Raw genomic sequence first — 71,079 nt, 5'->3', positions numbered from 1 at the left:
ATAAGTTCTATATGAGACAATGATTGACCTTGACTTTTGTTGATTGTCATTGCGTATGATACAATCAAAGGATACTGTCTTCGTTGGAATTTAAAAGGAAGTCTTGGATCAGAATGAGTCAATGACATTCTTGGAATAAGAACTCTATGACCGGCATTACTTTCAGTAAGAATTTGTCTTTCTAAAACATGGTTTCCAATCCTTGTCAAATCAATCTAGTGCCATTGCATAATCCAAGAGAATGATCTATATTCCGCAGCAGCATAACCGGAGTTCCAACCTTCAAGTTTAACTCGTGATTTGGTACTCCATAACAGCTTATTCCATTTAAGAATTTAGGGGTATGCACATCATGTAATAGAAAGAGTAAATATTTGTATGCGTTCATCCTACAAATATATAGAAAGAGTAAATATTTATATTTTCTAACAGTAATCAGATATATACATAAAAATATATATATATACAACCTCTTTATCATGAAAGACGCACTCCAAGCTAAAATCTCCGTTGTTTTCATACGGAGGTAGATCGTAACAATGAACTAATCGGAGTTTCAACGTCCATTGTATTTTTGAAGAGTTAACCTCTCGGATGAGATTAAACAGAGGAGTCATTTTTTATTTCAGCCTAAAGTAAGTGAATGAATATATTGCAATCCTAATTTATAGAGTGTGTGTAACCTCACCCTCATTTGTAATATATGATATTTTTTACCATTAAAGTTATTTAATATATTTAGGAATCTATATTTTACCATTTAATAATAATAATTCGAGTATTAAAGTTTATGTTTAATATGGATTAAAATGCATTTAAAGATCTGTGGTATTAATATGGATGAAAAGTTATATTATCAATCAATTATAACTGTGTAAATTTGTTTCCATATAGATAAATATGTCTATTTATTGAAATGATGTTTAGGCGAAAAATTTTTTGACAGACAACTCAGTTTATGCTTAATATGGATTAAAATGTATTTAAAGATCTGTAATATTAATATGGATGAAAAGTTATATTATCAATCAATTATAGTTGTATAAGTTTATTTCCATATAGATAAATATGTCTATTTATTGAAATGATATTTAGGTGGAAAATTTTTTGACAGACAACTCTGTTTTTATATATATATATAGATATAGATATACTATTTTAAATTAGGGGTATCAATTCGGATAGATCGGGTGAATTCCATTCAGATCAAAATAAGAATATTATAAAAAATCTCAACTCAAATTTGACCTGAACGGTTGAACCCAAACTCAACTTGAAAACTATAAATCTGAATTCGAACTTAAACTCGAATAACCCGATTAATTTATTTATTTAATATTTTCTTTCATAATTTTTTAGTTCTATCTCACTATCTTATTGATGTATATAAAGCATTTTAATTTTCACATTAAAATTTAATTTAATTTTAAAATAATTTTTCCATCTTAAATTCAAGTTAAATCGGATTTTCGAGTCATATTTCGAATTCAACGAATAAATCATTTGCCCTAATTACTTCAACCACTACAAATTAATGTCCTATATGCATTACTCTATGATCTATCAACTTGTAAACTTTGTGACTATTTGTTTAGATCATAAGTATTTTTTTGAAAAATGATTCATATATATATAATATAAGAGAGGTTAGACCCCTCAAATATACAATCAAAAGATCAGCATCATAGCCGAGATAGCAATAACCATCGAGCACACACATCTGACCCATCACACAAAAAACTATATCAAACTCATGACATCACCAACATCTAAGACACCATTGGCCCACATATGTCCACACATCACAATACTCATCTAACTATTTAATGGATTTTTACTATGGTTTGCTAGATTTTTACTATATTAAATCAAATACTTACCAATCTAATGTCTCTAGAATATTATAACCTCTTCATAAATCTCATGATGGATTTTTATCTATTAATTAATATAATAATATAAACATACAAATAAAGATAAGAATATTGATGTCGTTCACAATCAATCTACATTTAAGAGAAAATAAGTTTAATTATATAAATATTTGTACGAAGGATCTTTTAATATTTCTTAAATTCCGCTTGCAATATTGACGGAGCTAAGTGAAAGATTATTTCACGTTAAAGATAAATCTATTCTTTGCACCTAATAATTTAAATTTAAATTACAAATAAAACTCTTCTCGTATAAATTTAAATACTATTCTTAAATTTTTTTTTTGAAAAATCAAATAGGGGGTTTTCTGATATGGGGCCGTTTCGGCGATGGGGTCGGTCACTATAAAAAATTTACCCACTACTTCAAAAATCCCTTAGGGGGTTTTCTGATATGGGGCCGTTTCGGCGGTGGGGTCGGTCACTATAAAAAGTTTACCCACTACAGTTTTATTGTCCCCGGGGCAATGGTGCAACGGTAGGACATCCGGATTGTAACTCAGGGACCTGCGGTTCGATCCCCAGCTACGGCGTATTTGCAGGAATTTTTCCTCCAAATGGGGAACACAATCAAAGGATGCTGGGCATCTGAATTGACCGCCGTATGCGCTTCCCGATTTACCCTGGTGGTCGGTGAAAAATTTCCATGGGACCGGGCCAATCACCCCAGAGATGTGGTTACTGGGATTATCATTTTTTTTAAATACTAAGAAATTGTATAATTAAATTGTCATAAATATTGTTCATTTTTTATTGAATTCATCAGATTGATAATTTAAAACTAGAAAATTAATATTGATTTTTTACTATAATTGTTAATTAATTTACGTTGTCATAGATGTAAATAAATAAAATAATGACTAAATCTAATAAGTATATCTTCTCATAAGATTTGTTTTCTTAATTAAAACGACCACATAATAATCTACATTAACAATAACAATAATAATAATAATTTTATATGAAATAAAATAAAAGTTAAATTTATATCAATCTCCTATTTTTTCGGTAATATCACCGGCGCGCTTTTAAATAGCCGTGCGGCAGAGACAGTTCGATAGGCTTGATGGAGCGCCAGTGCAAGCACCGGCGTGAGCAGGCAAGCGCACCGGCGGAGGACCTTCTCACTTCCCTCCCGGACGACCTCCTCATCTCCATCCTCTCCTTCCTCCCCATCAAGCAGCGCGTCGCCCTCTCCGCCGTCTGCTCCCGCTTCCGCCGTCTCCTCCCCTCCATCCCCCGACTCGACGCCTTCCGCCTCGACGTCGGGCACCCTTCCGGCGGCGTCGACATCAGCCAACAGTTCACCTTCCCCCGCGCCCTGATCCGCCAATGCCACATCGTCTTCCACGACGTCACCGAATTACCTAAATCCCTCGGACAGCTGCTCGTCGGCGAACTCGTCGAGGTGGGCGTGGAAGATCTCATCCTCGAAACCTCCGGATGCAAGAGATGGTTTAATCTCAGGGAAATCTGCAGCTTCTACTGCATCAAGTCGCTGAGGAATCTCTCTGTGCAGAATCACGGTGGGAGGCTTTAGTAACCGCCTCCTTCCGTCCACCATCGCCTTCGCCACCTTTCTCACCTGCCTCAAAATGGATCATTGCATCCTCGGCATGTACGGACGCTTTAATTTCCTTCGTGCCTTCCTCGCCTACTCCTGCCCTTTCCTTGGGACTCTGCATTTCATATGTTGCGTCGAACTCTATGTGAGCAACCTAACCATCCGCTCCCCCTCCATTAATTAAGCATCTAGTCCTGTTACACAACGCCCCCTACATCCACACCATCGACGTCTGCTGCCCAAAGCTCCAGTCGCTCAGCGTCGACATCGCCACTGACCTGCGCATTGAAGCTCCCAAGGTCCCGTTACTTGTCCGCCTCAATTCGTCGGCGGTAGATCCTCCAGATGCATTGGTGAAGCTATTCTTTTCTATCCGTCACCACTAATTGGCTCATGCTGAATTCTAGCACAACCCCAAACGTAAGAAAAGATAGATAGATAGATAGATCTTTTATGCACACTAACATATATAATTTGCTTTGATCGATAGGTATTAGCAAAACGAAATTGAAAGAATTGTTTCTCGAAAAGACAAAAAGGACGTCGTGATCTTCAACGTCGACTTCAATCTGAAAGATATTCACTCAGTTTCTAAAGAAGTGTCATTACATTGATAACGAATTTGATATCCATGTAGGTCCTGCTCATATACAGAGCACCAATGGAACAGAAAGGGACGATCAGATGCTTCATCATGGATCTACAGATGTAGTAGAGCTAATTAAATTACGAATGATCATGCTCGAGAAGACATTTTGAGGGTTTCTCTTGAATCAGAAGGAGATGGAGGAGGAATTAAAGTAGATGGGATTGAAAAAGCTGAAGAGTCGCACCGGCAGAGATCAATTTCATAATGATGTATTAGCTTCCGATGAGTCCCTAGTTGAAGTATCCTCCAGTATTGCTAACTGCATCGAAATAAAATTTTAGTGTTGCTAACTTGTAATCGATACGAAATGCTTTTTACCCTTTTATTACTTAAGTGTTGGATTAGAATCATACAGTACTGTCATTGTTTAAAAGCTCAGTTCATGCATTTTTTATGACTAATTTGTTGGACATAACCTTTAATTAATGCTTATAGAATCTGCACACCTAAAAATAAACGACAAGAGGACACTAGAAATTATTTTCGATGAGGTTCCTTCGATACTTAAGTTATAATAAAAGTGTAATGGACGATAGAAAGTATGAAAATCAGAATTTCATGAGGCTCATCTATAGGTTATTAGGTTGACAGATATATATGGAGATTGTTATCATGATCTTTGAGAAGTTAAGGACTGTTCAATCGTTTCAGTTATTAATCATAGATTATTGCCCACAAATTATATATAGCAACCTCCATTAATGTCTGTCGATCGTATGATCATTACTAGCTAAAAGTGATAATCGTAGGTTACATTTGATCGTCGTCAATAATCGCACGAGCAATAGTATGTCTATCTTGAGAAGCCCTATCGACATAATTGATGGCGTTTACTTCCCGATCTCTAGAAATATAGAAAAGTGAGCTACTAAGGGAGAATTTGAGGAACTTAGAGTGGAGAGCTTGAAGAGTTAAGCTCGAAACGGAGAGTTTGAGAAATTGAACTTAAAAGGGAGAGCTAAATTTGGATAATTGAGCTCTTCAATATAGTTGGGTTATTTACTTGTCGATTGCTATAAATATCGACCTAACTTGAGTTATCAATCTTTTAAATTTGAATTTGAATATTAATATTGTTATATTATTTGACTCAATTTGATTGGTTTGCACTCTTATCTATTGTTAAAGGAATTCAAAGTGGACAAAAAAAAAATTCTAGAGAAAGGCAAGGGAAGGGAAAAAATACAATCTCGTGTGAGGTGTTGTTGCTACATGTGACCTCAGTGGGGTCGTAGTCCGCAATCGTTATGGGTTGTCGGTCACTCGGGGTACGTAGTTGTTTATAGTCACGTGAGTAAATTCGACTATACAATTGGGAGTTGGGAGGAAAGAAATTATTTTTCGACAAATTTGGACAGATAAAAAAATATCAAAAAAATTATCCGTGCAAAACAATTCATCTATTTTTTATAAAATAAATATAAAAAAAATTTCTACAGCGAAATTTTTTATTTCCATCCTCTAACCAAACATGGTCTTAGTCTCTATCCCATCTAAAAATTCAATAACTCTTATGAATGTTAGATTAATACGATCTCATCGAATCTGAAAAAAAAATTAGATTAAGATTGAAAGTTTTTGAGTTCGAGAAGTTTTTGATTTGATTAAATTTGACTTAGTATTATTCAAGATTGTTTAATAAATTAATAAAGATAAGAAATAATTATATAAATTTTATTTTATTTTTTTTAATTTGAGGTTACTTCAAATTTGACTAAGTTTAATTTATTTAAATATTATTAAAATTTTAATTCGAGGTTGTATGAATTATTCATCAATAATTTATAATCTTTGTTCATATTTTATTCATTTAATTTAATAAAATTTTTAAATTTATTTATATAATTTTATCTTACACATTTGGACTGAATAACAGATCTTATTTATGAATTTTTAATTCATAAGATTCTACCCATGTCATTTTATTTCTAATTTCTAATAGTTATAAAGGATTAATTACTAGAGCTATGAAGTGTATTAGAGTAAAAGATATTATGTATTATCTAAAGTAGTCTCACGCTAGGGTTTCCCGAATCATTCTGAGTTGCTCGAATCCGTGGCTTCTCATCATCGTTGTGCAACGGGTCACCCTTTGATTGAATAGTACCCAGCCACCCTCCCCACTGGTGGTGGGGGAGGAGGACGGGATGGAGACGTCGGAACAGGGCCCTCTGGAGGGTGGAAGTCAGTCGGTGCCGATGACAAACCATGCTCCACATACTTCACATCAAGCTAGTCAAGATGGGCCTGCGAGTGGCGTTGGACATCCCCCTTTGCGAAGGAATTGGGTGAGAATTTTCAAGGATAATAGCAACGTTACGAAAGCTATGGGTCTATATCAGTATGAAGCGAAAAAAGCAAGGTTAGAGTTCAACTATGATGATATTGATAGTGTGGAAGAATCGGTTGGTTATTGTCTTGTAGGTTATTTCATGGGAAGGTATCTGGGCAGAGACGAGGTGCGTATCATTGGCTCCAAAAGGAGGATTCCCCACTGGTACTTCATGCATAAAAGTGGTAAGTGGATGGGTGGTGTTCCATTTTAACAAGGAAGAAGACAGGGAGACGGTGCTATATGGTGGGCCTTATTTCGTCTTCGGTATTCCTCTATTCTTGAAGATCATGCCGAAATGCTTCATGTTTGAAGAAGATGGATGATATGTTCCAACGTGGATACAAATATATGGGCTCCCTCCAGATTGTTGATCACAATTGGTATTAAACAAAGTTAGCTCTGAGGCGAGCAAACCATTGTACACGGATAGCTTGACGCGCACGCGGGAGCGATTGGATTATGCACGGCTAATGATGGAGATTCCTACCTTTGGAGAGTGAATTCATGAAGTTCCCATAACTCTTCCAATAGGGGTTCAAGTGGACTTGAAGATCATATATGAGATGACTCCTGCGTTTTGTCAAGAATGCAAAAAGATGGGGCACCAAACGTAGACTTGTCAACGAAGGAAGGAGCAGGTTGGACAGCGGCATACTCGGGCTGAGCACCAACCTTAATTGACCCAAATGCACATGATCAAGGACGACCACGATCTCAATCGACTAGGGGTCAAGGGCGACAAAGAACAAGGTATCAAAACCGTACAAGGCCGAGGTGGAGGCCAATGCAAGAACAACCAAATGTTACGGTGTCGGAGGCTCAAGAAGGACATGCGATAGTTTTGAGATGCAGCCCGGCCCCGGTGGCTATTGTGCCCCGGATGATGGACATGTTGAGCAACAAGGTACAGGTACGAGAGCGCCACAACAGCCCACACAAGTGGTGGGGAGGAATGAAGAATTGCAACAAGAAGTGGCCAACCGACCACAAGATCCAGCAGTACAGTTGGCCTTTACAGGTGGGGGGGGGGGGGGGGGGGGGGTTCCTCCTCCTCCTCTTCGTCATCGGATGCGTTATGTGATGGTATACCGACTGGTGAGAACCGTTGTACAACATTGGAGACATCTACATCCTTTATAGTGCCTCCAACTACCTTAGCAACTGCAAATGTGGACAATGGGAGTAGCACACTGGTTCCAACTGTTGGACGAACCCTAATCCTAAACACCAGGCGCGAGCAACCCGAAGAGGTGGACAATGAAGGTGGCTTCATGGAATATTAGGAGCTTCCACAAGCCTCTAAAGCATGGGGGAGTGCAACATCTTCTCCGACAAAAAGACATTCAGGTTTTGGCGTTATTGGAGACAAAGTTAAAGGTTGACTCTTTAAGCCTAATTTTACAACGAAGGTTCTCAGGTATGGCGCATGCACATAACTTTGATTTTTTTAGTCATAGGCGAATATTACTTCTATGGGACTCCCAGAGGGTGAATTTGGACATTCTAGTAACTGTGGAGTAATATATGCATTGTCATGTTCGTTGTTGTATTTTTAGCAGAGCTTTCTTGTCACTTTTATATATGAGCTTCATTCTATTGTCACACGACGACTCGTTATGGGAGGCGCTTACGGATTTGGGAGACTCTATTTCTGCTCTGTGGATGGTTATGAGGGATTTCAACACTTTTCTATCCATCGATGAAAAGCAAGGGGGGGGCACCGTTCACCAATCATGAAATGAGGGATGTGCAGATTTTTTCCCAAGCATGCAGATTTGTGGACCTTCGATCAATTGAAGCTCACTTCACATGGTCAAATGGTACAGTATCTTGTAAGCTTGATCGAGTTTTGGTTAATCCATTTTGGTTGATGGCAGATTTTGATGCATACGCGGAGTTTATGGCACCGAGTTGTCTCTCCGATCATTCTTGTGTCATAGTGCATACATTGGTAAAGAGCCGGCCGCCAAATCGATATTTCAAGTTTTTCAATATGTGGACATTGCACAAGGATTTTGAGGCGGTTGTAAGAGACTCATGGACAACCCCGACAATGGGGAATGCCCAATTTGTACTCAAGATAAAGTTGTTTCGCTTGAAAGGTTATTTGAGGATGCTCAACAAGGAAAATTTTTGTCGCATTTCGGAGCATACAAGGAGAGCAAAGGAGGAGTTGGTGGCGGTTCAGCGGGGTATTCTTGATGGTGGTCTAGCACCTTTAGAGTATAGTAGTATTCGGAAACAAGTCAATCTCTTAGCCGAGGCGAAAAGATAATTTTATCAACAACTAGCCAAGAATGTGTGTCTAAGGAGTGCGGACAAGTGTACCAAGTTCTTTCATGATGTGGTGAAGCGAAACAATAAGCGTAATGTTATTATTACACTCCTAAAGTGAAACGGTGATCAAACGGAGAGTATAAAGGAGGAGGTTGTGGAGGAGTTCGTGGATTATTTTCATGGTTTGCTTGGACATGTTGGAGAGGGCAGCACTTGGGCGGCATGAACAACATGGGCAGACACTGTTGAGGAGCCAAATTGAGGATCTTTGCAAGCCGGTGGAGGTGAAATAAATATGGGCTGCCTTGCACGACATTGGGAGTGGAAAAGCCCCGGGTCTGGATGGATATGGTTTGAAATTCTTTCTCTCTGCTTGGGATATTATTGATAACAATTTAGTTGCAGTTGTGCATGAATTTTTTCAGGGTGACAAACTGCTCAAGTAATGGAATAACTCCTTGATTTCGCTTGTGCCGAAGGGCGATCATGTAGTGAGTGTTACGGATTTTAGACCAATCTCATGCTGTAATGTGGTTTATAAAATCATCTCAAAGATACTTGCTGGGCGATTAGCGGTTGTCTTGGAATTTTTATTAGACCCGACACAAGTGACTTTCATTAAGGGAAGGTCTATTGGTGACAACATCTACTTGACTCAAGAGTTGCTTCGTAAGTATGCAAGGAAGCGGGTTTCTCATCAGTGCATGATTAAAGTGGATTTAAAGAAAGCGTTTGATATGGTTAATTGGGAATTTCTTCTTTCGGCACTTGTTGGTTTTGATTTTTTCCAACAATTTTGTAATTGGATTAAGGAATGCATTATTACGGTTTCTTACTCTATATCTTTGAATGATGGGATGTATGATTTCTTTAGTGGAAGGCGTGGCCTTCGGCAAGGGGATCCACTTTGATCTCCTTTATTATTTGACCTATGCATTGAGATATTGTCCCGAAAACTTCGTGACATTTCCACTTTGACTACTTTCCATTTTCATTCGATGTGCAAGGAGGTTGGTCTTACACACTTTGTATATGCGGATGATCTCATGCTATTTTATCGTGTGGATGGGTCTTCTATGTAACATTTGAAGGATTGTTTGGATTTCTTGTAGAGGCTACTATCAAGAATCAATTACTTCAAATCATGGGCTTTCATAAAGGCTCCTTTCCCTTTAGGTACTTGGGCATTCCCTTAGCGGCGGAGAAGCTTCGTATTGCCAATTATGGGTCACTTTTGGATGTTATCACTCGAAGGATTAATATGTGGCCCAAACACATGTTATCTTACGCCGGTAGATTGGAATTGGTGGGCATGGTTCTTTAAGGTATGGTATATTTTTGGCTATCTATGCTACCAATTCCAAGTGGGGCAATTGGAAAGATTGGAAAGATCAAAGCTATTTGTCGAAGTTTTGTGTGATCTTCTAAGTGGCCTCCTATCTCTTGGTCTAAAATTTATCTATCAATGAAGGATGGAGGCTATGGTCTTCAGGATCTCCATGCATGGAATGAAGTTTTGCTAAGTAAGGTACTTTGGGACATATAATATCGGAGGAATTCTCTAAGAGTGAATTGGGTGCATCATCATTATGTTAAAAACGTAGATTTTTGGGCATGGAATGCAAAGCTTTCGGATTCTCCTCTAATTAAAAGGCTTATTGAAATCTGAAACAAGATTGTTTACAACTTGAATGGTGTGGGGAGGGCTAATATGGCTATGATAGATTGGTTTGTTGGTGGAAAAAAGGATTTCTAATGCTTATCATTTTTTCATGCCACGGGGTTTGGAGGTAGCTTGGAGTCCGGTGGTGTGAAGGCCGGAAGTTATGCCTAAATATCGGTTTATCTTGTGGATGTTAGCAAATGGGCACTTGAGAACCAAGGGGATCACGTGGAGTATGAGCATAACAAGTTGTGTGAGTTATGACAACTTCATGAAGAAACCAATCACCACTTATTTTTTGAATGCCCCAAGGTTTGTGAGGTATGGGGCAATGTCAAGCATTGGCTCGATATTGAGCAAAATTTTACTTCTTTTGAGAAGATGCAACATGTTCTTGGGCGACATTACAAGCATGAGCGAAGGAAAACCAAGGCGTGCTACCTCGACATCTCTAGCTTGATATACTATATGTGGGAGGCACAAAATCAAAGGGGTTATCAAGGCATTATCCCGGATTTTGATTGAATTTTTTGCAAAGTGGAAGTCCATATGTATCGGTTTGTAGATCTCAAGCCACGGTAACATCCAAGCTATCGGTGGCTCTGTTCCTGAGATGAAACTACTGGAAATATTTAGAGATGCTGTGGGTTTTTGGAGTTGCTGATGGAGGCTGGAAATTGAATACCGTGTGGTGAAAGTTTGGCTGTCGTGAGCTGCTGGTGGCTACCGGTCATAAAGGGTGCTGCTGCTGATGGTGATGCTCCAAGGCCAATGGCTGGCATGTATGGGTGAATAGTTGTTTTGTGTGCAATGAGTTGTATATAAAGTAGGGGTGTTTGTGTGTGATGGTTTGTAGTAAACGTAGGAGTGTGATGTGTTCTTGTGCTGTGATTGATTTTGTGGTCTGTGGTGCTTTGTATGACCTGTAGATGAGCATATAAGTGTTGTGATGTGTGGACATGTATGACTATAATGTCTTGGTGTTGGTGGTGTCATGAGTTTGATGTAGTTTCTTGTGTAATGGGTCATATGTGTGTGTGCTCAATGACTAATATTGTCTGGGCTATAATACTGATCTTTTGATTGTACATTTGAGGGTCTAACCCCTCTTATTTATGTATCTATGAACCAATTTTCAAAAAAATAATAATTTTAGAATGCTCAAGAAGCTAAAACAATTAAAACAAGTATACTTTACGTTAACGAAGTGATTATTAATTAATTATAATAATTAATTCTAAAATGCACTAGAAGCTAAAACAAATATATTTTAAATATATCAAGAGATTGTTATTTGTTAATATTATTTAAATCTTTTAAACTTTGATAGTTATATTTATCTAAGCTATAATAATCATGATAAATATATATATACTTTATTATGATGGAGAATAAAATTAGTTCTATCTTAACGTTCAATTAATCTTTAATAAAGATTATTAAAACATTATATAATTATTAAAAAATATTAAATAATTATAGGAGGTATTAATAAGTTTTATTTTATGGCAAAAAAATTCCCTTTATTATTATTTTTATCAAAATAATATCTTTTTCTAAAAAACATCAAAACAACTCTCAATGTATTTCTTATCTTGAAAATATTTCATATTATAATAAAATTATTTTAAATAATTAGGGACTCTCGCAAAGGAATGATTGGAGATTAGGGGGCTCCTAGTAAGAGGCCCGTTTAGACCGTTAAGGGAGCAGGTCCATTGGGATCCGAACCAATAAGGGATATGTTGGGACTGTTAAGGAGAGGCTCCCAGTGGTCCTTTGTTTGAGGAGTGGATTGTTATGATACAATCAAAATCCCACGTTGACAAAGGGATTCCAACATACCATTTATTAGGAGTCCCCAATCATTCCTTTGTGAGGGTCTCTACATGACACCACATAGACCCGTTTTGATACCATTATGATCCGATGAAATCCACATATATCTCCAAAACGGTATGATATTGTCCATTTATCAGTTTTTATGTCAACCAACGATCTGAAGCTCTCATGTGGGTACATTTTTGCGTTTTATATCTAATGGCTTCATTTCAACTACTTATGGGAGTGATGCTTTATATCTAAATAAATAGGAAAAATATTGTGAAAAAGAAGTAGAGAATGAGGTCACTTAATCATGTTTGCCATCAATGCCTAATCTTTGTCACCTTTGAGGATCAGTTTCGTCTGCATGACCTTTAATGGTGATTTCTAGACATGGTTCCTTATTCATATATATTTCTTATTTGTTAGCTCAATCAACAATTCGAAGTTGAAACAAGGGGTTTCTTTGATACATTTGGAAATAATCAATACAAGGAGCAAGTATGTTGCTCAGAATCCTTCAATTTAAGTTGACTTTGTTAATCTATTGTCCTAAGGGGACTACGTTTCTCAAGTCGGTAGATGTATCTCAAATTGAAACTACTTTGGATGAACTTGTTAATTTATTTGAGAGTATTGTTCAAGATGTTGGTCCTGGAAACATTGTGCATTTCTTATCAGATGGGCCATCTTGGTATAAAGCTGCAGGGAAGGTACTAACAGATAAATACAGAACCTTCTTTTGGAGCTCATGCACAAACCACTGCGTCGAACTAATGCTTAAACATTTAAGTGAAATGGATGAAGTGAATGTGAGAATGGCAAAGGCAAAGAAGATCTCCCAGTTTATTTATAATGATGAATGGCTCCTTAATTTGCTGAAGAAGATAACGAATGGCAGAGACATTATTCCCCTTCCATGACACAGTCACTTACAGATTTTTTAACTTTACAAAACATGTTTACTGTCAAGGACTCTCTTCAGCAGATGTTCACTTGCAGTGCTTGGGAGGAAACGTTGTTATCTAAGCAGAGACTGGGCATAGATGTCAAGGACATAGTGTTTGATTTGCAGTTCTGGTATTCATGTGGGAGAATCTTGAAGGTTTCTGAACCACTTGTGAGAGTTCTTTACATTGCAGAAAGTGGAGAAAGACCTTCTATGGGATATATATTTGATGCATTAGAAAAGGTAAAGCAAGATATCATTCTGGCATTTGAGAACCAAGAATCTGATTACTTTCCATACTTGGAAGTCATAAATCATATACGAGAAGAATTTCACAGCCCGTTGCATTCTGCCGCCTGCTATCTTAATCCTTCCATTTTCTATAACTCCAGATTTTCAATCACAAATGTCATTCAAAAAGGTTTGCTTGATTGTATTGAGACTTTAGAACCTTACCTAACAGGTCAAGACAATATCACAAAGCATAAATCCTTTTATGAAGATGCTGTTGGGGACTTCAGCTGGCCAATGGCTTTAAGGGGATGAGAATCACTATCACCAGGTAATTTTAAGATTCATTAGATTGATAAATGGAACATACATCTCTATGAAACTCCCCTGCACTAGTTTATGGCATGAACAAGCTTCTGCAAGATTTTAAGGCAGCCCATTAGTTTGTTTACCATACATGTCTCGACTATCAAAAAAATGAGTACTCAAATACTTCTATGTATTTATGTTTCTAATCTGATGGATGTGCATTGCCTAAAAATCTTTCTACAGCTACATGGTGGTCTATGTATGCATCTGATTACCCAGATATCCAGCGATTTGCTGTTAGGATCCTAAGCCAAACATGTAGCAATGTAGCATGACACATTCAAAAGGCACAGCTACACAAGTCAATGTATTTATCCAAGCAAGAATAGAATAGAGCATGCAAGGTCAAATGATCTTAGCTTTGTCCATCATAACTTGCGCCTTCGACAAAGGTTAGTTTTATAGTTGAATCTATGCTTCCTTGGTCTACTTTGTGCTGGAACAGAGCAAGCACAGCCTTTTTATAATCCAATGATGTTGTACATTAGGCTAACAGCACAAAGGCCTCATAGATGGTGAATATGACCAGCTATGCATCTCTGACTGCAGTGCCGGAGATTGGATTGATGATGCTGGAATGATTGAGGTGGAAGGCTTCAACTTGTTAGATGTTGTTCCTTCTGATGGATCCTTTGCTGCGATCGATAAGGTGGTCAATACAAGTGCCATGAACGCTGTTAATGATGACTGAGTCCAAATTGATTTGAAATATGCCATGGCAATTCTGAAAATGATCCAGGCACCAAAAATGCTATCCCAACATTGTTTCAACAAGCACTGCAATATACAGAGAGGCCTTATTTTGCCAACAGTCTTGTAAGAGTTCGTTTAAACAATGTTTTGGGTTACATGCCCACTGGAGAAGGTTGTATTCTTAGTGTCGTAGATCACTTCCCTGTATTAGAAATCGTAGAAGCATACTGTTTGTGGATAGATTGAAGGTGAAATTTTGGTTATGATCATTTCTTTGAATGCATTCTTCTGGTGTTTTGTGCACCCAAATGTGCTGCATTCCTGATGTTGAAGTACTCTAAGTTATATAATGAGTCATTTTTTAAAATCTTTTAATTTTGATAAATAAAAGTATCATTTTTTGATTCTTTGTATTTTAAAATAAATTATTTTATGGAGTTATGAACGTTTTAAATATGTAAAAAAAAGGAGTAGTGAAAGTAAAAAAGACGCATCTTATTTATTATTTTTTATAGGAATTCAGGGATCCACGAGCTGGACGGCCCGGCCTATTTATAGAGTTCAGAAAACTCGTCTTTATTATTGGATTTAACTAAAGCCGAATCACCGTCCGCGGGCCGAATCGGTCGGATTTAGGGTTTACCCTATTAATACGGAGGTTTTGGTTTCTGACTCCTCAATCGTCGCCGTCGTCGTCGTCGCCGCCGCCGCCGCCGGCGGTTCAACTCCCTCCTTTCTCTTCTCACTCCGTATTGTTTTTCTCTCTTTCTGCCTTTGTTTTTTTTCTCTGTCCGTGTTCTCCCCTCTGCTACGAATCCGAACCCGCGACAGAATATAACTGTCATCCCTTCGACCTGAGCCGTTTTCAAGGTAGGTACCTATCTTCTATCCTTTGTATTGGGTGCCTTCGCATGAAGCGTTAGTCATAGGCTAGTAAATGGTCGTTTTTTCCCCATCACTGTAGTAACAGGTGAAAATAGCGTGTTTGTTGTGCTGTGTTTGGGCTATGCTTTGGATGATTTGGTGGGATAAGATGGGCAGACATTGAGATCAGTGGTAAAGTAATTCATATATTTGTGAAGTGCGTTTGTGTGCATGGATTTCTGCTTGAAGGACTTATTGTGATGACAACTTCTATGGATTGGGCTAATGTTGGCTTTGGAGTGTGTGCTATGGTATGAGAATGGCTGTATGATCAATGTAGCTACTTTAGGTGCTATAAAAATGGAGAAGATTGAGTGGTGAACAAGGAGAGAGTTGGTTGTTAAATTGTAGGGTTGAGTTTCAGATCAGTCTAGAATGTTGACTACGTTTGCCTGACTGTGTGATCAAGGTTGGCTGCGGCAAGCTGACTCCTACCAAATCCTCACTTATTGTTCTTTCTATTTGGCTTGTCCTCTTGTATCTTCATTATTCTTATATGATACTGTATTTTTTTGGATGATTTGTATAATTGTGGCATCTTATGATGTGTGTTAATTTTTGCAGTCTCATATCCATTGTATCTTTTATCGTGTGGGTTGTGATTTTTAAACTTGTTATAAATATAAGTTTTAAATGATTGATTGTGCACGTGGGGTTTTGCAGCAGCTGCTGTGATGGGCAAGTCTAAGAAATCTTCCCAGGAAGCGGTGCGTCTACTCTCTTTTTCATTGTGTTTAATTATTTAGTTTCTACTCTTTTCATCATCCTATTCTTCTCTCTTTATTTCAAATGCAGGATGAGTTAAGTAAAGAAATCTCTAGAGATTCTACTGCAAATGGCTCCACAGAAGGAATCAATGAAAAAGATGACAGATTCCAACCTAGTGATCCTGTGGATTCATTGGAGGATGAGGTGTGGTATTGTTTTCCCACAAATGGTCATCTTTTGCTTTAAAATTTGGAGCTTATAATTGTTTTTGATATTCTTTGAAGTGCAGGGATCTCCTTATGACAGTGGAGAGGATGATCAGGATGCTAGTGACTACAAAAGCCATAGTAGTGCGGAGGAAGGCGACTCCTCTGAGGATGAGGTAGTCATTTACTTATTTTGTTAATTTTTTTCGTTGCTTCTTTAGGTGTATCTTCTGGAGATTTTCATTTTGTATATGTTTAGGTGCGGGGGTCTCCTTATGACAGCGGAGAGGATGATCAAGATGCTAGTGATTACAAAAGCCAGAATAGTGCGGTGGAAAGCGACTCCTCTGAAGATGAGGTAGTCATTTATTTATTTTGTTGAATTTTTTTGTTGCTTCTTTAGGTGCATCTTCTGTAGATTTTCATTTTGAATATTTTTAGGTGCCTTCAAGAAATACTGTTGGGGATGTTCCATTGGAGTGGTACAAAGAGGAGGAGCATATTGGGTATGATATTACTGGGAAAAAGATCAAGAAGCAGGCTAGGAAGGATAGGATTGAATCTTTTTTAGCTGGAGTTGATGATGCAAAAAATTGGTGAGCACTTAATGTTCTTTTTGGTTTTGGCATTCTCTGGTCATGTCAGTTAGAAAAACTATTATTCAACAACTGAATTCAGGAGGAAGATTTATGATGAATACAATGACGAGGAAGTGGAGTTGACGAAGGAGGAGGTTAAAATGATTCATAGAATGTTGAGGGGTAAGACGCCACATGCTGGAGTTGATCCATATGCGGTTTGTAATCACACACTTCCCATTGTTATTAGCAGATTATTTCCCTTGCCCATTATCACAGCTAACCTAACTTGTATTGGTGTAATATCTCATAATAAAACAGCCTTATGTTGATTGGTTTGAATGGGAGGACAAAGGGCACCCTCTTTCTAACGCACCAGAGCCTAAGAGGCGGTTCATTCCTTCAAAATGGGAACAGAAGAAGGTATATGCTTTTTTTGTTTAGTGCATCAGTGATATAATCTCATGTGCCTACTTGTATTGGAAATTCATGTTTCCTAATTTATTTTGTAGTTATTGCAAATTTCTTGATAACCAACTTTGATTCAGAATCTTAATTTAATTTTCTGGTCGTCTTAATTTATACTTCATGGTTGGGTAATATCTTGAATCGCATAGAAGCCTTAGCTAGAAAGAAGTTTCAAACTAACTAGGCTTTAAAAGACAAGAAAAAAGTTTATGCATTATGCTATCAGCCCAGTGCATAACATGAATAAGCTGTGCAAATGCCTATGTTCTTGTGCATGTTTGCCATGTTTTTCCATATGTTTTTTTATGATTATGTAACTAATTAACAAATAATGCATGGCTATTTTATATTTAATTAATCATCCTCAATGTCGATATCTGTGAGTAAAATTAGCCTTTCAATTGGCTAATTATATGATTAGGATACTGATAAGGAAAAAGGGTAATCATGTCGTCTATGTTATATATCAGGTTACTGTGTTCTCTTGTAAATTTCTGCAAAATGAGACTATTATCTAGTTTTATGCCTCGTTTATCACTTGTCAGATTTGAGCTAAAATTATTTTTTATTTGTAGTCTATGAAGTTCTATTTCAAGTTCACTTGTTGGCAATTGTCCTAATTCATGATATTGTAGTTTTGGCAAGTGACTTGCCTACCATAAGGGTTTTATCCAAGGCCCTCTAACTCAGATTTAGATGTGAGAGTAAACAAGTTTAGTGGCTTGTGTTTGTTCTTTATTGTAACAATTCTCGTATTCAGAGAGCTCTAGTATTCATTTTACCAATATTCTAGAGTGCAATTTACCATAATGGTTTTATCATAACACCTCTCAGTCGATTCTTGTTATATATAAATATGAAATAAGCTCAACAATGTGTGCATGGATCTTCCTTTCTTGAATTGAATAAGATTAGTTCTAGGTAGTTAGTTGGTAGCATGGGAGGACTTTAATCTTTGAGACTTGGAACTGGAGAAAGCTCTAACGGGAGAGTTTTGTCATATTACAATAAAAGTGTCTTGTACCAGGGTTTGTGATATTGAGTGCTTCACACTTGTTCCTTTGGAACAGTAAGTTTTTTGTGTTGGAGTAGATGTCATTTCAATTTGTTTAGACTGACGTAGTCTCCTTAATAACTACAAGGAACTGTCTGATACTTACAAAATATTGAGTGAGCCTACATAATAATTACAATTCCCCTTTTCACTGTTACTTGGGTTTTCTATACATTTCTTTGTTCCCTAGGTCTAAAGACATCTACGCGGGTTGTTTTTTTTCCCCAGAGTCTGGTGCTATAACCATCGAATACTTTTCTTAATTACTGTGCAAACATCATAATTTTTTTCATGCGCTTACCATTTTGGTATCAGGTTGTTCGATACATTAGAGCTATTCGAAAAGGGTTTATTAAGTTTGACAAACCAAAGGAGGAACCTCGTGTTTATTTGTTATGGGGTGATGATTCAACTGCAACTGAAAACAAGAGGCATGGTTTGAGTTATATTCCAGCACCCAAACCAAAACTGGCAGGTATCATGGTTAGCTCTACTATGAAAGAGCATTTGATTATTGTATAGTCCATGTTTTCTCAGAGCAGTTGTGTTGGAGGTTCATTTATGTTCAAAGTATTGTCAAACATAGAGTCCATCACATTCATAAGCTACATTTTGAAAGAATAACTTTTGATATTTGTAACATGACTTCTGTTTTGCCTTTTCACTTGCAGGTCATGAAGAATCATATAATCCTTCTGTAGAGTTCATTCCTACTCAGGAGGAGATCAACTCTTACCAGTTGATGTTTGAGGAAGACCGTCCTAAGTTTATTCCTAGAAGGTAATTATAGAGGTCTTGTCGCTTGTTATGTCATGTTCTGGCTGAGCCATAATGCTGAATTTGGTGTACACTTAACAGGTTCGAGTCGCTACGGAGTGTGCCAGCTTATGAGAACGCACTTAAAGAAAACTTTGACCGATGCCTTGACCTCTATTTATGTCCTAGAACCCGAAAAAAACGTGTATGTGGATCTTTTATCGCTAAAGAATCCATTTTTTTAATGTCTATGCACTTCTCCACGTACCTAAATAAGATGGAATGAGCAATGTTAATATTCCTAATGATTGTACTGCCCAATATATATAATAACTTTTCCTGAACCTCTTATTCTAAGAAAATGTTTTTTCTTTTTGCAGATTAACATAGATCCAGAAACTCTAAAGCCCAAGTTACCTAGTCGGAAAGATTTGAGGCCTTATCCCTCTACATGTTATCTTGAGTACATAGGGCATACAGGCCCTGTGAAGACAATATCAATTGATATATCAGGGCAGTGGATGGCATCTGGTTTGTCATAAAATACCTCTACTTTTTTTTGTTTGCTTTATTGTTAGTTCTTTTATTATTCATCTTTTCTTTTCGTTTCTCTCAATTGTATTAGAACTAATCACTTGCTGTGATGTTTGAAGGTTCATCCGATGGTACAGTCCGTGTTTGGGAGATTGAAACCAGTCGTTGTATTAAAGTTTGGGATGTTGGTGAAGCTGTCAATCATATAGCATGGAACCCATTACCAGAACTTCCTATTCTGTCAATTTCTGTGTGAGTTAGATGCTTTGAAAAAGAATTAGCCTTGATTGTTACAGGTTATTTCTCCTTTCTAACATATATTTACACATTGCTTTACAGAGGGTATGATGTGCTTATTTTAGATACTGGGTTGGCAAATGCAGAGAACCAGGCAAGGATCAAGGAGTTGCTTCATGTGGAGGAATCGCCATTAGAAGAGGATGAGGGTGAGTGTCTTTACTCATCATATCATTTAATTTATGTTCATATTATTTGACACTAGTTTTTGTGCTTTAGGAAATACCACTCCTGCGGTGAGATGGATTCGAGATGATAAATATGATGCCATCCGATTAAAGCATCTCAAGGTGAGCTATGTTCACTGTGTATTAATCTTGGATTTGTATCATCTTTCAGAATGGTGCATATGTATCTTTATGGTACTATTAATCATAGTTGGCAAAATTGGTCAATACCAATACATACCACCCAAGTTAGATTGGTGTCAGCAATGGCTTATCCAAACTTTTTTGTAAAATTGGCATATCATAAAAATTGAGGAGAGGTTAGGAAATACTAGAGATTCAAAGCTACAAATTAATTAAAATGTATTAGAAAATTGATAGAATCTGTTAAAATTTGATCAAATCAAAAGTCAAAATGGATAAGATTTTGTGTTAAAACTTGGTTAGGCTTTAGATGACTTGGCTAACTCGATCAATTTAGCCTTCCCTTTTGTCCCAATTTGATTCTTAGAGAACTTACATGGGAAGGAGAGTCTTCGTCACTCTCTTTAGCCTTATTGCATCATAAGATTCACAAAGTCAACAATCACCCATTCAACCTTGTCATCACTTGTTAAATTGAATGCTTTGCCCATCTTTCTTTTCTTTTGCTCTTGTTGTTCGAGCGAGCTTATTGTGGATTGAGAGAGGCTATTATAGAGTAAAAGAGAATACAATAATATTTTTTAATCAATAAGAATTCTTAAACTCTTCCTTTAAATATAAAAACCAATTTGAATCTAATTAGGAATTGACTAAATCCTGACATCGAATATATTAGTACTCTAGATTATTGAATAATTTATACATAAAAATATGATTTTATTATTGGCTATAATCTGCTTTTATTATTTATTAATTTTATTTTAATAAATGACATTATTTGTATATTGCTTTACTAATAATCAAATAAGTATAAATAAATATTCTTCTTAAGATTTTAGAATATTTGTTGTAATATAATAATTTTATTATATGTTTTCTCTCTTTTTTTTTACATCTACTCGGATTTCACCAATACTGCTGATCTGATTCAAAGATACTTAAAATTATTTAACTATTCAATCCCATTGCCGATTCTGATTTTGGCAACTATGCTATTGATTACCAATTTATGCACATGTCTAATTACATAATTCTTGTTGGACCTTAGTCTTAAGTCTTTGAATTAATTCATTTTACTTGGTAGAATATATGTCAATCCCTTTCTCTTATTCATTCTTTTGGCTTGCTTGCAGGCTGTGACAACAATTGATTGGCATCGGAAAGGAGACTATTTCACTACTGTGGTTCCTAGTGATATCCTAATTATGCATTTTACTTGGTTTTAGTTTATGTGATATTTTTTCTCTCTCAGTTTTCATTCTTTCTTTTTTCTCCAATGTACAGTCACAAATTGGAAAGTTTGGAATATATACAAAATTTATGACATTTGTACTTAGCCTTGGACATAGGTTGCTAAGCAAGTTCCTTAAAAAGTTTAGACAATCTCTCGGGTGCCATAAGAACAAGCTTGAAAATAAGCAGTAGAATATCACGTAGGTGGTTTAGCCATATAATGTTTGGAACAATGATGAACAGATAATTGTAGCCTATATGCATCAGAACCAAAATCCTGTACCAGCCCCATTTAAGAAACTGGTGTTGGACTGTAGATTCATTGTTGTGTGCTGGAAACTCAGGTTGTCTAAGGTTGCTAAGAGGCAAGTAACTCATATATTTGCCTTGGTCTATGTCTAGATATCATTTACAAATAATCCTACAGCCAGTGTTAATTGCTATTTACATTTTACTGTTTTATAAACCTCAAGTATCCCTTGACTTATACATTGCACGTGATACAAGAGCAATATTGATACACCAACTCTCCAAGAAGCATACACAAAATCCATTTAAGAAGTTGCATGGTCTTCCAGTCTCTGCGGTTTTTCATCCAACACGATCAATATTCTTCATATCAACCAAGACTCATGTCCGTGTTTATGATCTTTTGAAGCAAAAGCTTGTCAAGAAGCTTGAGACTGGTCTTCGTGAGGTTTCTTCCATTTCAATTCATCCAGGAGGTAATTTTCTTAATAGTATTTTCAGCAAAACTTCATGCCAAGGTGGAATTATGTAGAAATGCTTGAATCCATGAGTTATACATCTTATGCGACAAAATTTTATATATATAGGCGATAATGTCATTGTGGGCAGCAAGGAAGGAAAAATGTGCTGGTTTGATATGGACCTTTCATCCAAACCATATAGGACCTTGAAGTAAGCTCACTGTTTGTTTGGCTCTCTGTTATTTTTTCCCCTTCAATTCTGCAACTTATGGTAGACCTTTATATAGCTGAGTATATGCCAAGTTTCATAACTTGAACCCTATTGGTCTCACATCCAATTGATGATTCTCATTATATTTTAGATTTTCTTTAACTTTTCCCCCTTGTTTTCCATTTTTTTTCCGTATCGATGTACCTTATCATCTACTCTAGTCCCAGCTCTCTCTATGTATCTCATCACATTGTGTGCATTTTTTTACTTGCAAATCTACAGGACCCATCCGAAAGATATCACAAACGTCACATTTCACCGGTTGTACCCTCTCTTTGCCTCTAGTTCCGAAGACTGCACTGCTTATGTTTTCCACGGAATGGTGTATTCTGATCTTAATCAGAATCCTCTCATTGTCCCATTGGAAATTTTGCGTGGGCATAACAGTTCTAATGGCAGAGGTTGGTTGTGTTGCAGCTTTTGTTATTTTCCTTTTCCTTAATTTTCTTGTTCCCCGTCTTGATTAGGAAACTATTATCTTCCTAATTCACAAATAAAAGTTACAATTACATGCCGAGGCTTGAACTGAACATTGTGTCAACTTATTGATTGAACAGGTGTGCTCGATTGCAAATTCCATCCGAGGCAGCCATGGTTATTCACCGCTGGAGCAGATTCTGTCATTAAACTGTATTGCCACTAAAGATTGATAATTCTCCAGGAAACTCTGAAGAAACTCCAGGGGGTAAGATACTGACGAAGATAGTAAGTTCATGTTCTTTGCTGAAGTTGCAACCTATAGCATGAGGCCTTTAGGTTTGTTTTGCTGTCAGTTTTTATTTTACTTTTATTATTATTTTTTTTTGTGGAATCCAGCTATAAATTCTAAATTAGTTAATTTGTGATTTGTAAGAAAAAGGTCACTAAAGATGTGAGAGTATAAAACTATATCCTTTTGCGACGGCTTTTAGTTTACGGTTGTACATTAGAATTTATTTTTGTTTGCTGCACGATTTTCCGCACAAGAATGGAGAGTATTGATTAAAAAAGAGTCATTACTAACATCATAAATATAATTTTTATTTACATTATCTCGCCTTCTGTTCTGCGACTGTTATTTTTCTTTTTTTTTTTTTGTCTTTTCTGCTAGACAAAAGAGTTTGGATATTAGCCTTATTTTTCCTGGAGTGATTAGCTTAAGGGTCAGCAAGTTAAAACTAACATCTTCATATTCAATGAGATATGATGCCCTCGGGGTTATTGTGCAACTGTAATATGTTTTTTTAAGTTAATCAGGTGTTTACAGATCAATTGCACATTGTTATTAATTTTATTCAGGGCGAGTGGGAAGATAATTTTGGTAGCAGAGCAATGAACTTTTGCATTTTTCGATTTACTTTGGTGATATCAAATTAATTTCTTTTGGAAGATAATTTTGATTTCAGAGCAATGAACCATTTGTATTTTTTTGATTTAGTTTGATGATCGATGAGAATTTTCTCAAGGTTGGATTGACAATTTTCGTAAGATCTGACGGTAAATATTCAAAAAATTATATATATAATTCAATTTAACCTAAGGGAGGATCTCGCAATGTTCATAATGAAGGTTCTTTTACGGGTTTACTTGCAAAGTCTTTATAAACTGTCGGCTATTTAAGAAAGCCCATGTACCTTTTTGTTCCTCAAAATTAGGAACTTTCTATTACAGAAGATCAATTTGTTTCACTAGAAAAACTTTCACAAAGAAAAAAAAACCTTTCACAAAGGGCGTCAACACAGACGATCTTTATACTTTTTGAAATATTTTATAAAAAAAATACAATTTTTATATAATTGATCACTTGACTCATACTGATTGTTACTATGAAGATATGTGAGCTTCCAGTAGACAAAGATGGTAGCAAGTTTGGGACATATTCCCTTGCGTTTGTTGGGGTGAAATGGAATGGAATAAACTTATTCATCTAAGAAATAAATGATCCTATTTCATCAATTCCATAGTTTAAGAGGTGAAAATTATTATTTCACTTTTATCAAACATAACCCGTTTACCAAATCATCATTTTAAAAATAAAAATAATTAAATTAAGTCAAGCGGATCAAACATTCAACTTAGGCAATGAGAGATCGAATATCCTGAACAAATCAAACGCACCAAAAACATACCAAATTGATTAGAAAAAAAAAATAGACCAAATTGAAAGCATCAAAGTCACCATTTGAAATGCTTTAATGAGCTGAATTCCCGTAAGGCCGTATCCACTACACTTTTATATATGCTATAGGCAAGAAAAGTTTCAATGGCATCACATCTCTCTATATATTCTAATCTTCCAAGCGTATTCTTTTCCCCTAAATCAAGAGAAATGACATGGAGATTTCTTTAGGGAAATTGTCCATCTATAAGTGCACAACGGATCAATGCTATCTAAAAGATCGTTTACCACACAGAATTCGATATCGAGCAATTAAAGAGCTAAGAATATCAGATAGAATAAATGAAAGGGTTCGACCATAAGGCGGCAAGTGAAACACTAGCTGTACGCATTGCAAGTCAAAAAGGAGTGAGGTTCCACTTTCCTTCGCTTGTCATTTCTTAATGCAGAGGAGAAGAATAAAGGGACGAAAACGTAGGGCAGGAACGAAGAAAAGCAAAATGGAGGGGAAAAGGAGAGATACCAGAAAAGTGTACAAGTCCCCACCGATCTTTCCATCCTCTGGCCCGATAGAAAAGCGTGCTTTAGAACCACCTTGAACATCTAATGGGGGGAAAAGAATCGCATTAGCCAGTTAAACTGTGAACAAGATCCAATCAATAATTGAAAATGTCGGCCAAGAATCAACAAAACCAACTTAATTGATCTCCGTTTTTTCATTTTTCTTCAATTTGTATTCATTACATTGCTTGAACAATTAGGCAAATCCCAGCAGCTAATGCAGACTGGGCCATACCAAAGATACAAATAGAGAAGTTAAATGCAGGATTGTCTGTTCACTTTGCTTACCAACTTGTTGATAGAAAAGATGCACAAAGTGATCATAGAGGCAAAAGGCTAACTTGAGTTTGCTAAAAATAAAAAGAAGAGGGTCCCCTTCTTGTTTCTCACCCTTTAGAGTTTTGTGAAGAGGAAATAACAAGGGATGCAACCAACACAAATTCATAAGATGAAGGAAGAAGCCATCAAACCTTAATTAGTATGCCGAGCTCCGCCATCAATTTAGTCCGATTCAAAAGCCTCATTTTCAGCCTCTTGCATAATCCTGGGACTAAGCATATCATCTTGAAATATAAGATAGTTAAAACAGAAATTAGTCAAACCAAATGAAGGTGGTGAAACTTTACAATTCTTATTGAGCATTGTGTACATACAAGGTCTGCATGTTTTAATTTTATCACAGTACCATAACGATGCTAATAACTCAGATGCTTCACTTAAGCCATCTAAAAAAAGACTTCCTTGAACTCTAACTAGCACCGTATTGCCAGGCGACTAGATGGTTGTTTACAAATGAAGAGGAAGAGATGGATCAGCTTTAGCCATTTACTCTCATCAATCACTGCAAACAATAAGGAAACAAAGAAACAGTCAGATTCAAAGAAAACAGCCAAGCCAAGCCAACCCTTTTCAAGGCAGAACCACTATTGGAAACAAAATGAAACTAAAAAGGCATAATGATCATAGTTTCACAATTATGAACAATCAAGGTCTTTTTCTTTCAACTTCCACAATCAAGGTATAATGATCATAGTTTCATAATTATGAAAAAATCACTCCCGCAGAGAAGTAAAATTTTTCTGATATTTTTAACTCAATCAGACATCTTAGCAAAGTGAAGTACAAGTAGTCTAAGACTAAGTGGGCCAAACTCATAAAACACATTTCATAATCCCTGTCAAACTGTTCGTTAAAGTTTCACGTCAACATAAGTGGTCTGGAGTATTTCTTTTTTCTCTTTTGGTGGCTATTACTTCAAAATGCAGCTAACTTCGCTTTCAGCAACATAGCTTGTTATTATCTTCATACAAAGGGCCAAAACAAACAGAGAAAGTAATGAAAAAAATATATATAATAAAATGACTGCGTCATATTCAAGTATTTGTTTGATACGAACTAATATTGCAGATTTATACACCAGTTCCATCTCCAAATCATATGAGGTTTAGCAATTTATCAAACCTAGCCTGCATCCCTCATTAAAAATAGCTTCTTTTACGAAACCATCACTATATTGATCAAGATGATTCGTGAACATATCCTTACCTCATACACTTGCTTCTCCACCAAAACCTTTGGCAACTGGCTGCAACTAAGAATAGAACACTCAATCTCGAAATATGACACTATCACTGAGTTTGAGCAGTGGTTGAAGGCAGTGTGGCGAGAATTTCCGTGCGAAGAGGTATGAGTAAGTGGAATTTGACTTCCTCAGCAACTTAATTAGATGCCCGGATATCTCCGGCGGCTGGTAGGTGTGTGGGTGACCTCCGACACTATCTGTCCAGTTCACTCTGGTTAGTGTGTAACGAGTGCATCCCTCGGGATCCTGCATATCAAGAAGGGTAGGGAAGTAGTGCTCCTCAGGGTAACAAGAATCTTCTCTTGATTTGAGACAAGGCATCTTAAACTTCTTCCACAGCCGACGGTCGCGCACGATCATCAAGGCGTGCCGCCTTGCCAGGATAAAGAACTGCGAGCCAACACGGAACTGGTCGAACGACACTTCCGGGAGCATCACGTCATCTCCGCGAGCGGCGTAGCGGTCCCGCAGCCCCGGTTCACCTGAAAGGATCTCGATAAAGCTCCGATGTCGGCGACGAAGCACGCCTTCAGCGTGGGCAGGCTTCAAAGTACCAGGGTCCGAGAGAAGGGCACGGTAGGTGAAGCGGAAGGAATGGAGAGGGATGCAATGCTGGGAGATGAGAGCGAAGAAGGCGTTATCCGGGTCGTCGACCAGAGCCGCCGCAAGGAGGCGGCGCGCCGCAGAGATAAGCGTCGGCGATCCTCGCTGCGTCGCTTTGGCCGGGATGAATCGGCCGCCGAAAGAGGGCGTCGGCGTGAGCAGAAAGCGGGCAGAAGGGTCGGCGTGGACGTACACGTTAAACAGACGCTCGTGCCCGCGGAAGAATCGCTCCCAGAGAGGCGCGAAGGAGAGATCAGAGTTCGTGAGGAACATGAACGCGATCTTGGGCGGCGAGGCAGCGCGTCGTCGCAGCCCGCCGCCGCCCCCGCCACCTTCAGCGGATGCAAGAGTGGCGCGACGGAAGAGCGCCAGGTCATCTATCTCGTCGCGGTCCGGGATGCTCGGTAGCGTCTTCGGCGGCAAAATCCGCGGGGCCAAAACGAAGAGCACCGGCACCGAAACCAACAGAAAGAATGAAACCAGAAATGGCGACGACGGAATCATCCTCCGCTCACGGCCCTGCTCCCAAATCCGGCACAAAACCCTCATCATCATAAGCAGCAAGCCACTGCCCCAAAGACCAATCCTCTAGGGTTCTAAGCAAACATCCAGAACCCAGGATCCAGATCCTCCACCAAATTGCGAATGCAAGGTATCGATCGGTCACTCCCACTCCCAATTTCTCAGTCTCAGGACCAAATCCGGAGCTCGCCGCTCATGGACGGATCAAACACCGAGATTCGGTGGGCGGAAGCGGGGAAGGAGAAAAGCGGATGGAACGAAGAAGAGTGGACGGATTTGGGTTTGCTTGTCTCCTTCTGCATCTCTCATCAATTTACCAGTTTACTCCTCTCATTTTCCGAAACTGACTTTATAATCCAAGAAAGAAAACTTGGTACCGTTCCCACATGTTTACCGACATCTCGTGAATTGTTAACCCGCAACGACATTGGTTAAAATAATACAACGTCGTCGGGCCCCACGTCAGCTGACGAAAAGGTAGGTGAACAATAAATGGCTCGACGGGCTCGACAATTAGTACTTTAGATTTAAATGCCTGGGAACACGATCGGCAAACGGAAGCACGAAATCCACTACTTTAGACCGTTGGATTCAAGATCGAACGGTGCGCAAGTGGCCCCGCTGATTTTTATAATTATTTGAAGAGACACCTGGCGGAAGATCGGGAGTTGGGCCTGACGTCACATCACATCCGACACCGCACAATTAATAACTGGATAAATGGCATGTTTAATAAAAAAATATTTATTTATTTATTTTTATCAAAAAGGCGTTTATTATCTTTTAGCTATATTAACTTAAATTTGATCATTTTATCTCGATTGAAAATTCTTTAATAAAATATTTTTTAGTTTTCAATTTAAAGATAATGAAAGAGTAATTATCGTGCAGATCACTGTCTCCCTTTAAGCTGTTCCTGCAATAATCTGTAAAGAAAAGATGTGAATGATTAGTGATCCTTTTAAATAAAGGTGGTAATAATGGAGCACAAGAGGGTTTCTTTGAGGAAGTGTCTAATTAACGAAATTGTTTGATTGGTAATAATGCAAATAAAAGAAATTAATACAAATTTTGCAGACATTAAGAAATTAGCGGATTAGTTTTGCTTAATTAATATTAATAAAAGATGTTTTCAACGATAATTACGTACTTCGGCTTCATTAACGGACGTCGATTTCCATCGTCTGACGGCGTGACCGTTATAGTTATCGTTTCCGTGCGTAACTGTTAGTGCCGGTCGTCGTCTACCTGCGACGGGCTCCGCCCGAATCCGACGTTGTGAAACAGAGGCCACATCTCCTTTTCCACCTCTGTGATCTCATCCGCCGGCGTCGTCTCCATTGCCTCCTCTGGTGCGATCGCCGCCGCGCCCTCCGATACGCCCTCGCCGGACCTCGCGCTGCGCTTCCTGGCCCGATCCTTCCGCTTCGCCCGCGCCTTACGCACCATGCGGCAGAGCGCCGCCGGGACCCGCACCGACGCCGTCAGCAGGATGTCCAGCAGCACGGCGGGGCCGCAGCAGCACACGGCGGCGCAGTCCGCCGCCGCGTTACCGGCCACCTCGCCGCACCGAAGCCTCGAATTACGCCGCTTCGTGATCGTGGTCCGCCGCTCCGCGGCCTCCGTGAGCTCTGCCTCCGTTTCCACAGGCGGCGTCGAAGGCGGCAGAGGCGGCGACGGGCTGCGCCGCGTCTTGTCGCGCCCCATCGCGCGCTTCTCCTCGGCCTCTTCTTTTTCTTTCTTTAAAGAAATCTCGATCGACCTCTGGAATCGGTATCGGAAGGGAAGAACGCGCGGAGAAGGTGGCGGTCACAGCGAGGTAATCGCCGATTTGACCGGTTCCGAGGAGCCGAGGGGAATTTGATTAATTAGAAAACGCAACGGCTAATTAATAATTATCATCCTCATTTAATCATGTTAAATTCATTAATCTGCATAAAAAATTCAGCGGGATGATGATCGTTTCAGTTTGACTTGTGCAGAAAGCACCAATCATCTTCGATCACCAAAATCTACTCCACGAACTCCATTTTTAAATCTCTCCCTGTCCTTCTCAACGGCATTTGGTCTGGAGTAGCTGTTGCTTCTTCATGAAGAGTCGTGCCACGGCCGACGGTCGGCCCTCAAATGGCGGCGCTGCTGATGGGAATCCCTCCCTGCGTTGACTTCACAACATATTTGTTTAATTTTGGAAGTTGAATCATAATAAAGCGCCCGATCCAACTACCATTTTTGGCTTCGTCAAATCTCGAACCGGCCATGACGCCTCCTCCTCCGAGGCCGGAGGTCGACGACGACTCGCGCAAGATCCACAAGAGCAGGAAGCGGAAGCCGCCGGTAGTCATCTACATGGTCTCGCCCGAGGTCATCCACGTGGAGGCTAGCGAGTTCATGGCCCTGGTGCAGCGCCTCACCGGCCCCCGGGCCGCCGCCGGCGACGGCCCGTCCGCCAGCGTCAGCCGCCACCAGGTGGTGCCAGTAAGGGTCAAAGCGGCGAGGGCGCTGACCCGGAAGCCTCCGACGGCTGCGCAGACGCCGGTCACCTCTTCCGGCGCCTCCGAAACGCTCTTCTTCCACGACTTGAGTCCGCCGTCGACGTACGTGGTGCGGAAGGATGAGCAGATGGCGACGCCGCATGGTTGGTTGCTACACGGGGAGTCCTCGCCGTGAACCGGCAGTCGGACCGGCGGAGGGCCATTGATCAACATTGAGATTTCTAGTTTCTGTTCAATTAATTATCCTGTTATTAATTTCCTTTGACTAGTTTGTGAATCTGCCAGCGGTTTCATTTTGCATGTAAACATTCAAATCAAATGATCGAAATACTTTCCATGTTGTGAATCTTCGACACAAACATCGACATAAGAATTCACCTTGTTAAGCTTCCACTCGATGAGCAGACAGTCACTATGTTTTCCAGGTACTTCTCCACGTTGTCGAGTCCACAAAGCTCCTTCACCACCGGCATGATCGCGGGTACCTCCAACTTAAAGAATGAGGGGGATCCATCAGGTTTGTCGATAGCAAGGAACTCGAGTCGAGCAGCCTTTATCGCCTCGCTGGTTGCAGAATGAACTGAAGCAGCAAGAAGTAAAGGTGGCTCCCCAGAAGCTGCATAAAATTAAGAAACTACAGATCTGAGAATCATAAAGAGGCTTGCAAGTTGATCCACCATTTCATAAACAAATATATGATAGACGACTACTGCAATTGGTGAAAAGGGCAAGAGTTGTACCTTTGGAGGAGAGAACACGCTTCTCATGAAATCCACTTTTCAACACTTTGATATTGAACTCCTTGGGAACGATGTCAAGGCTCGGGATCTTGTATGTCCAAGTACCGTCTGAAACTGCTAGTCCATCGCCATTCACAACGTACTCCTCGCACATAAAGAAACCAATTCCTTGAACAAAGGCACCTTCAATCTGCACAGGGGAGTTCTCAAATGAATGCTGATTGCAGAAACTGATGAAAACTCTAACAACGAGGAGATGAAGTGAAACTTTTATCTATGGGTCTACCGGACCTGTCCCAAATCCACTGCAGGGTTTAAACTCTGCCCGCAATCATAAATGAGGTCTGTCCTCATAATTGTAGTAGCTCCAGTAAGAACATCGATCTCCACCTGAAGTGCAAAGTATTTTAAATCCGTGTGTAAAGATAATAAAAGAAGCATTGAAGAGGAACACAATGGTGTTATAGAATGATACAAGATGTGGATTATGGCAGCGTATATTATTGAGTTACCTCACTCATGGCAGCTCCATAGTTAAGATAAATACCAGAAGTGCGTTCAGGAACCCAGTAAGCATGCGCTGACAAGTTAACAGATTGCCTAGTAGCCTGCAGATAAAGGAGAGGAGGTAAATCACATGATATGAAGATGAAAGAATGAACTTGATGCAATTTATTCTAAGAATAATGAGATATTGAAACATAAAATCCATAAAAGAAACATATGAACTTCCAAGTTTAGTTTAAGGAATTCTATTTGAATAACAAAGAAAACATTCGAGTATAAGATGGAATTTTGTATCTACATCTTTAGTTTGAAAACTTTCAAATCTACCTTTGTAGATGAATCTTATCCCACCATTGAACTTAATGCAAGGTTGTATCTCTAGTGATGCCCATAGTTTAAAATGTTCAGTCCAACAAAATTGATTTTTTTCTTCGAGACATTAGTTTGAAATGACTCACCTGGACAATCAGATTATCCCATGAAACTGAACCCATTTGTGCTTCTAAATGTTCCTTAACAGGCTTCAGTCTGTCAGCTAGAATTTTGCAGGACTCACGAACTGCTGCGCAGCTTGATTCTGATGTGGTACTCCCAGAAGTTATGCCTCCTTGAATTAAACTCAGTGTATCTGCCTGAACGACCCTCGCTTTATCCAAAAGATTTTGGCTTCCATCATCCCATAATTGTCCAAGGGCAAATGCCGCCATTTGCTTAACCTTTGTCCACAGTCCCTGACCTAATTCAATCCCTCCAACTTCAATGACGATTGATCCATCACCAAGAATAGATACTTTCCCTGGTGTTGGCATTTGTGTAACTTGGTATATAACTGGCACCCAGGAAATTCCTCGTTTTCTCCATTTATTGAAGCCATTGAAACGCTGAACCGTTTCAAGTCGTTCAGAATATCTTGCAGATGAAGTCAAATCATCAACTATGGAAGGCAGAGTATATTCCGGCACATCACCGGCACTGACTGGATAAAATAGCTTGAGACTGTCGTACGTGTGGAGATTTTTCATTTTAACAGAATGAATATCCTTGGAGAGGAAGGATGCTACATCTTGGATAATGGCTTCGGCTATATACGATCCCTGTACTTCTCCTGGTCCTCGCATGGCTGATTTGGTTGAGATGTTAGTCTTGCAAAGCTTGATATCAAAAGAAAGAGCACTCCAATTGTACTTCTTTAATGCTGTTACAGTGTTAAGTGGAATGATTGGACTAAGATCACTTGTTATGCCTGCATTGATTAGTATATCTACGTGCAAGGCTGTAATTTTTCCATCAGACTTGAAACCAACATCGTAGTTTATCTTCATAGGATGTCGGCCACCCATCATCACTATGTCTGTCTGGCGGTCAAGATACATCTTAACAGGGCGCCGCAATTTGAATGCTGCAAGAGCACATGCAGTTGCAACCTGAAGATTAGGAAGGAAAGTAATCTTTAGCCATGAGAAGGATTGATGGAGTATAATAAAACACACAAAAAGTGTTGGCGAATTCAAATGCTCACCGGCACTGACCGTAGAGCTTTCCCACCAAAACCTCCCCCAACTCTTCTTGTAATTACACGGACGTTGTGAAATGGTATGCCAAGGCATTTGGCAATGGTCTTTTGTGCCACCTCAGGACACTGGCTTGAACTGTACACCAGAATACAGTTATCTTCCTCTGGTATGGCAAGAACTGATTGTGTTTCCATGTAGAAGTAATACTGAGAACTAAGTTTCACCTGCAAACCATTGTCACATTTGAGTGAGTTAAATTTCCACAAACTCTTTCATGACTCGAGAGATTGTCATATTTGACAGTAAGACATTTATCAGTAGGTAGTCAAATGACTCTAATGAATGCCTAAGTATCCTGGAAGACCTATGATTGCCATTGCATTATGGAGATCAGATTCAGATCAGCAAGATAAAAATAAATGAAAGTTACCTCAGCTGCATGAATCTTCTGATCAGCTTCTGCCATGCCTTTGGAGAAATCTCCAACCTTCTGAGGACGAAAAAAGGGAGGAATTTCAAAAAAACTAGATCTTTTAACAGCATCTTCAACTGATAAAATGGGAGGTTCCAGGTTCTCAGTGCTATACTTCACTCTTGCTTGTTTGGCTGCCATATTAGCAAGTTTCTGTGTTTCTGCAATCTAATAAACAGCTAACTCTTAGCAGTAGTTCATCAGTAGGTACAGAAACACACCTCCCAATTTTAATATCAAAACAATATTATTTCCTAAAAAGAAAAAAGATTTTGCAGAATCTAGCAAACGAAAAACCATATATGATAAAAAAAATCTCTACACAAGAAGAGTAGCAATGTACCACAATGCCAAGTGCCTGACCAGCACACTCTGTCAGAGAGTTGGCAAATAAAACTTCTGTTAAATTCAGAACATCGAGTCCAATGTTTTGGCCTCCTTTTGGAATATCCCCGGCACCGATATATGCAATGACTTTCGGTGATGAGGGCGTAGAGTTAAATTGGACTCCTTTTATGTGAGCCAAAGCCCTTGTGCTGTATACAAATGCTCCATACAGACAATCTTTTGGAGAAGGAATATCGTCCACATATCTTGCTTCACCTGATCACATAGCCCAAGTGAATGAGACAATGGAATGAAAAACATTTAATTGGTGATTTTTAGAACCAAGATATGATGATCTATACTTAGATTGAGCATGCTTCTTACTGTAAAAACAAATAGTCAATAAATGAGAGAAACATCTACAGACTCTAATTGCTGATAGATTCTTAGAACACAGACCAAGACAGTGATTGTTTTCAAATGATCATAATTTTCATCAACAAGCCATGTAAGTTGCAACTATTTGGGGCTGGCTACATGAATCTTATCCCTCCACTCAACTCTATGCAAGATCCAGATCTTAGTAATCTAATATTTCTGACAGATTGTGATGTAATTAATATAGATACCACAATTAACAAATAGAAGATATATGGAAGAAAGGATCAAACCCCAAACCTACTAAATATACAGTATATCGATAAAGAAAACAGTTACATGAATATACCAGAAGCTTGAATTTCAGCTCCAACTTTCTTGATAGGCTCACCAACAGGATAGTAGTCCTTGCTAAATTGGATTGACTGCCTTGAAGATAAGATGTCATCAAGGCTACTGGTTAGTGTACAGTTTGATTCCCTATGAACTAATGTATCAGCATTTCCAATGATTTTGCCATTAGGATGTCCAGTGAGTTCAAAAACACCAGAAGTATCAACATGCAAATTTTTCTCAGGCACATGCAACTCTTTAGTCAATGGTCCTAGAAATTTGAACAGGAAACCAACTGCCAGACTTGATCTATAGTTTGAATGAGGAATGTCTTCTTTTGGTATAATTGTTTTCCGAAGTATTTTTGTAGCTTCAAGTAAAATTGAGGCAGTGAGAACTTTACCAATCAGAAAGTTCTCAACTTCCCTTGCCCTGATAGCATGTTCACCACCATAAGCACCGTAAGCCAAGTTTAGATCAAGTATAACAGAATCCCCAGAGTTCTTATCCATGCTAACATTAGCCAAGAAAGCTGAGTTCAGATAAGAAACAGCATTCCCAAGAGGACGCGGAGCTGCTCGGTATGTCTCAAACAGGATGCTGGGCTCACTCGTAGATGCAGAAATAGTGTGCTGATTTGCTTCAGAACATGACTCCATTGTGGAACTCCAACAAGGAATATGTATGCTTAAAAGTATGCTTCTGTCATCACATGGAGGTCCTTGTAAAAATTCCTCCAGGGAAAGAGTAAGCCTTTTCGAAGGCATCTGAAGACACACAGTAGATCCAGTTGCAAGAAGTATTGTAGCAACATCTGAAGCAAATTGATTTCTTTGTGCCATAATAAGGTTGCCACCCAAGCTTGCCATATTTCTAACAAATGGCGTAGCCACCTTATCCATATGTTCAGCAATCTTAGCGAAGATTAAACTTTCTTTGGATTGGAACATTCTTTCTTTTCCCTTATTCAGCTCTCCAATGGCCCTGGAAATTGGTACAGCAGCTCCAAACACAATTCCGCTGTCACCCCTCTTGATCATGGAGAGTTCTGGTATCCCTTTGAGATCAATATACCTATCATACAGCTCTTTTTCCTTGTAAACACCAGACCCTGTGTTACCGACGACCAATTTCACTCGGCTTTCATCAAATTCGTTGGAATTCAAAAGCTTATAGAGTTCTTCAATGCCAGAAGGTCGATACCAATGGCACTCTGGAAAGCTGACATCCTTTGAATTCTCCAAACTACCCAGTAAAGATTTGATCTCAGATTTCAAAAAATCAGGAAATGTGGAGATTGCACTTCTGCAGTAACGAGGCAGTCTATTGATGTCGGCGTCTTCTACCCCTTTCTTCCAGAATGTGTTTAGACCCAAATCCTCTAAATCCACATCAACCGCAAAGCTCTTGCAAGCGTCTGCAATGGGTCGATAGCCCGTGCATCGGCAAAGATTGCCTGCGACAGCCTTCTCGGCTTCGGATTTTCTAATCTTCGAAAACCCATCCGGAGGTTCAGGCCTGCTGCTCTTGTCGGCGTTGGTGAGGGCCGCAAAGAGCGACATGCACATGCCAGGAGTGCAGAAGCCGCACTGGGACGCATGGAAGCCTGCAAACCTCTGCTGAATCGAATGGAAGCCATCCTTGCTGTTCCCAAGTCCCTCCGAGGTGGTAACCGAGCAGAAATTGATGCTGCAGAGAAGCGTCAAGCACGAGCTGACACTGAATTCTTCGACTTGATCGCTAACTGGATCATATGTAGAGAGAATAACAACGCAAGCTCCGCACCCACCTATTCCACGGGATTACAGAGTCATAATGAAGTGCGAACTTTTATGGCGCTAATTAACTTATCGTGAAAGGAGAACAAGGGAGAATCTCATCTCACCCTCGCCGCACCCAAGCTTGGCCCCTGTGAACGGAGTCTGCGTCCTCAAGAACTCCAGTAAGGTGGTCGAGGGATGGACCTTGGCGACCTCGAAGCGCTTTCCGTTGATGGCGAACAGCAGCTTCGGTTCCATCTGCAACTGCTCCAGCAACCTCAGCCTAGTAAACACAGGATAAACTCATAAACAGAGAGGGAGGTACGGCGGGCTGTGAGCGGACGCAGGTGTACGGTCACTAATTTTTTAAAAATATCTTTAATATTTTTTGTTTGTGACGAAATATTTGAATAACTATTCTAATTATTAAATCTATTTAAAAATAAAATAAACTTTATTGTATATAAACTTTATTGTGATGAAATATTTGTCTCCGTCAGTTGCTCCCTTTGTGATTATGTGGATGTCGCCTCGAGAAGCGTTGTTGTGATTATCCTCTTTAACACTTTCGAGGTCGGCCACTCGAGGCCCTCAAGTGGTTCCAGTCCGAGTGGGAGGGACAGACCGTCGAGGGGAACGGTCTCGCCTATGAGCATGCTGAGGCGAGGGAGGAGACTGCCCCCGAGTGGTCCGCCCGATTGGGGATCTTTGAGGTCTCGGCATAAGAGATGATTTCCGAGAGCGCTGTTTGGCAATTTGGCAGAGTTCTCGAGCGTATTGGTGACACTCATTAGTGGCATGGCTCTGGGATTGATGGTAGGCGCAGAAATGCGGCAACCATCGTGGAGCCCCAGTGGATTGATCGGGTCGAGTGTCCACTGCCTGAATGACGCGATGGCTGGACTTGGGAGGAGCCGCAGGAGCTTCGGAGTCGGGCCTTTGAAGAGGCTACGGGAGGGGCCTCCGATCTGCTCGGTTGACTGTTGGAGGATTGCGACTGGGTAAAGGATGCGGATGGGAATCAACATCCTTGCGCCAAGCCGATTGAGCTTCTTCGACATGGATGTACTTGACCGCCCGACTCAACAGTATATCGAAGTTCTCGGGGGGTCTTTTTTAATTAGTGATCTGAAGAGGTCACCCTCGATTAGCCCTTGAGAGAAAACGCTTACCTGGACCTCGGAGGTCGCCGAGGGCACTTCCTGTGCCACTTGGTTGAAACGGTGCACATACTCCTTTAGGGATTCGTGGGACTTATGTCTAACAGTAAAAAGATCCATTGAAGTCTTTCGATACGTTCTGCTGGTGGCGAAGTGCCTCAGGAAAGAGCTCTTGAAGTCGGTGAAGGAGCATATGGAAGAAGGAGGGAGTCGGTTGAGCCACCGCAGAGCCGACCCGGCTAAGGTTGTCAAGAAAACTCGGCATTTGATGACATCCGTATACTAATGCAGTAAGGCGGCGTTCTCAAACCGTCCCAGATGATCCTCCGGGTCAGTGGCCCCTATGTAGTCGGGGAACTGAGGGGCTATGAAGTGCCGGGGCAACTCTCTTCTAGTATTCTTCGGACGAAAGGTGAGATGTTGAGCCCGCTACCTTCTCCTGACCAGGGACCTTTACCCCTGGCAGGATCCCAGTGAGGAGTTTGCTCGGCTGCAGACTCCATAGAAGCACCATAGTAGTCGACTTTTTACAAGGGTCTCATGGAGGGGGCTCGTGGGACCTCGGTCGGCATCTGCAGTCGACGAGCAAGGATCGGGGGAACTTCAGCAGATTGAGTCGGGATCCTTGAGGGGGGAGCGGGAGCGGCGGACAGGTTCCGGGAAATAGCCAGGACTGCCGCTGCTACCACCTGGCCGAACTCTTCCGGTGTCATAGTGATGAGAGGAGGTCGATGAGAATCATCCATCGGCATGTCTCAAATTCGGACTCTTCAACCTTCCCACAGACGATTCCAAAATATATTTCGGTTGAGATCTGCTCTTGGACGCGTCACCGGCTCCTCGACACCAGGGTGAAGTGGGCTAGAATGGAGAGAGGACACCGCACCTCGAATGCCTGCAACCACAACGATTGTGAGAAGGAAGGCCAGGAGGTGCCCTAGCGCGACCACTCCGATGCCTAAGTCAGCAAACGAAGAAGAAAGGAGGAAGAAGAGGAAGAACAGAGATGGCTTATGTGTGTGTACCTCCCTCTGCAGAAGAATGAGCCTTATATATCTATGAGATAGGTGTCATGTCCTATCTTAATTAAGAAGACGTCTTATCATTGGTAATGATATTGTCAGAAGGAATGAAGTGGTCAGAAGAGAAGTCCTATCGTTGACATGCAATTGAAGGATCATGTCACGCGTGTCTGTCAGAGTATAGACCATGATTAGTGTCAGGGGCATGTCAGAAAAAATAATGATGGGAGGAGCGATCTTGAATAGAACAGGGCACTGAAGGTCGTCATGAGGATTTGGCTCGGATCTAGGAGTCTGTCTCCACGAGGGTTCGGCCCAGATCTAGGAGTCTGTCTCCACGAGGATTCGGCTTGGCTCAGACTTAGAAATCTGTCTCCGCGAGAATTCGGCTCGGCTCAGACTCAGGAGTCCATCTCCACGAGGATTTAGCTGGGCTCCTCCGAGTTTGAGGGTTCGAGAGTTAAAGTTGCGGCCTGAGGACTGACTCATATGACCCGTCGAGTCGATTGCTCAGGGCCGACACAAGGGTCGGGTCTAGTATTCCGAATCCTACGTCTTTGACTCGGTCGACTCCTCACGACCGTAACACATAATTTCATCAATCTATTTCAGTAGGCAAGACGAGCAACAATACAAACATATCATTTCTTACTTAAAGATCACATGCCAAATAAAATGTACAAGGAAAATCATAGCATTTCTTATTTGAATATGCAAACATTCATTGATTGGCACACACACTACCCTACCTCATACTTCTCCATGAGTAGTAGGCACCAAAGCTTCCAAGTATTTCTCCACAGTGTCTAGGCCACAGAGCTCTTTTACCAGTGTCATGGTTGCAGGAGGATCAAACTGAAACGATGAAACCGAGCTATTGTTAGGGTCAGTGGAGGAGAAATCAGCCCGAGCAGATCGTATCGCCTTTCGTATGGCGGAATGAACTGAAGCAGCTAGAAGCAAAGGTGGCTCCCCAGAAGCTGCGTGCAACAAATTTGTCAGCTACTTGGCAGCAAGGTGAAATGGTGCATTAGGATTATATTTGATAAGGTCTGTTAACAAGGAGCAATTACATTCTCAACGTCTTGGAGTTGGACAATCTTGTTTTATCTACTTGTTTCAGTAATTGTTTTGTTTCTAATGTTGTAGATGAATATTAAGTAAAGCTAAAATAGCTGAAGCATGTACATACCCTTCGAGGAGAGGACTCGGTCCTTGTGATGCCCACTGTTCATGACTCTGATATTAAAATTCTTTGGGATGGTGTCGACAGAAGGGATCTTGTATGTCCAAGTACCATCAGAAGTCACCAACCCATCCGAGTTTTCCTCGAGTTTCTCACACACAAAAAATCCAATTCCTTGAACAAAAGACCCTTCAATCTGCAGAAACACTCAGATATAAGTATGAACATACGCTTGATTGTGATTTTGGATCGTAAAATCAGTAGGACAGATTTAAAAAAAAAAACCTGTCCTAGATCCACAGCAGGACTCAAGCTCTGTCCACAGTCGTATGTAAGGTCTGCTCTCAATATAGTAGTAGCTCCAGTGAGAACATCAATTTCTACCTAGAATGCACACAATTTCCAAAAATCAAGAAAACAGACAAGCAATGAGATTACAAGTCAATCATATGGATGATCTACAAAGGAGGTTACCTCGCTTATAGCAGCCCCATAATTTAGATATGATGAAGTATCTTGGGGAACCCAATATGTACTCGCTGACAAGTTCACATATTGCAAATTTGCCTGTATATATATAAGGTAACTAGTTCATAATGGATGAAAGGAAGTAACTGTTTTGATTTCCAAAATATAAGAATCTATCCTGTCCTTCACTTGCATAAGCTAGCTGACACATACAGACTACAGAAATAAGCTTAGGTTCTTGCAAATAAATAAACAGTAGTGCATTTGCTTAATGGCGTAATTACACACCTGGGTAATTAGGGTGTCCCATGAAATTGATCCCATTTGTTCTTCTAATCTTTGTTTAAGAGGCTTTAATCTGCTGACTAGAATAGAGCATGCTAGACGAACTGCTTGGCAGCTTGCTTCAGATTTGGTGCTTCCAGCAGTGAAACCTCCCTGAACCAAACTCAGGGTATCTGCTTGAATGATTCTAACCCTATCCAAAAGGTGTTGTCTCCCTTCATCCCATAGCTGTTCGAGACCAAATGCTGCCATTTGCTTCACCTTTGTCCACAGTCCCTGGCCTATTTCAACTCCTCCGACTTCAACAACAATTGAACCATCATTTAGAATAGATACTTTCCCTGGCGTTGGCAATGGTTCAACTTCATATACAATTGGTACCCAGGAAATCCCTCGTTTTCTCCATTTGTTGCAACTATTGAAATGCAATACCATTTCTAGACGATTGAAGTAGCTTGCAGATGTAAACAACTCATCAACTATAGCAGGTAAAGTATATTCTGGAGCTTCTCCACTGCTGCTTCCATAAAACAACTTAAGGCTTTCATATGTATGCAAATTTCTTTTTCTCACTACATCGACATCCAAGGACAGGAAAGATGCTACATGCTCAATAATAGCTTCGGCAATGTAAGATCCCTGTACCTCTCCTGGTGCTCGCATCGATGATTTACTTGTAAGATTCGTCTTGCATAGTTTAATATCAAAAGCAAGAGCACCCCAATTGTATTTTTCTAGACAAGTTATAATGGCACGTGCAATAAGTGGACTATAATCCTCTGATATGCCTGCATTTACCAACAAATTCAAGTACAAGGCCGTAATCTTTCCATTGGATTTAAAACCTACGGAATAGGTTACTTTCATTGGATGCCTTCCTCCTACCATTACCATATCCGTGCTACGATCAAGGTACATCTTTATTGGACGACGCAACTTAAAGGCTGTGAGAGCACATGCTGTTGCAATCTGTGAGCATCAGGGGAAAACCATAGTCTCAGGGTTTATTAGCTAAATCATAAACATTCCAAAGGCAGAGAGGGAGAGATAGAGAATGGCATCATACTAATTATTGCTTTGCCCAAAATATAGCAAAATGATATGATTGAACGATTTTGAGATTTGACATAATTTGACTGGATGTACAATGAGCTAAAAATATAAAAAGTGATACATCGTATTACCCACTGCATGCAATTGTGAGTGTCAAAATTTCCAGATAAGTATCATTTCTCAAATATAAATTACATCTATTAACAAGAGAAACCAAAGTAACTGGCAGACTTCTACAAAAAAATTTAACATGATGATTTACCAAGCCAATATAAACTACTTCTTTTATTGAGCATAATTTCATTACATAATGCCAAGGATTTGACTTTGCTCTTAAGGTTTCCATTTTTTTTATTTCATGAAAGAATTACATAACTCGGCTTTGTTTCAATTATAGAGAAAGTTAACTACTGAACTGGTTAATAAATCCAAACATAGGTAGCAAAAATAAATATTAAGAACATCATGAAACAAGATCCTATAATGATGCTAGTTTATATGCTACGCAAAGAGTTCTGTAATTTGTATTCTACGCTTATTATGCACTTCTTTATTTAAAAAAAAAAGTAATAATATAGATCATCTATCACCAAATGATATCCTTGTGAAATAAAGTTCTATTTTTTAAGTTCTGATTCTCACAGGATTTGATCGAGTGGCTTTCCCACCAAAACCTCCTCCAACTCTTCTTGTAATCACACGAACATTATGCTGTGGTATTCCAAGGCATTTTGCAATAACACCCTGGGTACCCTCAGGGTATTGAGTAGAACTGTAAACCACTATACAATCATCTTCATCTGGTATGGCAAAGGCTGTTTGTGTTTCCATATAGAAGTAATGCTCAGATTCCAGTTTAACCTGCATATATCGCCATTAGATAACAAGGTCATAACACAAGTAAATATGAATCATACAGTACATCAAAGGGCCTTCACTGGATTGCGAACATTGAAGGGGGAAAAAATCATGCATGCAAGCAAGAAGATTTTCAACCCATTCTTTGTAGCAAAAGTCATTTAGGATTTATCTATTATCTAATTTTTATCATGCTCCTAGCATTCAGCTCCTGAACCCAAATGAAAAAAATAAATCTGGCAAGGTAAAGGAGATCAAGAAATGTACCCTCTCTTTCAAGATGAAACTGGGCCTATTTAGTGTCATGCTCATCTGTGATACCCAAAAAAACCCATCAAAGATTAACATGTCAATTTTCTTCAATGTGATATGAAGGTGATGTTTTAAAAGTCTGCAGATGCATTTCAAAAATCCCATGATGCACACACTACATCTTTGATTTAATGCAGTGCTTCAAAAGTTTGTAAATGGATTTATACAATCTCATGATGCTCATTTCTATTACTTAGCTTCATGTAAGTTTTACATGTAAACAGACAATTTGAGAATGAAAAAATCATCTCCTTGATGTTGATAGCCACAATTTCTCTAACTTAATAGTAAGTTATAGTAATCAACTTTGGAATAATTAAAGGATTTCTTTCCATGTTAGCTTTACTTACAATTTTTTCCCTACTTTTATTGTGGATACATTTTGGGAACAATTCTATGATTATATTGTTGGTTCCTATGATTTTGCTATTAAAGCAGTGTTGTATCAAGCTTTATATTATCCTACCAAGCTTTTTATCACTCATATCGAACTCCTTAGCATTGTTATCTCGTATCAGGAGATGGAAATAGCTCGATCATCATTTTTGACACCGTTGTATCATCTCAATAGATTGTCAAAAGGGCACGTCTCAACCATATAGTGTAACCGGAACAAGATTAGAATGTAAGAATATACAATGCCCAAACATAATAATGTGGGACTAAACTATTATCTCCAAGAAAAATATAATCACCTAGCCAGAAAACAATACCAAGCTGAAGATAGCAAAGTGATTATCATTTATCTTGATGAAATCAATAAAGAGAGCTCACACCTCGGCTGAGAGAATCTTGTGATCAGCTTCATCCATTCCTCTGGCCAGATCTCCAACTTTTGCAGGATACAGAGATGGAGGGATATCAAAGAAACTTGACCTTCTGACAGCATCTTCAACAGAGAGAATTGGAGGTTCCAAGCCTTCGGTGGAATAATGAACAATTGCTTGTTTTGCAGCCATATTGGCGTATCTCTGTGTTTCTGCAACCTAAAGTAGTCATGTAATCAGATCTCAAAGGGAATTTTGATCACTGCAAATCTAGAAGACCATATAAAATGATTTTATTTTAATAATCATAACTAACTCCTCCAGGATGTTAAATATTCATTACCAAAATAGATAGCAGGCAAACCAGAGAGAGGGACAAAGGGAGTATACCACAATTCCAAGACATTGACCAGAATATTCAGTCAAAGAATCAGCAAATAATGGTTCGTCATCAAATGTAAAGCTAGATCCGATGTTTTTGCCTCCTTCTGGGATATCATTGATGCTAATATAAGCAACGATCTTACTAGATACCAGAGTAGAGTTGAATGTAATTCCCTTTATACGAGCAAAAGGTTGGGTGCTGTAAATAAATGCTCCATAGAGGCAATCTTTAGAAGAAGGAATGTCATCAACATACAGTGCTTCACCTGGTTTGATCATAAGATTAATAGAACATAATGGTCACAGCAAAATAACCTATGCCTTAAGAAGAAAAATCTAGCACCTGAAGAATGATACCGTCATAAGCATCCACATTTCATTGGTAATAACGCAAGAAATGGTTTAAAAACAAAATATATTTCTATAACTTCTGCCAAAGCGGGTTGGCTAAGTGATCAATGAACTAGCATACACTTTTCCAAAAAAGGAAGTGAAAGCAAATCCATATCACATTACATGGAAAACAAAATAAAAAAACATTATAACTTCAAACATCACTTAATCAAAGGCACTTGTGTGTGTCGAATACATGGTTTTATTTTTTCCACATAACTAACAACACTTAGTGATATTAACCTTTTGTAGAGTTCAACGGACTAAAAAACTTCATGTAGCCAAACCCGTTCATAGAGTTCAATGACTTGATAAATTGCATGTGTTCAATCGCCACACACTATAACTATTATTTTAACCAACAAGAAGTCACTCTAATCAGACTGAAAAAACCACTATTAGATGTTGAACTTCATTAACAACCTTTAATCAAAGCCTTTGATTATGATGCATTTTGTATTAAATGAATTGTAGGTCATTCACCTCCTATATGAGATGCTTTCTTTACCAAATTAATTAAGGGCGATTTACTCTTCAATATAGATATGACATATTTTGTACTCGGCCGATCCACAAGTCATCCACTCTCTATATATAATGCATCTTTTATGGAGATATATATTGATTTCTGATAAAATAAGATGGAAAAATCATAGTATAGAAGAGACAATATGAGGAAATGATGTAATTATTAAAAGAAATAACCCAAAACTACATACCAGAGGCTTGAATTTCAGCTGCAACTTTTTTGATAGGTTTGCCAACAGGAAAGTTTTCTGTGCTAAACTCAACTACTTGCTTTGAAGACAATATGACATCTGGAATGTGAAGATTATTCTTCTCAACCTGAGCCAAGTCTTTAGTTAGTGGTTGAAAGAATTTGAACAGAAAAGCAACAGCCAAACTTGTTCTGTATCTTGGATGAGAAGTGCCTTCTTTTGGTACGATGATCTCCTTCAGTAATTTAATGGCTTCAATTAGCACAGTGACCGTGAGAACTTTACCCACCAAAAAGTTTTCAACTTTCCTAGCTCTGATGGCATGTTCAGTGCCATAAGCACCAAAAGCCAAGTGCAGTTTCAGTAAAACAATATCCCCAGAGAACTTATCAGAAGCAACATGAGCCAAGAAAGCAGAATTTAGATAAGACACAGCATTCCCAAGCGGACGTGGAGCTGCTCTGTATGTTTCAAATATAATATTGTATTTGCTCGTTCCAAAGGATGAGTTACTTGCTGAACTCCAATAAGGAATATGTATGCTTATAAGTATGGTTCTATCATCATATGGAGGCCCCTCCAAAAATTCCTCAAGTGAAAGAATTAGCCTTTCTGAAGGCATCTGAAGACAAACAGTTGATCCAGCAGCAAGGAGTATTGTAGCGATATCTGAAGGAAACTGGTATCTTTGAGCCATAATCAGATTCCCACCCAAGCTTGCCATATTTCTAACAAATGGTGTAGCCACCTTATCCATATGTTCAGCAATTTTACCAAAGACCAATTCTCCTTCTGAATTCAGTGTACTGCCATCCCTTTCTTTCAGCACTTCAATAGCTTTAGATATTGTCACAGCGGCTCCAAGTGTAAACCCTTTGCTATTCCTTTCAATGATTGAGAGTTCTGGTATCCCTGTGAGACTAATATACTTATCATACAGGTTAATTTCCTTGTAAACACCAGACATTGTGTTACCCACAACCATTTTCACATGACTTTCAATGAATTCACTGGAATTCAAAAGTTCATAAAGCTCCTCAAAGCTAGCAGGTCGATACCACTGGCATTCCAGTGAGCCATTATCCTTGGAACTCTTCAAGGTATTCATGGAAGAATTGATCTCACACTTCAAGAATTCAGGAAAAGTGCAGACTTTGTGTTGATTGTAAGGAGGTAATCTTTCCACATTTGCATCTTCTGGCTTTTCCCAGAATATATTAAAACCCAAATCCTCCAAATCAACATCGGCTGCAAAGCTCTTGCAGACATCTGCAATTGGTCTAAATCCAGTACATCGGCAAAGATTGCCAGAAATAGCCTTCTCAGCCTCATATTTTCTGATCTTCGAGAACCCTCTGGGAGGCTCAGGCCTATTGGTATTGTCAGCATTGTTGAGGGCAGAAAAGAGTGACATACACATTCCAGGAGTGCAAAAGCCACACTGAGATGCATGGAATCCTGCGAACCTCTGATGAATCGAATGGAAACCATCCTTGCTATTTCCAAGCCCCTCAGTGGTGGTAACAGAGCATAAATTTATGCTGCAGAGTAAGGTGAGGCATGAACTAACACTGGATCCATTCACTTGGCCACTAATTGGATCATATTTAGAAAGAAAAACAACACAAGCACCACATCCACCTGATCCATGAAGATAAAATTTATATTAAACAATGGATTTGTCAGAAATATAAAGATATTATCTGACAAACATGTAATCAATTGATCACAATAAACACATCACACATAGAAGCAAACATAGACTAGGGCTTGATGCAATTTCTCATTTGCATGTCTAGAAGAATGCTAATAATGGCACTTGTGCAGATTTTCATTATATATTGCTATTCTATTATTTCACATAAGTATATTAATAACAGCATATGATCTTTAAAACTTAGATATTTTTTTACAAATTATTCAATAATTATTCAAATCAAAATATTAGATGAGAATCCCAAACATAAAATGCATCGCGTAACTATCTTGACAACTAAGCGAAAGTTTCGTCACACAACTCCACAACAGAGACACAACATCATGTTTGCAAAATTCACCTAAAATTTTATCATAAACGAAGCATACTAGTTCAAACAAAAGCATTTTAGGATGAATAGATATAACCCACGTACCTGTGTCACTTTACAACAGCTTTGCTATCAAGCACTAAGTTATACCGAGGCGGCGGGTGTGTCATAAAAGAAATATTTTAATTCACGAAACAGAATCACTTCAAAGAGAAATCGTTCAACATATATCAGAACAACCAAAAAAGAAATGATTGTATAACAACATTAATATTTGAAACATTCAAATGATGGGAAGTATAAATCAGGAGCCGAAAAAATTGCACCTTTTCCGAATAGAAGGAAAAGAAACGCTGACGAACAAAACAAAGGAAAATACGATGAGACGAATTCCGAAGCCCTTTTTTCTTATTTTAGCGAACGGAATCTCTTCCTTTGTTTTTTACCCTAAAAAAAGCAAAAGGAATGAAGTGATAAGACCGAACACCGAACCAATCCTTTTATTTATTTGTGTCCGTACGAGGCTGAGGTCCCATGTACGGTTTGAAAGAAACATCTTAGAGCGTATAGAAAAAACAAACACTCGTCTTCAATCTTCATCGAGAAAAAGCTCGAGTGAGAGAAAGAAAGAAAGCTTTACGAACCATTCAGCGCCTTACATGCGGCAAGAACCTAAGAATAGAAATAGAGGGCATGCATACCCTCTCCGCATCCGAGCTTAGGACCCGTAAACCGGGAGCGAGTCCTCAAGAACTCCAGTAAGGTGGTGGAAGGATCCACCTCGGCGATCTCGAAGCGCTCCCCGTTGACGGCGAACACCAGCTTTCCAGCTGCCATCTCACGGGATCCGCCCGATCCGATCGAGGAGCTGGATGTATATAGTAAGAGTATACTGCATACGAGCCTTTCGCCATTGTCCGTGGAAGATGAAGTGCCGGGTCGAAGATATTCGAAAGCGAAATTCTCCGCGTTTCTCTTTGTGTGACGAGTAAGTTTAGCAAAAATTTCATTTTGCCCCCGTCACTTTGTCGAAAATGCTCAAAATTTTGCGTTTCATTCTTTTATCTATAAATTAAAGCACGTTCTAATTAGAGATGATAAAATATGGCTAGTTTGATCGTACCATAACTAGTTTGATCCATCGATAAATAATTAAATTAAATTGAGTGGTAAATAAATCAACTAATCTATATTTTTATGATTTTTTTAATTGAGTCCACCAACAAGTATAAATACAACTGTTAATTTAGATTAGGTTATGATACGGTGGAATTTACTGTTCCTGTGTGGTATATATAGTCAAAAATTAAATTGATCTTTTGAGTCAAAAGTTAAAAAATAAATAAAACTTGTCTGAAGACCTATATGTGCAAACCTCAGCTCAACTTGGCCACTCTGTCATTCAACAGTTCGGTAGCTCGGCTTAGCTCGACAGCTCTGTCAGCTCGGCCACTCTGCCACTTTGTCAACTCAGTAGCTTTGTCACTCAGGTCAACTCGACCACACATACAGGTCAGCTCGCCCTCACACTCAGTTCAACTCAGCCACACATTTAGGTGAGGTCGACTGCACGCTCAGTTCGGCTCAGCCATACATTTAGGTGAGTTCGGTCACACACTTAGTTCAGCTCGACCACACATTTATCTATGCATTCATACAACTTGACCACATGCTCTCACAGCTCGGCCATTCATACAATTCAGCCACATGCTCTCATAGCTCGGTCATTCATATAGCTCAGCCACACATCTTTCGATCTCACGCGTCAGGTCAGCCATCAACAGGCAAATAGATTGACCCTTCTCCTTAGCTCAGACTTATCAGCTCATCCAAAAGGATAAGGACGACGATCGAATTCCCAAACTTGGTCTCCGAAAATCACACACACTTATGCGCACAATCGTCGAATAAAGATAATCAACCCCGCTGGGCCATTGGATGTTTGGAAATCGTCAAAGGTCATGCCCTTAATACTGTTTTAATGACACATTAACAGCGAAGCACATGCGTTAATCTCCGAAGATCACGCTTCCTCAGCTATTATATAAACTCCCACATGTATAAAAAAAGGCTCTTTGAAATTTTTTACATATACTTACATACATACTTCCTTCCTACTCTTTTCTGACTTGAGCGTCGGAGTGGTCTTGCCGGGAATCCCCGGCGTCTTGCTAGCCTGCTTGCTCAGTTCTTTGCTTCCTCAGATTCTTCTCATCCGTGGGACCCACAAAGGTTGAGGTAACTTATTATTGACTGGTGGCTTGACTGTTGACGACATCCAGTCGGAACAGGTTCATTGGGATGACCTGCTCTGTCAAATAATTTATATAGGTTGGATTGATATATTTTATCAACTCATTTTAAAATGAGTTCAGATGGATTAATCTGTCTGAGCCCATAATCTGCACAGGTCGGCTCACAGTAGGCTTGAGTTGGTCCACGAGGCAGCTCCTCTTTTGGGAAACGTCGAGTAAAAAACGAGCTCTCTGGTTCACTTGTTTTTCCTAACCAAGGTCCCTTGCCCCTTGGTCGGATCTCTAAGAGGAGTTTCTGGGGTGATTCTGTGAGGCCGCTTGGACAGCAACAGTCACAATCTGGTTGAACTCATCATGAGTCATGATGATGATGATTGGTCTACCGGACTCATCCATCAAAACGTTTCAATTCAGGATCAATTATTCCCACAACGGCGCCACTTATGTTCCTGCTTGAGATCCCCTCCAGATGAATAGCCAAACACCAAGCTGTGACGCTAATGCACGAAGTCTCACAAGACCAACGAACTGAGAAGAGACGGTAACACTCCTAGCAAGCTGCAAAGATAAGAAGGGTGAGAACGGATGCCAGGAAGGTGCCCTAGCTCAGTTCCTACGACGCTGAAGTCCGGCCGTGAGAAGAAAGCTCAGAAATGTAAAAGACTGGGAATGTTGATTGTGTGTGCACATACTTGTGTCCGCGAGAAATAAGGTCATTATATGGAGTCATCAGATGAACATCTCATCGACGATCAAAGGGTGTTACATCCAAGATAAGAAGAATATCATGTCACTGCGGTAGTTAAATGTATTATCGTCCATATTCAATATGATTCAGGATCATGCTGCGTTAATCATACTGGACTGATAAGATAAGTGAGTTATCACCAAATATTGTATCAATGCACATGTCCTTCAGGTGGCAGTCTGGGCAGAAGCGCTGATTCAAAAAAGCTGAGGCAGGCCGTCTCAAGGTTTTATGGGGCCCTAGGCTAAAATTTTTTTTAGACCTTTAATATATTTTTTTAAATATAAAATTTTCTCTTATCTTTTTTTCATTCGGATTTGAGATCGACAACAACGGGTTTAAATTTTTTTATTGAAATGCAAAATTATTAATTAAATTTTTATATTCAAATTTTGTTAATAAATTTTTTTAAATGATAAAATTACTAGATTATTTAATCTTTTTCAAGACATTGTTGAACGTAAATAAGACTTTATTAATTTTAATTTTGAAAAATTTCTTTTTGCTGAAGCTACTAATAAGTATAGTTAATAATATTTTATAAATTATTCATGCATTAGGAAAATAATTTAATTTTTTAATACCTCAATTGTGATTTATAATTCTGGATTTATTATTTTTTAAAAAACTTTTAATTCTAAAAATAAATCTAAATCATCAATATCACATGTTATGTGTTAAAAAATTTTAAGATTTAAATATTTTATTTTTAAAAAATTATCATTAAGTAATTTTAAATTTTTTATATCATATAAAATGAGATCCACAGTATTAATCTGTTAGCTCTTAAGAGAATGAAGATATAAAATAAGATAAAAGAAAAGGAAATTGACATATAAATAAAATTTTATATTTTTATAATAATATAATAATTATAATTAATATAAAATTAATTAGTTTTACTGTTATTTTTAGAATGATGCATCAATTTAGCCATGCTTAATTCTTATGCATGTAGCAACTTCTCATGCATATAGGCAAGCAGGCGTGAGCAATACATCAAATGCACGAAGCGGCATCAAATTCTCATGTGTAACCATGCAAACATGATGTGGCCCTGCAGAAATCGAAGCACTATGATCTCACAAAACGAATACATTGTTTGATTGATATAAAAAAAATTTATTAAAATATTTTTTTAAATAATAATGGGCCCCACTAAAATTGGGGTCCTAGGCATAGGCCTTAGTGGCCTATGCTTTGAGCCGGCCCAGAGCTGAGCTGACTGAGAAATCAACTTCTGGCTAGGAGATCACGGCTTCAGCAAAGTCAATGGAGCATCAAGTAGGATGCTCAAACAAGAGTCAAGCCGCTGCTTGCCCACTGGACTAAGTGGGAAGCTCGAGCGGTTGGGTAGTTGAGCGGTAGAGCGATCAGGTTTGGAGTCGGCGTTAGGCACGGAGGTAGGTATTACGTCTGACGTATCACCACTAGACGGTTTAAATCTTGATTTTCTTGATAAGATACACTAACTCATAATAAATAGATAGACCCCACGTGTGTCGAGATCTTTACAACTGCTTCGCTATCAAGTACTAAGTTATACCCAGGCCGCAGCATAGCTAGACATAGAAGAAATATTTTAATTCAGAACTAATTATTCACACCGAAACAGAACCACTTCAAAGAGAAATCGTTCAGCATCAGAACAAGCAAAAAAGAAATCAGGAGCCAAAGAAATTGCACCTTTTCCGAATAGAAAGAAAAGAAACGCTGACGAACAAAACAAAGAAAAATATGATGAGATCATGAATTCCGAAGCCCCTTTTTCTTATTTTAGCCAACGGAATCCCTTTCTTTTTTTACCGTAAAACAAAAGGAAAGAAGTGATAAGATTGGAGTGCCGGAACATGTATCAAAAAACAATAATAAAACTATCCGACGAAAAGAAACCTAAAATAAGCTAAGTAAGCGCTCAAATACTCGTCTTCATCAAGAAATAGCTCAAGTGATCAGAGAAAGAAGAGAAAGCTTTGGGAACCATTCAGCGTGCCTTACATGCGACAAGAACCTACGAATAGAAATAGAGGGCATGCATACCCTCTCCGCACCCGAGCTTAGGACCCGTGAACCGGGAGCGAGTCCTCAAGAACTCCAGTAAGGTGGTGGAAGGATCCACCTCGGCGATCTCGAAGCGCTCCCCGTTGACGGCGAACACCAGCTTTCCTGCAGCTGCCATCTTGCGGGATCTGCCCGATCCGAGGTGCTGGATGTAGGCCGCCCTTTATCATCGCGCTTTACGTGTCGATTTCTAACGAAGAGGTGAGACAGAGACGTCTCCTCTTGCACCCGTTCGAAGAAATTTGAAAGTGAAGTTCTCCGCGTTTGTCTTTAATTATGTGACGAGTAGGTTTAGCAAAAATTTCATTTTGCCCCGTCACTTTGTCGAAAATGCTCTAAATTTTGCGTTGCATTCTTTTGTCTATAAATTGAAGCAGTTCTAATTAGAGATGATAGAATATGGCGAGTTTGATCGTACCTAACTAGTTTGATCCATCAACAAATAATTATATTAAATTGAGCGGTAAATAAATCGACTACTCTATATTTTTATGATTTTTTTAATTGAGTCCAGTATTAATATAACTGTTAATTTAGATTAGGTTCGTTAGATTGATCTGTCCCATCAAACAATCTAATAATTAGGTCAGATTGATATTTTATCAACTGATTTTAAAGCCCATCTGGGCCCATAATCTATGTGGGTCGACTCATAGTGGGCTGGGATTGATCCGCGAGTTGAGAAATTTTTTTATCTTCTAAAATTGAAAATACAAGTGGAAAATGTAATGGGTTCGTGAGCTAAACTCACCTAATCCGCAATCAAATTTAAATTTTGATTTTTTTATTATTTATTTATTTTTTGGTGGACTCAAGGGCTTAACCCACCTAATCCGCAATCAAACATAAAAATTTCAATCTTACATATATATATATATATATATATATATATATATATAGGCTTTTGGGTTAGCCCGCCTAACTTGCAATCTTCTTTGAGTTGGGTCGAGATTAGAAATTTCCTAATTTGTTAAGATGATGGACCGACCCAACCCACCCCCACTCTACCATATGATGGATTTTGGTGGATTGGTCCACCCCGCCATATGGGTTGACTAGTTTGAGCACACTATCCACAAGACCAACGAAACCATGGAGAGTATAATATGAAAACGACATGATCCCTCTGTTTGGAAAACCAACAAAATCATGGAGAGAACAGTAGAGAAGATGGTCGCAATCTCTTGATTTGGAAGACCAACAAGATCTAAAAGAGAATAATATGAAAAACTGCCTTGATCTCTCGATTCGGACGACCAACAAAGTCAGTAAGAAGATAATATAGAAGATCGTTTCAATCTCTTTTCTCGGATAAGCCACAAAGACGGGAGAGTGTAAGAGTACAATCTGTAGGCAAAGGATAAGAGAGAAGACTCACTCCTGTCTAGAAATCCAAGAGAGAAGACTTGATCCTTATTGAGAGGCGTGAGAGAAAACTCAATTCTAACCAGAGGCCAAGATAGGTAATTAACTCAATCTCTACCAAGCAGCCAGGATAGATAGATCCAATCGAACGACCAATAGCTCAACCACGAATGATTGAGAGAGATAACTAGATTCGACTACCCTGATCGAGAGAGATAGCTCTATTGTGGTCGAGCAGCGAGGAGAAGTTAACCATCGAACGATGAGTGGGCGAGCATCGAAAGGTCGAATAGTCGAGTAGCTAAGCGTTGAATGGGCGAGTAATCGAGTGGTTGAGCGTCATTAAGGGATAATAGAGAAGACTCACTCTTGTCCAAAAAGTGTTGGTTATTTTGGCTCCATTGGCCATGGAGCAACCACGACTCCATGTTGTGGTCCATGATTTGGAACTGCCACCCCATGACTCCATACCTCTATATATTCTTTTTCCAATACTTATGATGGAGAGTATTGAGAAAGAGTTGGAAAAAGCTACGAACTGGTCCCTGGAACCTGGCTCTGCTTGTTGTCTTCTTCGTGAAGAAAAATAACACCATCGCATCTTGTGTGGAGCAAAGGGCCAGAAGAACAGATCATCTGCAAGCATACGAACTTGATGGCAGGAGGTAAAACTCGATCTTATTTCCGCTGCAAAATACCTAATATTGTTTCTAGGTTTTACATTTGGTATCAGAGCTAACGATACCTCTGCCTCAATTTTTCTTGACGAATCTTTAAAATTCTTTTGTTTACGTTTACAAAACGAAGAACAGAAATAATCTTGGCTTGTTTACATGCTTGTTTTCGTTTACAAAACAAAGAACAAAATTAAAATTAGGTTTTCCAACTTATCTGTTCTTCACGATTATCTGTTTTGGCCTCGTCTTCCCGATTCTCTGTTTTGGCCGACGTTGCAAGCGGTGGCAATCCTGCGATTTCTCTGTTCAGCCATGTTGCAAGCGGCAGCACTGATATGTGTAAACAGTGCTATTTTGGCCAAAGACACAAGAACAGCGCACATGTGTTGTCCTCGGCAGCGCCGTCAGTCGTCTTCGTGACGGATGAACCGATCTGTTGAGCCCTCTGATGCCATCATGAACCTGACGAGCGCTGCTTCAATTTGGCATGGCAGCCGCTTCATCTTCGGCATGGCAGGCGTCGCCAGCAAGGCTGGGCGCCGGTGACGCTGTGTGTGGGCAATCGGCGAGGGCAGACGTTCTCCACAGCGGGCGGCGACGTGCAGGCGCTGTGCACGCGGCAGAAGAATTGGGAAAGGTGGAAACGGAACGTGTAGTAATTTTAATCAGATTTTTATTTATTTAAAAAAAAAATTATTGATAGCAAATGGCACCACGACCTTAAAGATAGTTAGAAAATAATAATAATTTATTATTATTATGATTCCTTTATAAAAATTATTATTATTATTATTTTGTTGTTGGATTCCAATTAGTGCATAATTGAAATTCATGTTTATTAAAGTAACTCAATTAATTAGAATTTATTTTAAGTCTAATTAATTGGTTAAATTGAGTTAGCAATATTGGATTCATTCCAATTAAAATTATTGCATAAAGTTTGTCAATAATTTTTAACTTGAATATTTCAAATTTTGATCCTAATAATTTTAATTTAAGGAGTAGCCACAGCATCCTTAGAAAATTAAAATTATATTTCGTTATGGGATCATATTGAAATAATTAATTATTAAAATATGATAAATTTTATCCCACAGGAAAATTTATTATATTTTATATGATTAATTAGGATAAAATATCAATTTATGTTTTCTAATTTACCCACAGGGATTAGAAATTAAGGGCATAATTTGATGATTTTATCATATTGTTATATGAATCTAATTGAATTAATGCTTCAACCCACAGGTAAGTTTTATGTCAGTAGATTCATAATTTAGACATATTTTGCATTGGTAGATATGTTATGTTGTTTAATTAACTTCAAATTTTGTAACATGAGTATGGTTATTTATTTTTGTAGTTTGTCAGTCTGTTAATTTCTCTGATATGATATGTGATGTTCCTGAGCTCCGAGGGGACAATTATAAAATTTGGAAGGAGAGAACTCTCCTTCATCTAGGGTGCAAGGACATTGATTACGCCATAAGGAAGGATGAACCGCCTCCTGAAAATGTTGCTCTTTATGAAAAATGGGAGCGATCTAATCGCTTCTCAATAATGTTCATAAAGACCAAAATTTCAGATGGCATCAGGGGTTCCCTTGAGCATTATGACAATGTTCGTGACTTGTTGAAGGCCATAGATGATCAATTTGTGTCTTCAGACAAGGCTTTAGCAAGCACCTTAATTCACCAGTTCTCATCCATGAAGCTAAGTGGGATACGCGGTGTACGTGACCACATTATGAGGATGAGAGACATTGCAGCTCAATTAAAGAGGCTTGAGGTTGAAATGTCTGACTCTTTTCTAGTGCATTACATTCTCAACACTTTACCACCGCAATATGCCCCATTTAAAATCTCTTATAACACACATAAAGAGAAATGGTCAATTAATGAACTTATGACCATGTGTGTTCAAGAGGAGGGTAGACTTGCAGTGGAAGAGGGTGAGAAAGTGAATTTCACTACACCTGGAAAGAAGAAGATATTTCAAGCCAAGAACAAGGGCAAGATTCCTGCCAAAGGGGACATTCAGAAAAGTTCCAAATGTTTCTTCTGCAAGAAGAAAGGGCATTTAAGGAAAGATTGCACCAAGTTCAAACAGTGGCTTGATAAGAAAGGTACTCAACTCTCTTTTGTCTGTTATGAATCTAACATGATTGATGTTACTCATGACACATGGTGGATTGACTCTGGTTCTTCAATCCATGTTACCAACTCCTTGCAGGGCTTGCAAGACCTACGGAAACCAGTGGGAAGTGAGTGTTACATTTATTCTGGAAACAAAATGTCCTCACATGTGGAAGTCATTGGCATTTGCAAGCTTATTTTAGATAGTGGTTTTATTTTAAGTTTGGAAAAGACATTTTATATTCCTGGTTTTGCTAGGAATTTAATTTCAGTTTCAAGACTTGTATCTGTTGGATATTCCTTTAATTTTTCAAATTCATCTTTCAGTATTTCTAATGGATCTGAAATTATTGGATGTGGTACATTGTCTGATGGTCTTTTCCGTCTTAATTTAGAAAATGATAATCACTATTCTTCTATGCATGTTGGGGTTAAACGATGTGTCATTAATGAGAGTTCCTCTAATTTGTGGCATAGGAGATTGGGACATATCTCCATTGATAGAATTAAGAGGTTGGTACATGATGGAGTACTTAGTGCTCTTGATTGGACCGACTTTAGTACTTGTATAGACTGCATTAAAGGTAAGCAGACTAACAAGTCAAAGAAAAATGCCAAGAGAAATTCTCAATTGTTAGAAATAATTCATACAGATATTTGTAGTCCTGATATAGAATCATACCGTGATAAGTACTTCATCTCCTTTATTGATGATTATTCTCGTTACATGTATCTCTACTTATTAAACAGCAAAAGTGAAGCACTTGATGCTTTCAAAACTTTTAAGGCTGAAGTAGAGAAACAATGTGACAAACAAATTAAGATCGTAAGATCTGATAGAGGAGGAGAATACTATGGTAGATACACTGAGAGTGGACAAGCTACCGGTCCATTTGCAAAGTTTCTTCAAGATTGTGGGATTGTTGCCCAATACACCTTACCTGGTTCTCCAGATCAAAATGGTGTAGCTGAGAGAAGAAATCGAACTTTAATGGACATGGTCAGGAGCATGCTTGCTAGCTCCAAACTTCCTAGGTCCTTATGGACTGAAGCCTTAAAGACGGCGGCGTATATATTAAATCGAGTTCCAACCAAAGCTGTCCAAAAGACACCTTTTGAATTGTTTAAAGGTTGGAAACCGAGTTTGCGACATCTACGCGTTTGGGGTTGCCCAGCCGAGGTGAGGATTTACAATCCACATGAAAGGAAGTTGGACCCGAGGACCTTAAGTGCATATTTTGTTGGTTATGCCGAAAGATCCAAAGGATATAGATTTTATTGTCATTCTCATAGCACTAGGTTTGTGGAATCAAGAAATGCCAAATTTCTTGAAAATGATTTAATCAGTGCCAAATTTCTTGAGATTTAATCAATGATCGTTTTCAAGACCCTGGTCTTGGGAAAGATCATCAAGATGCTCAATGCTCCACTTCAACTAGTGGACCAATTGTTATAGTTCAGAATGCGCCTTGTGTTCATGCGCATATTGAGCAACAGGTCCAAGAGGTTCCACAAACTACTGATCCAACTCCAGTAGATACTGAGGTTCAGCAAATACCTGAAATTGTTGGACAACCTGTTGAACAACATGATCCTACTACTCAGGAGAGTGTTGAGATTATTTCTCCCTATTTTTAGGAATTTTAATTAGATTTAAAATTCTAATAAAAGTACTTTAGTTAAACAATAGAAGAGAGTTTAATAAAATAAAATGGATAAAAAGGTTTGTCTCGTAAAACGAATCCAACAAAACTTGTTTGGATCAAATCGGAGGTCGTTTGGTTAGTAAACCAAGTGAACCAAAATTTGAACCCGGTTCGGTTCAATCGTTATAATGGGATTTAGCCAAATAAACATATGGTAGTAAACCAAGAAGAACTTAGATTTAATTGGGTTTAGCCGGTAAAGTTACTGTGCACTCCTCAAAATAACGCCGTGTGCACTGTTTCTCTCCCACGCCCGCGCGACCCGCGTCCCACCGCGACCGCGTCTTCCGAGTTCGGCGGAACCGAAGGACGCCGCCCTCGCGCCGCGTCCGTCGGCGAAAACGTCGGGTAGGCGGCCTTTAAAAGGCCGAGCGAGGGGGGAGTCGCCGCCGCCACCGAGCTCCCTTCGCGCCCGACCGCCGTCGCCTGCTCGTGTGGAGAGGACTCATCGGCGCGCCGCCGCCGCCCTCTTCCTCCCTCACTGCCGCCGCAGCTCCTCTGCTCGAAGCCGTCGCGCCCTGCTCAGCACCGCCACCAGCCGTTCTCTGCCGCACGAAGCCGCCGCTACCTGCACTCTCCCTCCTCGGCCGCCGGTGATATTCCCTCCGGCCGACACCTGTTGCCGTCCGCCGCGTGAAGACGCCCCGCTGCTGCCCTGTTCGCGTGGAGAAGACGGAGAAGACGAGTAGCAGAGGTTCGATTAATCAATTAATTAGATTAATCAATTAATTAGATTAGTTAATTAATGTAAGATTTAATTAATTAAGAGCTTGATTAATCTAGGTTAATTAGATTATTAATCTATGTTCTTTAGGTTAATAATTAGTTAAATAATTAATAGTTAGTAACTAATTATCTTAATAAGTTTAGCAAGCAATTAGTAATTAGAGAATTAATTAGTTTAATTAATTAATTAATTGATGTTAATCAGATGATTAATTGAGTTAATTGGATAAGTTTGATTAATTAAGATTATTAGATGATCAATTGATTAGCTTATCAATTACGGTTTGATTTTATAATGGATAGTTGATAACTCAGTTTAATGATGATTGATCTGTTTAATTACATATTAAGTAGTAATTAATAGGTTGATTAGTAATTAATTAGAAATAAGTAGTTTTATGAATTTCTTAATTAATTGGTTTAAATAGCAAGTATATGGTAAGTTAGATAATGGATAGTAGTTAGTTAATTAGGGTTAATCAAGTTAATATTGAGGCTTCATCAGTTAATTAGATAAATTGAAAATGATTAGTTAGATTGAGATAGGATTAACTCTTTACCCGGTTGAGTGATGAGGCTAGGATAATTGTATCATTATGGTTAAGTTATAGTTATGATTGTTGCTAGGTCACGAGGAAAAAGCACTAAGAGCACCTCGGAGGAAGAGCTCCGATTTCACAAACCTTAGCGTTAAAACCCTAGTGAGCGGACAAGGTAAGTACATCTCACCTGCAGTATAAGTTATTTTCGTATGGTTCTTTCGCATGATTCTGTTAAGCTTTCCATGACATGATTTCTGTTAAACATGAATGTATTTATATGTATGCTCTTTCCATGACATGATTTATGTTAGACGTGAATGTGTTTATGTGTTCTTCCCCTAGTATGATTCAGGTTAAAATAGGAATATATATATGTTCTTTCCATAGCATGATTTAGGATTTAACCATGAATATGTAAATTATTCTTCCTATTTAGGATGGAAGTAAAGTATGATAAATGATTGATGAAAGGACAAAGATATAGTAAGTAAAAGTATAAGAACTTTATGTAAAGAAATGTATTTTACTTTTAAGAGGCGGGTATCGGGCCAAAGGTTCGCCCACAATGAATTCCGGGCCAAAGGTTCGCCCATAAGGAAAGGAATTCCAGGCCAAAGGTCGCCTGATAAGATAAGTCCTCTGGTAGCATTCGGTGGCTAGCTACCCCGAGTCCTATCAGAGATGCGCGCATTGATACTTCGCCAGGGCCCATAAGTATGTTTAAGTATGTTTACTTATTTTCAAAAGTATGAATTTTCAAATATAAAGAAGCTAAGAAACTTTCTATGCAATATAAGTAATTCCATGGTCAGGTAACTTTTGCTTAAGTACATGTCTTTATAACTACAAGTCCTTTCCTGTTTAATTCCAAAAGAAAGTATGCAATGATTTTCGTTATTTTGTGAGACTAGGTATGTACTTACTAAGCTTTGCTTATAGTTGCATTTCTTATACTGCAGATAGAGGATAAGAAAAGGTTTAAGTGACGGGAGGCAGCAGGAGCAGTGTTTGGTGTGTGTGGCGGCGGAACAGCGGATTAGAATAAATAAATGAATACACCTTATATCAATTATGTCTTTTATATCAATGGCTTCCGCATCTTAAATTGAACAGTTGTTTTATTCCGTTATAAGAATATTCCTTTTGATAGAATTTATCTATTGGATTTTCTACCAATAATTTAATAATGATAAGGTATACGTAACATCCCCCCTATTAGAAAGGAGGAGGGGCGTTACAGAATGTTAGTTATTTTGGCTCCATTGGCCATGGAGCAACCACGACTCCATGTTGTGGTCCATGATTTGGAACTGCCACCCCATGACTCCATACCTCTATATATCCTTTTTCCAATACTTATGATGGAGAGTATTGAGAAAGAGTTGGAAAAAGCTACGAACTGGTCCCTGGAACCTGGCTCTGCTTGTTATCTTCTTCATGAAGAAAAATAACACCATCGCATCTTGTGTGGAGCAAAGGGCCAGAAGAACAGATCATTGCAGCTGACGAACTTGATGGCAGGAGGTAAAACTCGATCTTATTTCCGCTGCAAAATACCTAATATTGTTTCTAGGTTTTACAAAAAGATCAATCATGGCCAAGAGGCCAGGATAGGTTACTCAATCTTGGCTGAGTGGCTAACAGAGATAGCTTGATCCGTCAAAGTCCATCATATGGTGGAGCGGAGTGGGTTGGGTCACTAAGTGTCGAGAGAAGACTCATGGTATAATCTCAATCTTGGTCAGACGATTAAAAGGAATAGTTCGATCCTAACCAAGCAACCGAGAGAGGCTGAGCGCTGAATAATCGAGTGGACGAGCGACGAATGGTCAAACACTAAGTGTCGATCGAGTGTTGAATGGTCGAGCATTGAGTGTCGAATGACTGAGCATTGAGTGTTGATTGAGTGCCAAATGACTGAGCATTGATCGAGCATCGAGTGGCTAAGTGTCGAATGCTCGAGTGTTAAATAGCTAAGTGGTCAAGCTAGCCCTTACCTAGTGTAGGTCCAAACTAGATTCACGCCTGACCCCTGACCCATAATTGGGACAACGGATTTCTTACCCATTGACCTGATTCAATGGGTCTAACCCATCACTGGTCCGTCTAGAGATGAGTCGATTAAGGGTTAGGGCCCTAATTAACCGACAACTCAATCATGAGTTTAGCTACCGGTTTCAATCGATAGTAAATTGACGATTCATTAAAAAATTTTATTTTTAATTTTATTTAAATTATATAATTACAATTTTTATTTAATATATTTATAATATTTTAATAATATTAATGGTATGGTTCAATATTAATTAATTTATTCTATTTTTATTTAAATTAGTTTTTAATCTATTTTTCTTGAATTGTTGCCTTAGGTATTTAAACTAATTATTAAATTTATTTGTGAAATTATTTTTTTAATGTGAGTTCTATTAAAATTAATTTTACAATCTCTTGAATTATTAACGTGAGGTTAGTATAATTTTAATTTATTAAATTTATTAATCTTATTTAACTCTGATCTTCTTTCATTCATTTAATATTAAATTTATAAGAACTATTAATATAAAAACTATTTAATTTAGACAATAACTCTTGTGAAAAACAAATATAATTTGTTTAACAATAATATTATATATATATATATATATATATATATATATATATATATATATATATATATATATATATATATATATATAATAAATAAAATTAATTAAAAATATTATATATATATATATTCCATTCGGACTCATAACGGAGTCAACGCGGGTCAATTTCGGCACTACCAATAAACGTCTTGAACCATCGTGAATCGTGAACCGAACTATAAACTGGCGGTTTCAAATTGTGAACCGTAATCATGTTGGATGATTAAGGTTAAGGGTTGACATTCTATGAATCGTCAAACCAGCGGTTCTGAATCATGGTCGGATCTAGGTCGAGCACCGACTAATAGAGCTGTCAATTTGGATTGGGCTCATCGGGTTGGCTCGCTCCATCAAATAATTTAAGCAAATTTGGTTGAAATTTTATCAATCCATCATTCAATAAACCTAAACAGACTAGCTCACTCAGGTTGAGGGTCTAGGCGCCCCTGCTCATGGCGAGCTCTGGCATGTCCACGAGTTGAAGAAAAAAAACCTAAAACTTAAAACTAAATTAAAATTTTCAATAGACTCATGGATTAGTCCGTCTAATATGCAACTCAAATTTAAAAATTTCAACTTTTTTATATTTTTAATTTTTTTTGATGGACTTGTTGATTGGTTCGCCTAACCCTGTAACTAATCTTAAGTTGGTTGGATTGAGAATTTCCCAACCCACCTAGTTGGTGATTGACTCGCCAAATGATGATTTTTGATGGGTCAGCTCATTAATATTGAGTGTCAAATGGTTGAGTGTCGAATGTTAATCAAGCGTTGAATGACTGAATGTCATCAAATGGTTGAATAGCCGAGTGTCGAATGACTGAGTGATTGAGTGTCAATCAAGCATCAAATGAATAAGCATTGAGTGGTCGAGCATCGAATGGCCAACCACTGATTGAACAACGAATAACTAAATGATTGAGTAGCCGAGTGCTCGAACATAGATCGAGTGTCAACTGAGTGTCGGATAGTCAAGTATTGAGTGATCAATGATCGAATGATTGAATGACCGACAGAGCAATCTTTACACATTCTCAAATACGAAGACAAACTAATAATGCTACTGCACTTATCAACGTTAGCAACTTTTGTCCTCCAATTAGATTGACAAACAAAATTGATGAAGCCTTCACGTTGTACGTGTAGTTGTGTCAATATAAAATAAAGCTACTTGTCACAACAGATTCCCGTCACAAATTTTGTGACGGGAATCTGGACCGTTCGTTTTTAAAGTTTAGATTAAATCCAGACCGTAAATTGAATGGATGATTGCGATGATCTGGATTTAATCTTCTATTTTAAAATCGAACGGTCCAGATTCCCGTCACAAATTTGTGACAGAAATCTGTTGTGACAAGGATCATCTCTCGTCAATATAACGATGAAAATATGCACCATTAGTGATAAATTTGGCTTTAATCTACTCCATTAATGATAGATTTATTTTCACGTTGTTATCATGCTTTGCAGACGCCGTCGTGGACTGACAGTTACATTTTTATTTTTTAATTTTATTGATGAACACGTACGCCTGTTTTGTGCAAATGAGTTGTTTGAACAGGCGTTCGACACAAAATTTCAACACCTGCTTTCTTTGGAACAATGCCTATTGGTGACCGGAGGATGGGTAGTGTGGTCCTACAAATCAACTTACGGTGGGCTGCGTCAATCCATCAAAAATTTATGGTATCACAGAGCAGAATAGATTGATCCATCATTTTGATGGATTAAAATTTTTTTAATTTAATCTAATTCAAGAAAAATTACGAATTAGATGGGTCAATTCATGGACTATTAAAAAATAAAAAATATATACATAATTGAAATTTTTATATTTGAATTGTGAATTTGACAGATTAAACCCACGAATACATTAAACAATAAAAAATATATATTAAAAATTTTAAGTTTATTGCAAATTAGATGGGTTAAGTTCATGAACTCATTAAATTTTTTATTTTATTTTAAATTTTAAAAGAAAAATAAAATTTTCAATCTGCGAATCAATTCAAGTCCATCGTGGATTGACCTATATGCGGATCATGAAATCAGACAGACCAATCCATCTGGATCGATTTTAAAATGAATTAATAAAATATTAATATAATTCATTTAAATTATTTAATAGAGACGTAAGATGGATCAATCCAATGGATCTAGCTAATTTAAATTGATGACGCGTCCACTCTAACGGGATGGTTGATCACGGTTAAACTTTGTTTGGGAGGAGGTGAAGGAAGGGAATCAGAGGGGAGGGTAAATAAAGGGAAGGAGAATTTTAATCATTATTTGAGATTGAGTGAGTTAAAGAAGGAAAAGAGAGAGAAGGATAAGTTTTACCTTTCCATGCTTATGAATCTTTAAAATTTCTTACACTCCGATTTGAGGTGTAAGGAAAGAGAAGGATAATTCAAAAATATTTTACTTTAATTTTATCCATATTTTAAAATATTAATTTTCAAATTAACTCATCTATTTAGATATATCGTCTTTGCGTCATCGATCGTTCTTCACACAACGCACGTCGTCACCACTTAGTGTCAACTACTCGCACTCCACGACGTCGGCTCTCATCGTAAATCTTTTCGAGGACACGACTCAAGAGAACAAAGACAGATAATCCTAATTCTTCTTCTTCTCCTCCTCCAATGACAGAGACATATCAAAAGAGCATGTATCATCTATTTTAAGATCTTTTATATCTTAACTTTTATATGTAATATTGATAGAATTTTACAATTTCTCATCTGTCCTTTACATATATTTTCTTTTTAAGAAGTGAAGATATTTTTATAACTTTATATATTTAATTTTCTTCCTCTTTCTTTTCCTCCCAAACAAGATAAATGAACATTCTATTCCGTTAATGAATCTCCTCTCACCTCGTCTAAATAGAACGTTAGGCTGCGATCCCTGTCCCCGGGGCAATGGTGCAACGATAGGACATCCGGATTGTGATCCAGGGACCCGCGGTTCGATCCCCAGCTACGGCGTATATGCGCTGCTACCGCCTTACGACCCTAGTGTTGTGGGCAAAGCCCAAGTTTTGTCAGAGAAATGGTAACCTCTCACCATCGACCTCTTTCCCTCCTCCAAATTCTTAAACGTCTTTTGTTCACTTTTCCTTAACGTCGTCAATGTCCCGGCTTCTACTCCCCGCATCTGAGCTACTCCTTAACGGCGTCAATGCTGCGGCTTCTACTCCCGGCAACTGAGCAACTCTTTTGTCTTTTTTTTTACTATAAATCTAAAAACATAAATTGCGATGTGGCCTTTACATCTTTTTTATTGAAATGATGAACTTTTACACAAAATTTTCATTTTGGTAAAAATTAGAAGGGCATTTATTTTTTTTATTTTAATTTTTCATTAAAAAAATTGTTGCTAATCAAAATTATTCTAGCATTGATTAAAATTATTTTAATATTTTTAAAACTATTCTAATATTAATTAAAATTACTATAACATTAAAATTAGTTTATATTATATTAATTTTAATTAAAACTGCTAAAATATATCCTACTTTTAGTTAAAATAATAATAACGGTATTAAACCAATCAAAGAAAAAAGAAGAATTTAGAAAGAAAATTTAAAATGAAACACTTTTTCAGCATAAAATGCACTTTTAACTATAAGAAAAATAAGAGCCGAGATTTTTGCCCTTCAGTTTTTTTTGGAAATGTTTGTTATTTATTATTGTTAATCGGATTCAGAAAAACATGTTACAGAATCCTAGAAGCATCAAGAAGCAAGATGTGTAGTTGGAAAATAAAATTGCAAATGACATGCAAAAAGGTGGAATCCGTTGATCGGCCCCACGAAAAAAAATCGAGAAATTGCAATTGGTCGAACCGTGGGTGACATGCTGCCTGACTTCGTTAGGATTTGAACTCATTCTGTGGTCATGCATGCACAATTTATGAAAAAAAATATATTAGTGCATTCACCTTGATGTTAATATGTGATTGTTATAACACTCAAATAGTATTAGATGTTATAATACTTAAACACGTCGTTCAATTCATTGAACGCAATTAATGAGAGGATAAGGACATGCACATGGTGTTAATATATTTATTTATTTAATATAAAATAAAAATAAAAATGAATAAATGGACAATGGATTCACAGGATGAGTGTTAATAAAAGAGAAAAATATATGTGACATGTGGTATTGGTGAAATATCGATGTTAGTTCCGTTTGATCAAGTTTGAGTTGGTTCGAATTTAAATTTAAATATTTGATTAATATATTAATTAGATGTCAAGTATATTAAAGTTGATCAGATACTTAACGATAATGAAAAATCTAAATAGGTTATGGAGAATCAGATATTTAATGCATGAGATTGAAAGTCCAAGTAAGTCACGGAGGACGAACACTTAACTTGAGATGAGAAATTCAAATGGATCACGGTTGATCGGACATGACAAAAGTCTTGACAAGTCAACGTTGACAGAATATCAAGCAACGAGAAAGTCCCAACAGATCAAGGTTGACTAAATGTCATACAACGATGAAGTCATAACATATCAAAGTTGATCGAATACTAGATAACAAAAAAATCTCAGTAGATCAAGGTTGATCAGATGCTAGACAAAAAAAATCTCGACAAGTCAATATTAATCGGATGTGGGACAAAAAAATCCTAGTAGATTAAGGTCAACTGGATACTGAACAAAATAAGAATTCGACTTTGATAAGGCCGAAACAGGAATATTAGTCGATTGATAGTAATGCGGAAACGATAGACCAAACTTTCAAAAATCATAACTTTTGGTTCAGATATAAGAATGAGATGATCTTTAATGCAAAATAAGTTTAGAGATGTATCTTGTTACTTGATATAATCGACTGATTATGGGTATCAATCGACTAATCTCGATCAAAAGCGAACAGAGGTAAATTGAATATGATTACTTGATTTGATTGATGATATTAATCAACTGATTATTGGGTTGGAAAGGTGCAAACATAGTCCCACATCTAAAACACATGGGAAAGATCATGGGTTTAAAAGGATGGAAAGTATCTTCATTGGTATGAGGCCTTTTGGGGAGAGCCCAAGAACAAAACCATGAGGGCTTAGGCCCAAAGTGGACAATATCATGTCATTGTGGAGATACAGACATCCTTGGGGACCCTTCAATTGGTATCAGAGCGAGGCCGCTCTTCACCGGACTAACCGCCGGATTGGCCATGATCCGGATCTCCGGATCTAACCATGTGGGTTGAACCTTAAAAACAAAGGAAGTGGGGGCTCCCGTGTTTGAATCAAGAGGACCAGACACCGGGCAGGAAGTCCTAGTAGGTCAGGTAGATCGAGGGGCATGAAGTCCTGGTTGCGGCTGAGCAGGAAGTCCTAGTAGGTCGGATAGACCGAGGGACATGAAGTCCTGGTTGCGGCTGGGCAGGAAGTCCTAGTAGGTCGGGTGGACCGAGGGACATGAAGTCCTGGTTGCGGCTGGGCAGGAAGTCCTAGTAGGTCGGGTGGACCGAGGGGTCAGGACATCCTGGTTGCGACTGGGCAGGAAGTCCTAGTAGGTCAGGGTGGACCGAGGGGCAGGAAGTCCTGGTTGCGACTGGGCAGGAAGTCCTAGTAGGTCAGGGTGGACCGAGGGGCAGGAAGTCCTAGTGGGTCGAAGATTCAGACATCAAACGGAGGCTTTCCGTTTGAGGGGGGGTCTGTGGTCCTTTATTTGAGGGGGGGATTGTTGGGTTACAAAGGTGCAAACATAGTCCCACATCTAAAACACATGGGAAAGATCATGAGTTTAAAAGGATGGAAAGTATCTTCATTGGTATGAGGCCTTTTGGGGAGAGCTCAAGAACAAAACCATGAGGACTTAGGCCTAAAGTGGGCAATATCATGCCATTGTGGAGATACAGACATCCTTGGGGACCCTTCACTGATAAGGTGTATCAATCGATTGATATCGAACAAAGACTTCCCGGATGTAGTTGTTCGATTCGACTAATAGTATCAATCAATTCGACTGATAATAGTGGACATCAATCAACTAATGTTAATCAGAAATCAAATAGAAGTAAATTGATTTGGTTGAGAGATTCGATTGATTATTATCAGTCGATTGATATCAATAGAAATTAACTCAGATATAAAAGCTTTAAAGGAAGGGTTTCTCACATATACAAGAGAAAGAGTTTTTCGTCATTGGCTCTTTGAGATTCTGAGGTGCTGGTGTATTTCTGAATCAATAAGAGGTTATTCTAAATAATATAAAAGCATTCAAAGCAAGATTTCATTGTAAAGTTGTTTTCAATTTTATTTGTGTTTGTTTTTGCTTTTCTTATTGTATTCTTGTAAGAATAAGATTGTAAGAGACTTCTCCACCTTTGGTTGTTGTCCAAAAAAGAAATGGTTTAGTGTAAGTAGATAGTTAAGAGCGAATCCTTAGATTGGTCATCTCAAAGAGATGAATACCAAATAAAATCAAGGTGTTATGCATGTGACATTGATTTTGATTCAAATTTCCATTGCTAATTCAAACGACGAAAATGAAATTAAGACGAGGAGCGATCGGAGTTATTCATTCACTGCTAGCTTGCACGGATTCTAATATGTGAATTCTATATTTTTTTCGAAGAGATGATATATATCTTAACGTTCAAATCAATTTATAAGTATATTTACAAGCCTGCTGCCAACCTAACAAGAAGGCTAAAGAACAACCTAAATCTTCCGATCTACACTTGGTTGGTGCTGGGTTTCACCAACTTGACGCTGCTGTAGAAGCGCCTAAGGTCCTTCATCTCCCTCTCTTCGATCTGAATTGAACGGATCGATGACGGGGCATCAGTTTCGGGCTTGAACCAGCAGTTCGGGATGCCATCCTTGTGAGCTCCTGAATCTGTAGGTGAGCCTTTAGGAGAAGACATTGAGAAGCCTGAGATCTTTGTCTTGGGGCTGTGGCAGATGCTCAGTTGTTTTTTCTCCTGTGAAAAAAAAGGAGTAAAAGTCAGAGTGAGATCACAGTTGTAGAAGCATTCATGTCTGATTTTCAATAAGTGTACTAGAAAATCAGTTTGAGATAACAATTTTTATGCAAGTTAATGAAAAAACAAAGTTCTTGAAACCAAGCATCTCATGCATCAGTTTGTCGTTTAAATCTGTCTGGGATAAAGAAATTCCTACAACCATTTATGCTGCCTATATGATAGATGTGTATTAGTCTAATATCTAACACAGATTTACGAGGTAATAAAGAAAAATCTATAAAGGTAACTAATCAAAAGATAAAATCTTGATAGCTCACTGTAATAATCATATTCTTTAATTAGGTAACTATGGTGTTTTCGATATAGCTGCTGCATTTGGATACAGTGTCAAACTCTGTGCACTTAGCTGCTGCATTTGGATACAGTGTCAAACACTTCTGTTTAATTTTCTTCCTTTGTTTTCTAGAAATCTCAGCTTTTCTATTCCCCTTTCCATCAGGTAAACCAGAAGTCAACAACTTTGATTCAGTTTCTTTCAAGAGGAAAGCCAAGATCAGCTAGTGCACCTTCGAGCGAAGACCTCATCTGAATCTTAACAATTTGTTGATCATCAAGATTATGTCCATTCAACTGCTTGGCCTCAAGGATCTCTATCTGCTGCAATTTCTTCTTAAGAGCTCTAGCTTGTTTGAAGATAGCTGGATCAGTAATGTTCACAGATTGCGGGAAACAATCAAAGTTTGGATCTCTCTGCTTTGTTAATGCATTTTCACAATTATCTCTAAGCCTGATATATACTTTCTCATTATCCTTCTCATCGCTATTGATAATGGCAGTAAAGGTAGCTGTTGGTGTGGGAAGGCAACGACAACTCCAAGTCTCAGAGGATCTTGTATCAAGTAGTTTCTCCAGCTTTGCAAGGATCTTATATATTACGCAAAGACAGATGCAGAGGTTAATCTTTTTTTCTGGAGAAAATAAAGAATTTCAAGCTCAGAAAATTGTAAAGCATCCTTCTTCTAAGGAAATATTGCAGCAAGTGATAAGAATTATGTTTCAGTAAATGAAATTGCCAAATGATAACAGTAATATCACACCTTTGCATCAGGATCAGCACCAGCTGCAAGAAGCTTCTTCACCATAGGCACATGATTCCTCCATGTTGCAATATGAAGAGGAGCAAGGCCAAAAGCATTCCTAGTATCTACATTTCCTCCATTTTTCTTTAGTAACTGCAAAGCTGAATCCAATTCAGCTACAGATCCCTGTCTGCAAATAAACCACAGATCTCTCTGAGAATTGCTAGACGAAAGCTTGTGGCCAGAAGTCTGCCTTGCTGAACCTGAATGCGTCACCGAACCTTCCATATACGATAAACTAGTCTTATATCAACAACAAACAATTCAGAAATATGTCCATTTTCAAGTTGTAAGTTGCAGTCACATAGTGAGATCTGTCACGAGCATGAGAAATCCCAAGTTCCATATGGCATTTTCATGCAATGAGACATCTATACCTCTTGATTATGAAATACCAAGTCTCACAAACACAGCCTAGTTTGCAATTATCTGAGAAACTCATATTCTTTTCTGATTCCAGTAGCGCTCAAGTGTATCCTGGTTCTCATATATCAATCTAGCAAGATTCATTCATCCAATGTGCTCAAATAAACCTGAATAAACAAATGAAACAATTGATACAGAATCCAGAATTCATAGGATCAATGATTTAAGAGATATAAAACAGCAACTAGGAAAAGGAAAAAAAATGATGACAAGCACGAGATCCTTTCGACATCAAGTAATGTGAGAGTTTATCAGTTTAATGATATAACATAAGAATGCCATGAAAAGTGGAAAAATTATAAAAACACACAATGAAGTCAAACTAGAAACTAAAGCAACCAAAGATTATTAAATGCATTATCTGGATTAGAAATTTCGACATGGAAGAACAAATAAACTCTAAAACTGCAGAATTGTTCAGTCACAATCATAAGTGTCTCTTCACACAACTATCCCTTGCCATAGACATTTTATCATCCACTTGGCACAATAGCTTTCCTTTTCATTTAAGTATGGAAACATTACCTTCTAGATCCACCAAACACATACATTGGTTCTGTTACCTAACATTATTTGTGAATTTTATAGAAAATGGCTACGATATTTACTTAACATGTATCAAAGAATT

At 38.5% G+C, this 71,079-nt stretch overlaps 6 protein-coding genes, 1 long non-coding RNA gene and 1 pseudogene across 8 annotated transcripts; 4 read left to right on the top strand and 4 right to left on the bottom strand.

Moving 5' to 3' along the window:
* The first annotated feature begins 3,000 nt into the window (after window positions 1-3,000).
* On the top strand, window positions 3,001-4,428 carry LOC141834456 (uncharacterized; annotated as a pseudogene).
* Window positions 4,429-15,328: 10,900 nt separating this feature from the next.
* LOC141834704 (ribosome biogenesis protein BOP1 homolog) lies at window positions 15,329-23,448 on the top strand. The gene is made up of 20 exons (XM_074722041.1): window positions 15,329-15,358; window positions 16,079-16,119; window positions 16,208-16,324; window positions 16,410-16,502; window positions 16,586-16,684; window positions 16,768-16,922; window positions 17,005-17,122; window positions 17,226-17,327; window positions 18,742-18,901; window positions 19,098-19,206; window positions 19,285-19,387; window positions 19,563-19,713; window positions 19,836-19,968; window positions 20,056-20,162; window positions 20,233-20,303; window positions 21,458-21,518; window positions 22,055-22,282; window positions 22,394-22,478; window positions 22,761-22,939; window positions 23,096-23,448. Exons 2-20 carry the CDS (start codon window positions 16,087-16,089, stop codon window positions 23,179-23,181), a joined length of 2,190 nt encoding a protein of 729 aa, XP_074578142.1. The 5' UTR covers window positions 15,329-15,358; window positions 16,079-16,086; the 3' UTR covers window positions 23,182-23,448.
* Window positions 23,449-25,817: 2,369 nt separating this feature from the next.
* Window positions 25,818-28,208, bottom strand: LOC141834916 (glycosyltransferase BC10-like). The gene is made up of 2 exons (XM_074722308.1): window positions 26,743-28,208; window positions 25,818-26,038 (listed from the first exon to the last, which is right to left on the bottom strand). The coding sequence occupies exon 1, from the start codon at window positions 27,935-27,937 to the stop codon at window positions 26,804-26,806; it is 1,134 nt and encodes a 377-aa protein (XP_074578409.1). The 5' UTR covers window positions 27,938-28,208; the 3' UTR covers window positions 25,818-26,038; window positions 26,743-26,803.
* A 923-nt stretch (window positions 28,209-29,131) lies between these two features.
* Window positions 29,132-29,611, bottom strand: LOC141834455 (uncharacterized). Its single transcript, XM_074721789.1, has one exon. The coding sequence runs from the start codon at window positions 29,609-29,611 to the stop codon at window positions 29,132-29,134; it is 480 nt and encodes a 159-aa protein (XP_074577890.1).
* Window positions 29,612-29,668: 57 nt separating this feature from the next.
* LOC141834679 (uncharacterized) lies at window positions 29,669-30,681 on the top strand. The gene is made up of 2 exons (XM_074722014.1): window positions 29,669-29,723; window positions 29,887-30,681. The coding sequence occupies exon 2, from the start codon at window positions 30,164-30,166 to the stop codon at window positions 30,572-30,574; it is 411 nt and encodes a 136-aa protein (XP_074578115.1). The 5' UTR covers window positions 29,669-29,723; window positions 29,887-30,163; the 3' UTR covers window positions 30,575-30,681.
* LOC141834678 (indole-3-acetaldehyde oxidase-like) lies at window positions 30,631-36,697 on the bottom strand. Its single transcript, XM_074722013.1, has 10 exons — window positions 36,556-36,697; window positions 34,687-36,459; window positions 33,976-34,235; window positions 33,591-33,800; window positions 33,166-33,384; window positions 32,105-33,070; window positions 31,652-31,747; window positions 31,431-31,529; window positions 31,140-31,329; window positions 30,631-31,015 (listed from the first exon to the last, which is right to left on the bottom strand). Exons 1-10 carry the CDS (start codon window positions 36,686-36,688, stop codon window positions 30,774-30,776), a joined length of 4,188 nt encoding a protein of 1,395 aa, XP_074578114.1. The 5' UTR covers window positions 36,689-36,697; the 3' UTR covers window positions 30,631-30,773.
* Window positions 36,698-39,235: 2,538 nt separating this feature from the next.
* On the bottom strand, window positions 39,236-52,334 carry LOC141834705 (indole-3-acetaldehyde oxidase-like). Of its 2 annotated transcripts, none has more exons than XM_074722042.1 (10): window positions 52,108-52,334; window positions 45,038-46,678; window positions 43,932-44,191; window positions 43,551-43,760; window positions 42,247-42,465; window positions 40,555-41,520; window positions 40,273-40,365; window positions 40,084-40,182; window positions 39,805-39,994; window positions 39,236-39,592 (listed from the first exon to the last, which is right to left on the bottom strand). In XM_074722042.1, the coding sequence occupies exons 1-10, from the start codon at window positions 52,244-52,246 to the stop codon at window positions 39,363-39,365; spliced, it is 4,047 nt and encodes a 1,348-aa protein (XP_074578143.1). In that variant the 5' UTR covers window positions 52,247-52,334; the 3' UTR covers window positions 39,236-39,362. The 2 variants fall into 2 exon arrangements, with proteins under 2 accessions (XP_074578143.1, XP_074578145.1); XM_074722044.1 differs by lacking the exon at window positions 52,108-52,334 and adding an exon at window positions 47,766-47,901.
* Window positions 52,335-58,532: 6,198 nt separating this feature from the next.
* Window positions 58,533-60,310, top strand: LOC141834393 (uncharacterized). The gene is made up of 3 exons (XR_012602330.1): window positions 58,533-58,705; window positions 59,365-59,451; window positions 60,239-60,310. It is a non-coding gene; the product is annotated as an uncharacterized LOC141834393 (long non-coding RNA).
* The last annotated feature ends 10,769 nt before the right edge of the window (window positions 60,311-71,079 follow it).

This window comes from Curcuma longa, chromosome 9 (assembly GCF_044706935.1).
Source record: "Curcuma longa cultivar G26 ecotype Majalengka, Jawa Barat chromosome 9, ITB_CL_G26_1.1, whole genome shotgun sequence".
NCBI classification, from domain to species: domain Eukaryota; kingdom Viridiplantae; phylum Streptophyta; class Magnoliopsida; order Zingiberales; family Zingiberaceae; genus Curcuma; species Curcuma longa.
This window is presented reverse-complemented; position numbering and strand designations above follow the sequence as displayed.

Excerpts from the sequence above, each read along its gene's own strand:
- LOC141834704 (XM_074722041.1), top strand. The coding sequence starts at position 16,087 with ATGGGCAAGTCTAAGAAATCTTCCCAGGAAGCG. Across the intron at positions 17,328-18,741 it reads CAAAATGGGAACAGAAGAAG|GTTGTTCGATACATTAGAGC; the intron begins GTATATGCTTTT and ends TTTTGGTATCAG. Across the intron at positions 19,714-19,835 it reads AGGGCAGTGGATGGCATCTG|GTTCATCCGATGGTACAGTC; the intron begins GTTTGTCATAAA and ends TGATGTTTGAAG.
- LOC141834678 (XM_074722013.1), bottom strand. The coding sequence starts at position 36,688 with ATGGAACCGAAGCTGCTGTTCGCCATCAACGGAAAGCGCTTCGAGGTC. Across the intron at positions 36,460-36,555 it reads CAAGCTTGGGTGCGGCGAGG|GTGGGTGCGGAGCTTGCGTT; the intron begins GTGAGATGAGAT and ends CCCGTGGAATAG. Across the intron at positions 31,016-31,139 it reads GCGTGTTCTCTCCTCCAAAG|CTTCTGGGGAGCCACCTTTA; the intron begins GTACAACTCTTG and ends AATTTTATGCAG.
- LOC141834679 (XM_074722014.1), top strand. The coding sequence starts at position 30,164 with ATGACGCCTCCTCCTCCGAGGCCGGAGGTCGACGACGACTCGCGCAAG.
- LOC141834916 (XM_074722308.1), bottom strand. The coding sequence starts at position 27,937 with ATGATGATGAGGGTTTTGTGCCGGATTTGGGAGCAGGGCCGTGAGCGG.
- LOC141834705 (XM_074722042.1), bottom strand. The coding sequence starts at position 52,246 with ATGGCAGCTGCAGGAAAGCTGGTGTTCGCCGTCAACGGGGAGCGCTTC. Across the intron at positions 41,521-42,246 it reads AAGCCACTCGATCAAATCCT|ATTGCAACAGCATGTGCTCT; the intron begins GTGAGAATCAGA and ends TGATGCTCACAG. Across the intron at positions 40,183-40,272 it reads ATGGGGCTGCTATAAGCGAG|GTAGAAATTGATGTTCTCAC; the intron begins GTAACCTCCTTT and ends TGTGCATTCTAG.
- LOC141834455 (XM_074721789.1), bottom strand. The coding sequence starts at position 29,611 with ATGGGGCGCGACAAGACGCGGCGCAGCCCGTCGCCGCCTCTGCCGCCT.